A 72,089-nucleotide genomic window follows, 5' to 3' on the forward strand; every position below is an offset into this window, starting at 1 on the left:
GCTACACCTGTGTCGTCAAGTAAGCACAGGGGCAGATGTTTTAAGCAACTGTGTCAAAAGCCAAGGCAGATGCTAGTGTCATTATAGTAGTAACAGTAGCAGAAAGTGCAAGAGTGTATGACATTATAACCATAATGAAAGCAGCAGTCAATGGCGGAGCAGATGTGATTATAATCATATCCAAAACAGAGACAGCCAGTGCGGTGGCAGATGGGGCTCTAATTGAAGCAAAGGCAGCTAGCTACAAGATGGAAGATGCTGCTGCAAAGCTGGCAAAGTAGATGCTACTGGAGCAGATCTGCAGCAGGACCTGCAGTAGCAGCAGCAGATGTTGCAGCTATCTCAGAGCAACTGGGCATGCACTCAGGGGTTGTGTGGTTGGTGTTTAAGATGCAGCTGTAGGTGCTCTTTGCTTTTGAATTCCTAGTTATCACCACTTGCTGAATGGGGCAAGTGTTTTTACCGTTACGCAATAATTCTCTCAAATCATTTATTGAAAAATAATCTCATTAGTTCACTAAATGATTTGACTCTAAGGTTTTAAGGCCAGAAGTCAACTCCATGGCTGTCTATTCTGGGTCCTCACATGCCAGCTACTGCATTTCACCCAGCCATTGCCCAGGCAAGCCCGTAGTTCTCTGTTCACTTATCAAGAGAGATCAAGAGCCCTCTTTTCTGGAACTCCTTTACATTACAAGATTTTGGAAGGAAAGCCTGTCTGACATCAGCTTGTAAAGGACCTAGGTCACCACTGAGTCACATCAATGTTAATGCTGGTTTATGCTACTCCAATTGAAACATTCCTATCACAGCTTATGTCCTCTATTGGCAATTTTGTTGTTTGCAAGGACTGTGTGGTTGCAGAGTTATATGGATTGTCACAAACAGTGACTGAAGGCCCCAAATTGATGGTAGTTGTTGTCACAGTTTTCACCACTGCTGCTCACAGGGTTACAGTAGCTGGGAGCCAAACTCCCATTCGAATGGGGGAGATGATAACTATATAACAGCAAACACCAATAGGGCTGAGGCACTCAATGCCTTCTTTGCATCAGCCTTCACTGGCCTCTATGCTTAGTGACGAGGTTCAAGGAGAAGAGGTACCTGCAGAGGATGAGGGTCACGTCAAGGATTACTCCTGAGAACTTGACCCATACTTGGCCCATGGAATTAGATGGGCCGCATCCAAAGTAGTGAGAAAACTGGCTGATTTCCTTGCAAGGCCTCCTCTTTCTGTCTTCTTTGAAAGGCCATGGAGGTCAGGGGCAATGGAGTAAAGGGACAAATATTGCATCCATTTTCAAAAAAGGCCAGAATACTGGCCCTGTGAGGAGAGGCTGAGGGACCAGGGTGGGTTCTACCTGGAGAAGAGGACCTGGTATAGCAGTCTGCCAGTACCTGCAAGGAGGTTATCCACAAGACACAGGCAGGGAGCAGGGGGATGAGAGGCAATGGGCCAAACCAAGAGGGGTTCAGACTGGTTATAAGGAAAAACTCTTTGCCCTGGTGACACCAAAGCAGTGGAGCAGGTTTCCAAGAAAGGTTGTGTTGTCCCAAAAATAGGGTCATTAACCCAGCGTGCAAATGCCAATTAACACACAAAGCAGCGGTATTTTGTTTCCTTCATATTTGCACAAAGATGGGTGCTAGGTGGCAGCTTCACAAATCTAGCACACCTCCGTACAAAACTACAGCATATTTATCTTGCTGCATAATTAGTATAAACTTGCCCAAATTTACACTTATTGGTTAGTGATTAACATTTCATGCACTATTGGTTTACTGTATTTAAATTAGCTTCATTTGCTGTGGAAATTAGCACACATGCTCCTTTCAGGTTGGGGGTGGCAAGTCTTTCCAGTCCTGAATTGAGTTGGTGGTCACAATCTCCCCTCACTGCTTTTGCCTTTCACCCAGTTACTGCAGTTTTGTCTGACTTCAGTTGTGATATCGCTGCTCATCAAGGTTTTCAAGATCCAACTGAATAAAGCCCTGAGCAACCTGGTCTGATATCATAGCTGTTCCTGCTCAAAGCAGGAGGTTGGATTAGAGACTTCCTGAGGTCCTTTACAACCTGAATTTTTCTTTCCTTCTGTGATTTTTAAATCCCAGGTATGTTTTGCCCTTCTTACTGTAAACAAAGTTTGGAGATGAGGTGTGGTTTCAAGGCAGTGAGTTAAGTTTGCAGATTTAAGGAGCAAGTGTACTGGGTGGAGAGTTCACAGTCAGTATGAGGGAGGGTTGGAGAAGAAAGGTTTCGGCGTGAGAGAAATACCATACAAAGATGTGATGAGTGTGCTGGAAAGTGAGGTGCAAGGGACACAGAGCTCCTGGAGACAGTGAAACCAAACCAGACCTCAGTGAGGTCCTCGCTGCAGGAAGGGAGGTAGGGCAATGTCATGACACTAAGATGAGATCGTGATTGCATTTCTCAATGATGGCCAACCACTACCCCCTTTCACAACAGCCTTGTAAAGGCCATTCAATGAGAGACAGAGGAAAAAGACAACAAAAGAGTCTCTGTGAAAAATCCTACCTCTACCACTTATACTGTTCTGTAACAGACCTATTTTATACCCCAACCATCTCCGTGAATGTATACTCCTCTCAGCTGGAGGGGAAGGTGACTGTGACTCTTGCTCAAACCATCTCCATAGGTTGGGTTGCTCCAAGGATTTCACCCACTGAACATCTCTGTCCCCAGCCTGGGTCCTCGCTCAACCTTGTGACAGTCCTCTGTTGTGTCCAGACAGAAACCATTTCATCAGATAAGTAGTAGAAATTATGCAAGCCTTTCCCAAACACAGCACCACATTCTGACGGTTTGGGACATATTAAGCAAAAAAAGACAGTATTCAAAGCACAAAATTTTATCATAATGTAGTTTGTGTTGTTCAACGTCCTTGCTTAGAAGCCATGCATTCATAAGAGCATCTGGGCTTGCCCCCCAAAAATAGAATTTTTTTTTAGAAGACAAGCTTGAACACTGAAATTCAAAGATTTGTGAAATTGGAAGGTAAACAGAAAAATAATGCTCTCCATGTGCCTTGAGATCTTGGTGAAGGAAAAATGAATATTATAATCATGGCCAGTTACAAAGACATGCTTATGCTCATTTAGGAAGGAGAGTCTCAGGTCTCTTTGAAAAAAGATTATGTTTTCATTCACTATCCATTAGAACTATTTGAACATTTCTTAAAGTTATTTGTAAATCGTTATAGACAAACATTTCCAGACTGTATGTGCAGATGATGAAGACTGGATCTCAGCCCTTGAGAAATAACTTGAGTCCTCTTAGTTACGTCATAATAATTGATATGACAAGCTCCAAATTTCTTCCTTTCCCTCTTTTTTCCCTTCATTTCTAACTGTAATTTCTATTCAAATGAAATCTTAAATATTCTGCCCTGACCTTTGCTGGAAGGAATTTAATTACCTGCAGAGTTTACATAAATTATATGGCCTGTTTGTCTAAGATTAATCCTACACAGAGATCAATAGAGCCATGGAAGATCAGGATAAAATGGCTTCTTGCAAATGCCACCAAAGGTCACAAAAATCTTTCTGGAAAGAGGGGGCAAGAGACATGGTGTGACACATTCCTGTCGTCAGTCCAGTGTATGTCACTGCCGCTGCCTCTGCAGCCACTCAGGGATGATTTATCAGCTGTTAGAGGACATTTGGTACAAACGCACTATAAGAACCAGCTGAGTAAAATTAATTGAATGCGGTGATGACTACAATTCATCATTCTCAAAAAACGGCTCAAAAAGTGTGAGAAGGATGATATATTGACCATAGCACAGATAAACTGCTTTTCATATCAGTCTTTGGGAACAACCTCATGCTGCCACAAATGCCGTACCAGTTTCCACATAGAAAAGACAGCTCTTACTCTTTGTTTATGAGATGGAGAGGACAGGCAGAGTATGGCTAGCCAGGAGATTCATTACAAATTACATGCTTGTAGCTTGCTTATAGCTTGCTTGTAGCATGCTTATAGCTTGCTTTCTGTGTGCCCTAGGTACGTGTTTACCAGCAAATTTGAGTTCATTCTCATATTAGCTTGACAGAATTAATGCAGTGAAAGTGGAACACAGTCAACTCTTCCAGGCTTATCAAGCCTAAATGGAGTGCCAAGAAATGTTTTTCCTGTGTTAAAAAAAAACTGGGTTGAGAGAATGGAGAAGAGAGAAACAACCAGTATCCTACCTGTTAGAGCAGCGATGTGAAAAGCCTCCAAAGACTTTACTACACCTGATTCAAACCATAGACTCCAATCTCAGTTTTCCACTGAGAAAACCTCTGACTTTGATGATGAATGGCCATATTCAGACCCTCAACAGAGCTAAGCACCAGGTGCAAAACTTTTTGCTAATATTGCTGATGATTTTAACAAGTGTTCACCATCCAGCAGCTCCCACTGTGACAGATTTTGAAAGAGACCAGTACTCAGTGTACATAGTTCTTATGACTTCTAGCCAATTAGCTCTGTGCCAAAATAGGAACTGAGCTTTTATGAAAATCAGATCCTCCCTGTGGTGATTAGCATTTTTTTTTTAAATCTGCCCCAGGTGGGCAGAACAATTTTAACTTGACTTTGAGAGCCATAGGTTGCATTTCCTGTCTCTGAAAGAGGGAAAAAGCAGACAAAGTAGTACCCTAGTTTGTAGAAATGTGATGGAGGTCTCTGGTGAGAACCGTATTTTGTGTCACGGTGTGAATGTCTTTCTAAGCTCTACTTGGGACAAACTTCTGTTGGGAAGTGGGATTTACCAGTTTTATCTCCAGGGTATAAATTGTTGGAGCTGTAATAAATGTAGATTAGAAACCAACTGGGAAAGCTCATTTTATTGCATTTCTGCATGACATAGCACAACAGTACTTGACCAAGGACTTCTGTTATACAAAGCAGTACAGCATGCAATTTTATACATAGGAAGATGACTTGAAGCTATACAATCTGGAACTTCACTCAGAGTATGGTTGGATTCAGGCCCTTGGTTTGATCCACTGTGGAGGGGAAGCTTGGAAGCTGAATTTGAAGTGGGATAAAACATGGATGTTTAAAACAGCCCCAAAAGCCCAGGAGTGTTTTGATGTGGAATTATGCTCTGAACAGCATTAGCAATATTAACAATCTTTTAATTACTGCGCAAGCCTCTTTCGGCAAGCCTGGAGTCAGAACACCATGCTGAGGGAGCATTCAAACAGAAATGATACACTCAGGGTAATAAAATGCCCATTGTTTCTATGTGCTATAATAAAGCCGGGAAACCACAGATGAGATCAGGACCATATTTTGCAGGACACTGCACATACAAGCAGGATGAGACAGACCCTCCTCAGCTCACAGACCAAGGGAGAGGGAGGGAGAAGAGTGAGGCTGAGAGGAAAAGGGACTCCTCTACATTACCCACTTTGGTGAGAGCTGCAAGAGCTGAGCCCGACTCTGCCTTCTCACTCACAGCTCTGCAGAGTACAAACTGCAGCTCAGAAGGACATTTTAGGTTCCTGTTATAACATAAGACCTTCAAGAAGAACCTTCTTTTCTGACGTGAAGCCTAGGGGTGTCAGAAGAAGTCTGCTAACTCCCATGAGCAGATACACACACTTGGTGTGTTGTTTTGCATTGTACCAACCAGTATGGGGCTGCACCTGGTACCCCATACAGGGACAACTGAAAATTGTCTACTAAGTGTCTGTCAAGTAACCAGAGAACACTGATTGCTGGTGTAAAAATGCAGTTCAAATAATTAACTAATGAGAGCATCCTTGTGTTTTTCATCCATTTCCCACTTGGTGTTATATTGACGGTGTGGTTTACACTGACTGTGAAAACATTCACATACATTCTGTGCTACTGCCAAACTGTTATTGGCATCACCAAGCCTGAGGCAGGCTGCTAACACTTGGGCTTCACAACAGACCTGTGTGGATGTCTACCTTGTTTTGTTATCCATTGAGAAGCAGCAATTGTATTAATACCAGCCCATTTTGGCACAGCCTGAAGCACAAGTTCCCGCCAGCCTGGATATGAAGTGTCCTTCAGCATGTGGGCTTGTGTTAGAGTAGCCCACTCGCTGGCCAGGGCACATCAGGCATGTGTGTGCCTTCAGTCTCATCTCTGAAGGCCATGTGACCACCTTTGAAATGTTCTTTTCCACTGAATCAAGAGAGAGTCTTTAGCTGGTTTTGTGCTCTTAGGGAACGGGGGTACAGGACAAGACATCTCATCTTTACTGTAAAAGCAGAGCATAATAGCTGTGCAGTTAGGCATTGTCAAATTTATACTTCTATTTAATGTGTTCCAGTAACCAGCTCTGAGTTTCTGCATGTTTTAGTTTCTTTTTTTTCTTTTTTTTTTTCTTTTTTGCTACCTAAGAAAAACTGTAACAGACAACACTGGGGAGCAAAGTGTCTTATCAGTAGATTGTGGTGGTAGTGACACAGGAGTTTAATTCAGGAGAATATATCTACATCCCTTTCATTCCCTTAGGGACTATGTTATATGCTTGCTAATGTGAAAAACCCAGAAGTGGTCCATAGAACAATGTTAAACATTGTTTCCAGTACAACTTTAAATTAAAAGTTTGATTATGCAGTTACATGATGATCTATAAGAGAGAGGTAAGAGGGGGATCTTGGTTCATTTCTCTTATGGGTCAGGACACCACCACCAGAGATCATAAAGCAGTTTATAGGTTGTGAGATTCATGCTCCAGAGGAAGGAACACACTTGAAAAGAAAATTTAAAAAATTACGCAAACTGATTTACAGCAGTTTTTTATCTGTGCATGTTACATCAGTGCAAATCCATGAAAAACAAACAAACAAAAAAACCCCCAACCAGCTCAGCTTGGCCCCTTTAGGAATTTCTAAATATTCTTGACTAATATATAATAATTAAAAATCCCAAATCCTTGAAAAACTATTACAAACTTTATCATTCTTGGCATAGTAAAAATTAAAACCGGTAGTTATTGAACATAAAGCATATTTTACCACATCTAACCTTAGCTATGACTATAAATTCTCATCATTCCTTCACCAATAATTTCAAATATTAGCCCAAGGCAAAACCTTTTAGGCATTCTCCTTCTATTAACCATCCCAGGATACATGAGTTTTAGTACCTAGGTCCTTTTGTGTGCCTTTCCTTGAGGTGAAATTCTTAGCTATAAAGGGGTTGTGGCATTTCACCCCTTCTTTCCAATGTCCTTCATGCAATCCCAACTGGTAACCAAGCGCAGCAAATGTTTATGCACAGAGCTAAAACAAATCAGCACTGATGCCACCACTGAGAACTGAGTGACCTTTGGCAGAGAAGCCCTGCTTCCAAGGTCCAGCAGGCAATGAGGATTAATTTTATGGTCCAGACAGAGTCCTGAATTCCAAGCATAGAAATTGAATGTTTGTAATAAGCTATTTACAGTTGCAGTTCTATTATTTTTATTGGTCCTCAAGGACTCACAAACAATGCTGCACATTTTGGTCACCATCTCCTAACTCATTGTGTATTCGCTATCTCCATAAATAGATGTTGCTTTTTGGACAGCATCCTCCATATCTCTCTTTCAAAGCAAGGAGCCATTGGGCCAGGAATTGCAAAGTCTGAGAGTAAAAGAAGAAACACAGTTTTCTCAGCTCCCACATAGAGTGGCTATAACTGTGTCACCAGAGGAAAAGGAAAAGTTGGGAACTACAGAAACAACCACAGCATTTTTAGTGACACTTAGGTATTTGCAGAATGTCCAAAAGAGGAAAGTCCTATCAGAACTTAGAGGACAAAGCATCCTGATGAAATCTTTTCATGCTGTTGCAATCAAAGCTTTTCCTCACTGCTCTCTGGTACCTGAATACCACAGATATGCTATTCAGCACATTTTATCTTAGCATGCAGTTTTCATCCAATGTACAAGGGCTAGGCAAATCTCTATGGGCAACTCATTCTAGATATATGAGGTATGTTGGTGTATGAGGTATGAGTCATTTTTCCTGCATGCCCAGCCTAAGGGCTGCAGAGTAAGGGCCTTCAGAGGCACAAGCTATTCAGGAGTCATGGCTGCAGTTGACATTATAAACCTTAACTCTGCCAGGCACCATTTTCCTATCATTCAGTTTTTTCTCCTCCGTGAATGTGTAGAATATTGCAAATGCTCAGTACAGATGGTACAGATTTATCAAGTGTGAAGCTGGGAAGCTTCATGTACCGGGAATGCCTTGGCTCCACTGCATTTCAAGCGGCAAATTTGGTCCATATTTTGCTCTTTGAAACACTTTTGATGAACTAGCCTCACAAAATGACTGATAGATGTGTCTTACAGTAATAATGTTAACTAAAGGTTAAAGCAAAAATGGTCAAGGACTACAGCAAGCACCTGCAGAGAAATCACAGATTAAATTATAAAGTGAATTCAAAAGATTTTTTTTCACTCTTTCCAATGAAATGACTGGGGATACTAAGCAATGACTGGGAGGGAGAGAGGGGTTATTATATACTTCAGTCCAAACTTGTGTCATCATTACATTGATGGTATCGGTACAATTTCTTCTCCAAAAATTACAGGAGTGAAAGGAAAGAAACCTAATGGGAAGAGGCAGGACCCTCAGTCACTAGTGTTTGAGGGGAGCAGATATATAATCCCATAGTTAATTATTAACCAAGGTCAATATTTATGGCACAGGGAACCATTTTAAGTGTACATTATTTATGTAGAGACTTGTAATGAGCACTTCATGCTCGAATAGAGAATGTATATACTGGGATAATTTTAATAAGAAAGCTGCCTGTCATAGGAAACGGGATATAACTCCTCGGTAATGGTCTATGTGTCTGTCTGTCATTCTTGCTCCGTTTGAATCAGTCAATATTTTCCACCATTACAATTCATGATCAGAAATATCCTTCAGCTGGAAGTTGGCAAGAGTGGAATGAGATGTTTTAGACTTTGGTTTTGAAGCTTCTATTTATGCAAACTGAATCCAGACTGTGGATTTTTCTTGGAAAATGGTAATGTAACCTAAATTATGTGAGGAACTCCAGCTATCCATTCCACATATCCAAATAGAGGCCACTGCTGGGAGCATTTTCATTCCTCAACTTGATGTAGTTTCTGAATCACACTTCCATTTGCCTCATGAATCCTTCCGCCTCCTGCAGTATGCATCAAGGATAAGGATGTGATAAAGACCCTTGAACTAGGAAATGACAGCTTTGCTGTGACAACTGCTGAAGAAACAAGTGGCTGGATTATATGACTGTAACATATGAGCCTTTGCATCTGGGATTTGACTTGTATTCCACACATTCATACAGCATCAGTCATTCACAGAGAGCCCTCTCTTTATGCCGTTGTTCTCACGCACACAGAAGAGTATCACAGTGTGCTGAGTCAGATTTTAAAGGAGTTTAGGCACATAAAGATGCTGAATGGCTTCTAATAGGATTTCCAAATATGCCTAAGCACACAGCTTCTGAAAGGAAGCTCTGAAAACCCCATAAAGCAGCTATGTGCACCTTAAAGTGCTTGAAAAATTTTATAATTGAAAGCAGGTAAATTTCTCGCACTCTTGCCTGTGATTTTCAACAGGGGCTGGAGAGCTCTAAGTGTTCTGGACTCTTCAGTTGTTGTATTCCTTTTAAAATCCCAGCCTAAGACCTTATACAGTGCCAACAACATCAAAGAGAGAAAGCTCAGCAAAGTGGTTTAGAAGTTGGTACTAACAAGCACTCTAAATCAATCCAAAACATGTCTCATGCTGGGTGACGGCTGCTATTGATCAAAGGGACAGGACAAGTCAAGTCAAGGAAACATGATTGGGAAAATAATAAAACAGCACCAATGGATGTTTCAAGGTTTTTCTTAACTTGAATGGCTACACTAAAGTACACTGCTGGTCGAGAGGTGATCATCTGCTGGATGCTCCCTAGACAAAGAGGAGACAGTGTACATTAGAGGAATAGTAAAAATGAATTTCCCTTCTCATGACCCTCTATTCAATCTGCAGTTTATTTATGTTCTTCTTAACATTAAGACTATACCCAACTAATTCCTTTCTGACAGATGATACATTGCTTAAATAGCACAGTAGATGGGTACTTTTTACAGACCTGGCAAAACAGTTGGTCTCTCTGTGAAAAAGCTATGGGGGATACTGTCAGCTCACAGACCTTCTGATGGAGTTAGATAGGATTATAGCCTGAAAAAGGTAGAGAAGTTGGGGGACCTGCTTCCTGGATAGGGCTCTCCTCAAAAAGAGCCATCTACAGGGACATTCATCTTACGCAGAGGAAGCTTTTCCCCTAGGGTGACTGAAGGCACCTTCTGTCCCAAAGGAAGGTAAACTATTGTTGTTTGCTGGATAGAGTCGTGTTGTTTCTTCTTTTTCTATTGGAACTAAAAATCTGGTTGAGAAACATCTTACTGGCATGATTTCTGAAGGCCACCCACACATCCCTGTAACTTAAATCTCTGTTACTTAACATAGAGGTAACATGTCTCCCCAGGGAAGAGGAGGAAGGGATTATGTTGCAGAGTTATGAACATCTGCAGGGAAGGAAGCACATGAAGCATCTACGTTTTACAGAAGGAGCTCAGGGGAGGGGAAGAGAAAAGCTCTTTGTTGCTTGAAAGGAAGGGTGTTCATGCTTCAGAGGCAGATGAGAAGGGCGATGTGAGGTCATGACTGAGAAAGGTGAGGTGAACTAGGACTGAACATCACCTGGTATGAACTGGCAAAGGAATGGAGGGGGCCCTGTGATGGTATGGCTGTTTCCTCACAAAGTGACCTGACTGTAGGCTGTCCTGGAGATACCACCTCTTGTAAATGGGCTTTGGGCTGAACAACATTATCGTGCATCAAAAACTTCACAGAGAGACGCTGCAAGTTAGGACAAACCAGCAGGCCCTCTGCCTCACTTCAGTGTCTTCTCCTTGGAAGGGGTTTGTAGCAGAAAAGATCAGTTTGCACTCTTGCCTTTTTATTTTTTGTAACATAAAGTAGTTAATGAATTGAAAAATAACAACCTCAAAGCTGACGCAAACTACTCCATTGCAACTGTAAGAAAAACTACACTGGTCCAGCTGGGCTGCTGCAGAATAACTCAAGACAGCTGGACACATGATTAAAGAAACATAGTTCTCCACAGCTGGGACTGCTAATGAAAAAATATTGCATGATGATCTCAGAGAATTGCCACTGCAGATGAGAGAAACTCTGGAGACAAGGGAAAGCTAGTCTTTGGGAGGTGCAAAATTCACACAGTTAACCAGAGAAAGTAGTTGTGTGTGCAGGAGAGCTAGGGCAGCCTGGCTTCCTATGGATTTGTGCCTGTGGTGAGATTCATGGCTGTCTGATCTGAAACAGATGCCAAACGAAGCTTTTATCAAAGCCAGGGAATTAAAAATATCTCTCTCCCAGAAGGATCTCTTCTGACTCTTTCCCCCAGTGAAGGGATTAATAGTCTTCATCTCTCTCCTACCTGCCTGCCTGAGACTTGCAGGAATTTGCTACTGTTTTGTGTGACTGAAATGAAAAGAGCCAGTGGGTTAAAAATGCATCAGATGGAGGAAGAATACACACGCAGAGAGAGCGTGATCCACTTTTTTAGGAAAACAGGTGGAAAATACAGCTGATGGGGAACGTGCCAACTATGCAACATATAACCTCTTTAGCCCCTGAAGCGTCTTCCTGGTCTGGAAGTTTTTTTGTTATATAAGGAGTGTGAGAGGAATGACAGAGCTGTCCAATAAGGACACTGAGGGTTTAAAGCTGGCAAAAAAGAACCTGTTATTTTCAGCTACTCTAAAGAGCTCTGGATAAGAGCAATCCTGCAAGCTGCCTGCCTGACCTATGTAACGAGTTTCACTGGCTTGCATCAGCCAGCCACTGGCTCTTCTTATGCTAACCAGGCCAGCATTATTGTATTACATTTAATGGAGCTCCTTATGTCATTCCAGCCTTGCTTCTGTTTTCTGATCCATGTGCTTTCCTTCCCTCTCATCACCTCTCCCTCATCTCAGCTGGAGTATGCATATGTACTCCTCTTCCCCCTGTACCAGACACCACTGCAGTGCAGTGCTTATGATTACAAATCATCTCATTAAAGCCAGACAGCCACTCAGCTGGATGCAAATTACTGACCTCCTCAATTTATGAATGTCAGGCTTTTCAGGGTGGGAAGGGAGGGGGGAGTAGGGTGGAAAGTGTTCCATTAAATGGTATCCATCAACCCTATCACATTTATAAGCTAATAAAAAGGCTAAAATGAAGTTCATTGGGACTGGCTGGATCTAGTAGTACCAGCTGGTTCTATGAAATATTAATAGAAACAAGACATGTCTCTGCGTTAGAGCCTGTTAGGTGAAAGGATGATAGTGTTATTGATAAGTTACTGCCCTGTCCATTCTTCTGAGTAACATCTTCAATTTCCCTTCTGGCAGTGTTAATCCTCCTATGTACATGACAAGACAAGGCTAAAACACAGGAGATCCTATTACTGAAGAGTAAAGACCCAGATTTTACAGGGGATCAAAAAGATAGCCTCGACATGCAGGTGATACTTAATATTTTGACCCTTTTCCATCATCTATGAACTTTGCTGTCTTCCTGTGATTCAAACACGTAGCTTTGACTTGAACTGGGAGAGGGAGATATGTCAGGAAAGGTCTCGAACCTGAACCCTGAGTCCTGGGGACAAAAAAAAGCAATCTTTGTTGAATTGTTCAGACCACAAAAACACTGCTTAACAGCACGGCAGAAGAGCTTGTCTCAGACAGTCTGGATGATGAAGGTTTTCCTGTTGTGGTGGCTGTTCAGTTCAGCAAGTTCTTAGACTTATTTTGAATTAGGAATAAATGCATGCTAAAAAATCTCCTGCTTGCTGGGATATCTAGGCAACCTTGACATTCATATATCAAGGCGTTTAGCACAGCAGATCCAGACAGATAGGAAACCAACAGAAAAGCCAAACAATAAACAGGCCTACACTAATCTCAAAGATCTGCAGATGGTCCTTTCAGGTTGCATGAGCACTATACCATTAGAGGGAAGGAAAGTGTACCAAATGACATCTGTCCTATGGCTGAGCAGACCATTTCCATCCATGTTAATATCAATTAAGCACTTCTCACCAACACTGAGAAACATTCTCATCTAGCCTCAGATGCTGAGGGTCTCTGCAATTACTGGGAAGTACAGCCTGTAAAAGAGAATGAAAACAACTAAAAGAGGAGATCTCTGAGATGCTGCAAGCAAGAATATCACAAAGACAGAAAGACACATCATAAAATTTTTTTGTTCTTCTACGTGTCTCTCCTCCCAAGATAATGGCCAGTCACAAGCTTTTAGAAACAGAATAAATGCACTGGAACATATCCCTTGGCAGAGCAAGGCAGATGCAATGATAAATTAGCTGGCGGGTGGAAGACTACCTACTGTGTGGAGAACAGGTTGTCAAACAGATTCATTTATGGCTGTGAGAGTGATCAGTTGGATTCTGAGTGGTTAGTGGAAATAATTGTATCACGTATAAACAGCATGCTACTTACAAAGGACAGATACGCTGTTGACTAGGTAGCAGAAGCACAACTTGTCATTCAGCAAACATATACACAATAAATTTGAAGCTTAAAATCAAATCCTTTAAATTTTCCCAAAAGAGTTCAGTTCAGAGCAGAGCTCAAGCATAAACAATGTCAGTCAAAAAGGTAACAGTAGCAATGAAAGGCTGGCGAGCAGTTTATAGAAATATATTTATATTTTTGTCTCACCCAGAGGGGACAAGGGCCAAATGAGTCTTCAAAAAACAGTAGCTATTGCACACACAGACATTTATTCGCCAAGTGTTATGCTGCATAACTACTTACAGCCAAAAAATATCCATTACTACAGTGAACAGATGTACGCAAGAATAACAGGAAAGAAGTGCTGCTTAAGAGAAGTTTTGCAGTGATATTCAAAATGATTCAAAATAGAGTAATACAGGCAGGGAACCTCTCCAGACAACAGTAAACCAACTGTATCTTCACAAAACATTTATATTAGTCCCACTTCTTAGTAGAACTGCTGGCATTTTAAACCGTTTTTCAGTTTGATGGAGTTGGTACCCCTGCAAAGATGAACACAGGCTTACCAGGAAATAAACACCTCTTGAGCTGGATGAAGGGTAGACACCAGTTAACATGACAATCTGCACTGTCTTACCACTGCACAGATTTTGGCCTGGCTTGGTGTGTTGGGCTCAAGGCAAACAGCTGGCTGCAACATTTTTTCTGTCAGAACTCAGCTGGAGTTGTTAAAGGTGATGGGGGAATACTCTAGTGAAATATTTCTCTTCCACTGATCAGCACCTTCTCCTGCTTCAAAGACATGAACTACAGCAGAAAAGAAATGGATAGAGCAAGCAAGTGTACAACAGACACAAGGGCTCATGATCTTCACTTGTGCTCCAAGGCAGAAATCTGCCCAGGGGCAGCAGACTTTCAGAGCGCCATGGGCAGGGCTCTGTGCCAAATGTCCATGTGCAGGACTGGTGTTTCAGTTTGAGAAGCAGCAGCATATGGATAGGGAGGCACAGTGCTGGTGGATCATAAATATTTTGGTGTTTGGTACTGATGGAACACCTAACTTTGTGGTTTTGGAGAAGAGATAGGATCTGTTGGTCTAGGCTAAGCACAGGAATCTTACAACCCATTTTGGTCCTCAAAAGCTCTTAACTAACAAAATGTTATGAAATACTTTGAGAATTAGAAAAGTCCAACAACACTTCTGTGAAGAACTGTCAGCTTGAGTCAGCTTCTGGAAGAGCTTGAAGAGTTTCTGTCCTCTTCAGACTTAGCAAGCTAATTTCTAGAACAGAAATTTAAGGTAAAAAGGTAGTACCAATAGAGCCTGTAGCCTAGCAAGTGTTCATTCTCTGTTTTTTTGCTCTCCAAGGACAGCCAAAAGAAGTCAGATTCTACCTAAGCTACTATCTGGCCCCATCAGCAGAGTATGTGTGTTATATCCAGTGAGTGTGTCAAGGAAAAACTATTAAACTGACAGTGGCAAATACTCAAGTCTCCCCCTTCCAAGGAGACTATAGTCAGCCTTGTTTGTGCATGCTTTTTGTTCTAGGAATTCTTGAATCCTCTGCTACAGCTGCACAGCTTCATCAAGAGCTCTGGAGTGTAACCCAAATCCAGCTTGGTAATTAGTGATAATTAACAGCATTTCCCCAGTCAGAAGAGGGACTTGAACCTGGACCACGTACATCCTGGATGAGTCCCTCAGCCACTGACTACTGTACAAAGTGTGGTGGGGAAAGAAGGTTGTGAAGGGACAATAAGAACTTGATCACCACTTCAGAGGAAACAAGACTTGTTAGGGTCTCAAAAAAAGAAAAGATTGTAAGCATGTACTTTTGGGGGTAGTGTCCCAGCTCTGGATCTGGAGTGAGGATTCTGGAGACATGCATCTTGCCCCTGCCCACCCAGGCCCTGCATTTCTCTTCTGGTTATCTCTCAGCTACATACTGCAGCTCCTCGCTTAACATACAACCTGCTTTGAATCCCACTCTAAGCACATAATCTCCCTGTAAGCTGCGTAGTGAGCCACAGTATTTGCTTAATGATACTACACTGGGCAGACAAGATGGTTACTGGACCTAGTCCTTACCAGGCTACTACAAGTAGTCTCTGATGAAAATGCAAATTGAGCTGTGTCCTACACAGAGCAAGAAGTTGAACCACTGGACCATATATACATACATGCATATACATGCATATTTTTATATGAGACAAAAAGAAGTTAGAAAATCTGTATTTCCATTTCAGGAGTGAGGGTTCACAGGTTATTTTTTCTCTTTTTTATAATCTTTCTGTTTTAACTCTCCTTCAACAAATCCGCTAGGCATGAGGGTGCATTACCCCAAAATGCTGCCCTGATAAAAGATATGCTCCCTGATTGAATAACCTTGCAGAAGGAGAAAACTTTCATAAAATCATATAATGTTCACTTTGGGCCAGATTTTTTGGTGCTTTATCAGTCATTTACTATTTGTTACCAAGGCAATTCTCCCACTGAAGCCAGTGAACTAGAAAAGAATCTGGTCTCCATGAGCATCTAGACTATATTAAGCCAAGGACAGTCAAAATAAAGGAGGGAAAAACTACACTTTTTTCAAACACTTGGAATGAACATACCCTTGAAAAAGTTGAGATAGATACACTTCTGTGGATACTGATCCACCAGGCTTACCCAGACTGTATTGATCGCCAGCGTTTTGAGCCAGCAGAGGAGAAAGGCATTGATTTGCTGAAGAGTGGCTGGAGCCGCTGTATCACACTGAATATCTGCACATGGAATCGTAGTCTAATTTGGGTCGGAGCCCAGCTCCGGGTAGCTTCCAAGTGCATTTCATCCAAGAAGAGCTTGTACAAATATTCACCTGGTAGAGTAGTCTATTTTTGTCTATGCCTTTGCTTAGCTGTACAGAATGTGCTTGGCTGATGCAAAACCTGCTGAAAACTCTGCCCAGGGTAAAGAAAGTAATGTTCCAGCAGCAGACTTTTCCCTTTCTCCCTTTGTTTTCTGTACCCTCTCCTCTTTTTATTTTGGCTGTGCTCACCCCCGTTCTTTCTCCTCAATGAGTTAATGTTTCTCTGAATTTGTTTGTACTTTGGTATCAGATGCTGACCCTCACTCCTTCATATCATCAGCTGGCTCTGTTCATGATGCCAAGTGACACAGTGGGTGATGCAGAGCACTTACTGACAGTTGCATCAGAAAAGGCTCGTGACACCTGCTGCTCTGTAATGAAGAGTGAGCTCACACCGAAGGTGACACAGCAATGCTTATTTGCTGCTTGTTACAAAAGAGACAACATGCTTTTATCAGTCCAACGGCATACTCCCCTACAGCCTTTTACTGTAAGAGGATTTAAAGAATCTTTACATGAGCCAAATGGCAGAAGCAACATCAGCTTATGTAGACTCAGAGTATTTCTGTCTGCACATGTTTTTATTACCCTATGCTTGATGAGTCTTGCAGTTTCTCTTCCAGATGAGCTAGAATCTGAAAGAGCCTGAAATGGCTGATTCATTTTTCATTTTCCCAGTTAAGCAATATCCAGAACAGGTAGAAAGGAGGAGGCTACCAAAGGCCAGCTACAATTTCCAACTCCAAATAACACATTGTTATCCAGTTGCTTGAGATTTACAGACAAGGCACACAGGTAGCGATTAACTTCCTTTACATTTCTGCTGATCTTGATACAATAAAATGAAGAAATCATCTCCGGATTGCTCCATATACAACATATACACTTCAGCACTTCACAGAGTTTGTATAAATGAAATTATATGAGCTGACATTGTCCTTTATCCTATCTAGACCCTTATACTATATATCTTCAGCCCTGAAGAGAAGAACTTGGGGATATTGGTGGATGAAAAATTGGACATGAGCTGGCAATGTACACTTACAGCCCAGAAAGCCAATCATATCTTGGGCTTCACAAAAAGCAGCGTGGACAGCAGGTCAAGGGAGGTGATTCTCTCCCTCTATTCCACTCTGGTGAGACCCTACCAGGCGTACTGCATCCAGCTCTGAGGTCCCCAGTTCAGGACACACATGGACCTGTTCGAGCAGGTCCAGAGGAGGGCCACGAAAATGATGAGAGGGCTGGAACACCTCTTCTATGAAGAAAGGCTGAGACAGTTGGGGTTGTTCAGCGTGGACAAGAGGAGTCTCTGGGAAGACCTTATTGTGGCCTTTCAATATTTAAAGAGGGCTTATAAGAAAGAGGGAGAGAGACTTTTTACCAGGGCCTGTAGTGACAGGACAAGGTGCAATGATTTTAAACTGAGAGGGTAGATTTAGATTGTATATAAGAAAGTCATTTTTTATGATGAGGGTGGTGAGACACTGGAACAGGTTGCCCAGAGAAGTTGTGGGTGCCCCATCATTGGAAGAGTTCAAGGTCAGGCTGGATGGGGCTCTGAGCAACCTGATCTAGTGAAAGACATCCCTGCCCATGGCAAGGGGATTGACTAGATGAACTTTAAAGATTGCTTCCAATTCAAGCCGTTCTATGATTCGATGATTCTATGATTATGTTATCCTTTATATTAATCTTTTATGCGAGTTCACTGGGGACTGTTCTACCATTGGTGCAACAGTCTCCAGCCTAAAGCATCTATTCTGATCACAGTGCTTGTTACCCTCACTCCCAGCTCTCAGGTATTTCCTTTTCCCATGTTGTAGAGGGACCTCTCACAGAATGGGGAAGGCCATGGCATGTTGTTTAATTGCATGATAGTTGAAGGTTGCCATCTTAACTGGGTGTGCTGCTCTCTGTATCCCAGCATTGGTGCTTGTCCTTCATAATGAGCTCACCTACCACATGAGTGTTAGATCTCAGCAATCTGGCACATAGAGCAGGACAGAGACATAAGTATCTGTCTGAGATCTGCATGCACATGCAAGAAAGCAGGAGACAGATGTCAATTTTTTTGAACTATTCATTCATAGTGACATGAACAGAACTGGCCAATGGACCTGCAGATTGATGAATCAAACGCTACCCTGTTATAGAGAGAAGCATGAGAAGACACATCTGCCTCATACACTGACTCCAAATCCTGTCTACCTTCATATGGATGAGATAGCAGTAATCCTTGCTTGCATCAGAAATAGTGTGGCCGGCAGGACTAGGGAAGTGATCGTCCCCTTGTACTCAGCACTGGTGAGGCTGCACCTTGAATACTGTGTTCAGTTTTGGGTCCCTCACTCCAAGAAAGACATTGAGGTGCTGGAGAGTGTCCAAAGAAGGGCAACAAAGCTGGTGAGCTGGTGAAGGGTCTAGAGCACAAGTCTTAAGAGGAGCGGCTGAGGGAGCTGGGGTTGTTTAGTCTGGAGAAAAGGAGGCTCAGGGAAGACCTTATCGTTCTCTACAGCTACCTGAAAGGAGGTTGTAGTGAGGTGGGGGTCAGTCTCTTCTCCCAAGTAACAAGCGATAGGACTAGAGGAAACGGCCTCAAGTTGTGCCAGGTCAGATTTAGGTTGGATATTAGAATCATAGAATCATAGAATCATAGAATGCTTTGGGATGGAAGGGACATTTAAAGGTCATCTAGTCCAACCCTCCTGCAACGGGCAGGGATATCTTCAACTAGATCAGGTTGCTCAAAGCCCTGTCCAACCTGACCTTGAAAAAATTCTTCAGTGAAAGGGTAGTCAGGTGCTGGAACAGGCTGCCCAGGGAAGTGGTTGAGTCTCCATCCCTGGAGGTATTTAAAAGACATGTGGATGTGGTGCTCAGGGACATGGTTTAATGGTGGACTTGGCAGTGCTAGGTTAATGGTTGGACCTGATGATCTTAAGGGTCTTTTCCAACATAAACAATTCTATGATTCTATGATTCTATCTTAGTCTTCACAAATAAGAGATTAATATGACCCTCCTACCTTATTCTTTACTATGACTCACTCTTTTATGCTTCATTGTCTAAATTAGTAAAACAAGGACGAATTAGAACTAATTCAAGTCTCAACTTCTGCCACTGTAACCTAGTGCTATAGGTTAATAATAGCTGATCCCTCAGAAAAGCCCAGCTTCTAGGATGCCCACACCCTTACACATTAACCAGACAAAACCGGAATGACAAGTCAAGACAAAAAATTTCCCAGCCTCCTCATGTCTCCATGACTAATGTTACTGCTGTCATGGAAAGATCGGGGGGAGAAGTGAGTAAAAAATATAAATGATATTTATGTCTTTCAGCCATGTCTTGTTTGTTTTCTCTTTATCATGCATTGTATTAATGAGGAGGATAATCGTTATTTAATATCCTCTTCCAAAAAAGGCACTCAACCAAGGCACATGAGGGCTTGAAATAATTAGGACAATATAATTGGGTACATTATAGAGGGCATGAAATTAACTGTAGTTAAATTAAGTCTTCTTTCTCAAATGAGCATAAAGGAGAAATCGCAGAGAACACATCTTTCTCATACTAATTGGAAGCAGAGGAATGCAGTATTTTATCTGCCTGAGTTTTAACTCTGAACCACAGTTGTACTTGTACATTTTTCTGTTGTACACCACCTATAATTGTGGTCAGCCCTTGTTTCAATCTGCTGGAGTCTCTCCTGCCTTTAGGCAGCAATGAAAGTAGAGCTCGCTGCTTGGTGCTATAATCCCATCTAGGTCGACAACTGGATAGCAGACTTCCAAGAACATTTAAATATGTCATTGATTCATTAAGCCAGGACTGGATCAATGTTCCTGTTTCATGAGAGGGAATGTTAGTGACCTTTTTTCACAGTAGAAACACTGATCTTTGATCACCTGTTCATTCACTGCCTTGTCCCCATGGATCTGTCCAGCCATCCCGGCATGTGTCTGACCCCTGTTCCCCTCAATGGACCCAATCCTGACCCCCACCTGCAGGCTGATATTCTAGTGTGACCTCAGCCTATCTCCAATCCCATGGAGATGCCTGATGCCTGGTGCTGCCTCCGGCTGCTCCCCTGCCTGCCCCGCTCCCTGGCTAGGGGCGGAGAGGTGGGCCCTGGCTGTGAGGCCCTTGGGCTGTCAATCCCCAGCAGAAGACGCCATGGCTCCAAGGAGCTCCCAGCCCTTACTCCACCTTGGCAGCTTCCTTCCTCCAAAACAGAAGTCTTCATTGCATGGTAAATACAAACATGCTCACAACAATTTTGTTCCTTCCAGAAGCCACAGTTTAATATCCCATTGTTATGAGGCTCTTTTCCATCCAAAAAATGGAGATGCAGCTGATGTAAAAATTACAAATTTAAATTGAATTGTTTTCAGCCACAAAAGAAAATGGAAAAACACTGAAAATAGTCAAAAGCTTCTGTCAAATTTTCAGAATGAAATGTTTGAATTTTTTATTTCAGAGATATTTCTTACTAAAGAAATTCCTATCTATCTGTGATTTTTTTTTTTTTTTTTTTTTAATTTTTAATACTCTTCCTTTCAAACCTTGACTAATGGATGGCTCTTCTCCCTAAAAGTAAGGGAGTAAAAAAAAGAGCTACTTCTCAGAGAAGCTTGTGGAGTTGTATCTCTACAATGCCTTTTCTGGACAGGAAAGCAGAGCTACGCTGAGCCCACAACAGACCCTCAGGGGTCTGAATGACCTCTAGAAGTTGGGGAAAGCCCTGCTTGTGGAGCTAATATTCACAGAGAAAATGACAACTTCAACTGGTATTTCATATTTTTCTACCCTGTGAAATTTCAAACCACTGAAACATTATTTTTATTATTGTGAAGGGATACAGCTGGACTAAACACAGGGTAACATCACAACTGACAATTTAAAATTTAAAAGTGAAAGCTAATTTCCTACACAGATAGGGAGCTGAAAGCAGCTGTTTTGTATGAAAGAACATATTGGCTCATTTGGAAATCTTGTTGGGAACAACATGCTATGGTTGTCCAGGAAGGCTCAGAACATAAGCCAGAGCAAACTGCTGAAATTCAGCCATCCTGGACTCATCCTTAACCCAAGAGGAATTTAACACTGGGAGGTACAGTGGTGGAGTTTGTAAACATGTAGGGCTGTCTTCAGTGAGGGAGCAGTCAATGCAGCGAAGGCACAGAATGTTCCACCCTGATGTGATGCCAATTTTTACCCTATTAAGTGAAGCAGTGCTGTTGGTGGATACAACACAGGGATGGGAATCAGGGAACCTAGTATCATACTCTAGGTCTACCATAGACCTGCTTCACCATCCCAGGTAATTGTTTTATTCATACCCATAGCTCAGAAGAGGAGGGTAAAGATGGTATTGGGTCTTTCCACCCTCCCTACTACCCTCCTACCTCCTGGGTAACATCAGCACCCCACAAGATGTGGGAATGTGCAGACTTTCTCCCTCTTGCTTTCTGATTTAAATAGGAGTTGTCTTCTCATTCTCTGAATGTTTGTTCCTTCTACTCCTTCTTATTGAAAGTATATGTTCCTGGAGATGTTGGTAAGTCATGGTACTGCAGAGGTCCCTAAAAACTGTATTCAAGGCCCTTTCTCCTCAGTGTCGGTACTAAAAATGGTCTAAAGTCAACTAGCAGCAAAGGTACCCAGAAGAACTTAGATGAAATTAAATAAATATGGACCATTGCCCTTATGTTCAAATAACACAAAGTCTAGGTTACAAGAGAAAGACACGCAGATAAGTTAGAAGACGACAGCGGTAAAACACATACCTATCCAAAGGGGAGACTTCAGTGAGTCAGTCTGTCTTATAGGTTGTTCAAATGTTTTTTCTGTGATTTGTTTCCAGTGAATAACGTAGGATATAGCAACAGATCTTCAGCTGATGTTAAACTGGTAGCAGTCTCCTCAAGACAATAGAACACCACTGGCTTTCATTAACTCAAAACCTGTGGCTAATTTTGAAGGGGGCTGCAACTGTGTGCATTGAGCTCAGTGAGGTTTTTGGTCAGGCTGGCTGAAATCAGTCTCCCATGCTCAAGCTTTGGGATGTGAAAAAACAGGCTGACTTTTTAAAGTAGTTGGCCAACCTGGAAAGGAGGTAAATGAGAAATAGAATCAATGGGAAGCATTAGGAAAAAAGATGAGGGGCAGGAGGTAAAAGTGGAGCATGGCAATGGTTGGAGGTAACCCGAAAGGAAGAGAAACACAGAGGAAATCCTGAAAGGGGAAGAAATGGAGGGACAGAAGTAGAAACTAAAGCATCCTCAAAAGCAGCTGCACTGGATGGAGGAAGAAGAGAGAAAGGAGGGGAACATGTGCAATTTGTTAGTTTCAGTGTGTTTTTTGAAATGGTAATTATGCAAAGGTGTTTTAGTATCCAGTACAGCAGTGTGAAGGGATGACAATGGATAATGTCTATTGTTCTTCCCTGGATTTTAAGAAGAAACAGTGTACATTACCTCACACAGTTGACATGAAAAGCATTTCCTTTGTGTTTTTTGTTTTTTGGGGTTTTTTTAAAGGTATGCTGAGAGGGAAAGGGGAGTGTATTACTGTAACTCAGCCTCAGATGCTGAGACAGATGATATCAAGCATACCTCCCCCCACCCCTGTTAGCTAGCTGCAGTATGAATGTTATAAATATTTCAGGTCTCCTCCCCTCAGGAATGAAGCTCTGATTCCTTCACATCTTGATGGTGCTCCCTGTTTGCTTTTTCTACGCCAAAGACATCAACATGCATGAAAGTGCCTGGCAGTGGTAGATCTGAGACATACATGGCAGTGTTACAGTTTGCAGTCAACTGGGGACACTGAAACCAGACTAAAAATTCATTCCCTCTCGAGAAACATGGCTGGGGGTATCTTAGGCAGCTGAAAGTAACGTACATCATCACATATACACACACATACATATACATATATCTATATATATACACACACAAATCTACTTTACGTCTGAACACAAAACCACTTGAAAGCTTTTAACCTCTCCCAGAAGACTATACAATGTTTGATATGAGGATCCATAGGATTATCTAAATATAATAATCTATTCTAAAAGTCAGAGATGTACAATATACCATCAGAAAGCTGCAGAGTGTCTCCAGCGATAAGATCGATGCCACACTGACTCTCATTTTTGCAGAACACTGGCCTGGCTATGAGGATCACAGCCTCCCATGATTCCCTTTGCATTCATTGACTTTAGGCAACAGCTTCTGAAAATCAAAAGATATTTGAGTCTGGAGACTAAAATGTTTTTCTCTTTCATGTACTTGTACTTGAATTTTTTCTTGGAATATTTTTTATCACACTCACAGGTGATATGAATGATTTCCTTTTTATGCTGCACCATGATCATTTAAAGTGACTCTAAATGGAAGACAAAATGATGAATTGTAATGTGAGGAGGTAAGTAAACCCAGTAAATGCTCCCTGTTTTAACATGTTTATTTTGCCTATATGAAAGCCACCCAGCACTCCTAGTAGACCCAAATTCTTCAGCAGAAGTCACTGCTAAACTGTCCGCTGCCGCCTTCTTTTCATATTTAAATCTCAAAGTACATTACGAAGAAAATAAGCCTGTTTCCATTTTCCAGGAAGAGAACGCAAAGCATAGGGCTATGAAATGACAAATGTAAAGTTACGAGGAGAAGAAGGAACCACCAAAAAAGACGTCTTTGAATCTTGGTTCAGCATCAGTAGAGGAATATTTAGCCTTGTGAAAAGAGGCTACAGCTAGGCAACACGTTACAGTATGCTGATTATAATTCCTCATATTCCAGCACTAGACCTGAGAATGATATGCTTTGCTGGAATAATGTCACAGTTGACAAACAAAACTATTATGTGTCACAAATAATTTAATTGTTAGAAGCTGCACACAGCCCCACTGCTCATTGGCTAGAGAAGCTTCATGGCTTTGCAATGAAGATGGGGAAAAAGCACTGGCAGATTGGAACCCTCACCTCACCCATACTGAGCAGGTGGCACACTGATGCCTGATTGAAGGGCCAAACCCTCTTTTTTTCTCCCAAGGAAGATCTTCAAAATATTCAGCTGGAGTTGAAAGATGCATTAGTTTTGTTTATTGAAACAATAGCATCACTTTTCCTGCTCTTGAAAGTTTATAGAGGTGATGTAGAGGCAACAGTTACATCCCATAGGCGGTTTCTTGCCCTTTCAAACATCAAACATGCTTTAACATACTTCATGTCTACATGTAAAGGTATCTGAGCTTTCTGTTGAGTCCATGGGCTGAACTCGGCCCCTCTGGAAAAACAGGGCCAGTTCTCTAGATAAGAAACCACACAATGCACATGATCCAGTACCTAGGTGCTAAGCCACCAAGCACTACCAAAACACAAATCAATACATAATAATCATAACATAATCCTAGGGAAAACTCCTATTAATTTCAATTTCTCCTATTAAATTCACTATTAATTAACTGGATAAGGCTTTATGGGACATATATGTCTTAACTACCTTTCATGACACTGAAATGAGTCAATGAGCTTTTCAAACTGCCACCACAGACATTAAGAGAAGACACCCCAAGCTCAAAGTCCAAACAGAAAATCCAGGAAAGAAAGAACCTTAAACACTTTGATTTATGTTTTGATTATTGTTTGAGATTCCCAGGCTTCATGACATTGCAAAAGAAACTCATGTTTTCATAGAACAAAAAGCATCCATGGACAAATTTCCATAGAGGCTGGCAGACTGATGTGTAACACATACATTTACATTTCATGGGAGTTGAAAGCACATTCATCTAAGTCATTTATGTTATATTCTCTGACAGTTTTTGAAAATTGCCAGGCTAGGTTTTTGCGTTTGATCTTTTGACATTATTGGAGATTGTATAAACAGGAAGCAATGAATAGTTTCAGCATCAATTAAGATAATTCTAAACAAACACACTGTCACGGCGCTGTCAGTTCCCTGTGGTGGGCACGTTCATGGACATGTGTTAAGACCACAGTGCAAATTCCCTTCCAGCAGAATGGCAGTCCTGGTGTTCCTGCACTCAACAGCAACTCTGGCTATAGTAGCAACCCAAACACATCCATACCATGGACTTAAATACTACACAGTGTGGTCCATATGAATTAATAGTTGTTACTTTATCTGAGATGGTGGGAAGAAGGGTTTAGTCACGTGGATATTGTGCCACTTGCCCTTAGGGACAGAGAACAAGTCTTGACCTGCTTTATTTAACAGTAGCCTATGGCTCTTGTTCTGCTACCAGTCACCACAGGACACACCACGTAAAGCAGATGGGCAAGAAGCCAAACCATGCTGAGCTTCAGGAGCTCTCTGGCCTTACTTGGATTTATCAGTGTGTATTAAATAATGAACAGGAAAGGGAAATCAGGTTGGGATGGAAATTGGTGGTCATTAGACCAATCATGTAAGTAGCCAGATTTATTAAAAGATGCATTTTTAAACTCCCTTGAAGAAGAAAGTTGCATAGGCACTCTGGTGATTGATCTCCCAAATAAAAATGGATAAATAGTGTACCAAAAGACCAGGGGAGGCAGCCTCCATTGCATTTCTGTGAAGAGGCTGCAAACCCTTCTCTAATCATTAATTCCTTCCAGAAATATGTTCAATGTTTCAACTCTGAAGCTGATGGTAAGTTTCCCACTGCATTCAATGAGCTTTTGACTAGACTGTTCTTTTAGCTGTTCAGGTCCTGTACATTTACTATGACTGCAAGCATGTAACATTGGTTTTTCGACATTTCTCTGTAGGAGAAACTTTCCTTTCCTGGCATTAATTCTAAATGTCAGACTGAGGGCTCCATTTGTCCTCCCCCACTAGGGCTTTACAAATTGGTTGAGCATGATTATATCAATAATTTCCATGGCATAGTTCTCAACAGCGTTCTGCAGGGAGACTTCATAAGTGATTGCTTTCCAAGAAAACCAAGAGGCCTTCCAATCTAAATAGATGACTGGAAGAGGTCTCCACTTATGCTACGTGGGTGCTTCCTGAAAGGATTTGGGTGGACAGGAAGAGGCAGAGTGCATTTTCTCCTAGCCGTAAATCCTGTGCAGACAGGATTCTTCTTTCACACCCTTTGCAATGGGCGGGCTGGAAAGACACAAAGGACTGTCTTGTGAGCAAGAGACTGCAGAGATGCTCAGACCATCCAGGTTTGCATTCTCACTTCCTCTGTGATTAGGGGCCGTTCACTAAGGGTGTATATATCTCATTGTACACAGTGCTGATTACAGTTAGGCCCAGAAGATGAGTAACGCCATTTCATGCAATGGTTTTCTCCAGTGAAGCAAAAGTGATACTTCAGCCTCATCTCAGAATGGAAACTCAAAAGCAGGGAGCTTTTTCTAAGCAGTTTCTATTGTCTGTTTTCCCCTCCTCTCAACCCTCTGAGCCACAAGTGGGGAACATGATGTGCGTAAGAGAGCATGAAAACATAATCTGGAAGGAAATATTTGATTTTCATTTCCTTACTACAAATACCTTTATAGCTATAGATTCGTGGAACTTAATTTAATGATAAAAAATGATGCAACATGTAACCTGTGGAAGTGTCTGTGTAATGTATTACCCAAGAGACACAAAAAAGGGATGCCCACACTCAGAGCCAACCAGAAGCCTTCTAAACCTGGTTATCACAGCATTGGGCCCTACTTAATGCACTCTACCTTTCGGGAGAACAAACTAGCCCAGGTTCAGCACTGAGATAATTGTGTGCATGAAGCTTCTGGTTGCTCTACTCTGAGCACAGGCAAAACAAGTCTGCCTTTGCCCACAATCTACCATGTATGCCTGCCTACAACAGTGCCATGTGTTGAGTATAGCAAATGCTGAGACCACAATAAGGGACATTCTTCATTATGAGGAATATGAAAGAGACTGTTTAATAGTCTAGATGCAATTTTTTCTAGTAATGACACATTCTTCAGGAAAAAAATAGGAGGAGAAAACTCCTCTTTTTTTTTTTTTTTTTCCCTGTGCTGTCCCTTACATCATAAACCATATCATTAACTGAAAACAGAAATTTAAAAAGGTGATGAAATTTCTTATGTCTTTAACCTAGTTTTGGGAACAGCTGGGATTTCAAGAGTAGTTGCTTTGAAGACTGTCCTTACAGAATGGTTTAAGACTTCTCATATGAGTGTGTGTGCATGTGCACACATGAGCACCTTTCTGAGCAACTGTTCATTTAGCAGGATGTAGAATACAGATATGGTGGGAGTTAATTTGGGAAGTAAAAACTGTGCACTAAGTGTCCCAAAGGGTAAAGCGGAGAATAGAATGTTAACAGTCTATTGCAACCTCATATATTCCTTCCAAAAGCAATGTGCATCATTCTGAAAGGGTTTGTATGCATCTGTGGTCAAATCTGAACTTGTTGCAGCTTGAAACACATGTAGACTTCAGAGTTCATCTGCTCAGTCCAATTTCCCATCAGTAATTCTTTCTTAAGAGTTTTATGATAATTTCATAGTAAAAGTCTATATTACAGAACATTAAAAGTGCTCCAGTACAAACACAGATTTCATTCAAATGTGATGCTTCTATGTATTTTTTGGCTACTTGAAAACAGCATCAAAATATAGAACTGTTAGAAATTGGAGAATAGGAAAAAAGGTTTTTGTATGAATTACCTAGATATAAAATGATAGACTAACTAGTCCAGCCTGGGATGAGAGAGGTCACTTCCCTTTAAAGCACTGGACTAAATACCAGGCAATCTGTGTTTGTTTTTCCTGGCTCCCTGTGAAAACTTAAACAGCAGCCACTTGAGCCTAGAACTTACCAACACAAACATCCTTGCATGCATACTTAGATGATTACTATCTTTGAATTCAATAGACGGTCATGGGAATTAACTGTTTGCTGGATCAGCACCTTCACTACTATGGTTTACGTCTTACTCATGTTTCACTAACACTGTAGAAACACAGACACCAGCCATCTGAGGTGCCGTAGTGCCCTACAAATACGAAACAAAAATATGTTCTCTGTCCCAAAGAGATTACAGTCTATACTTAAATTGCTGATTTGCCTGTTTCTGCCATTTAAATTAACATGCAAAATTTTCCTGGATTTTCTCCCTGATTATATGCTATCTATGTTTTGTTCTGTGTGAAGAATAGAAACCCGCACTGTTTACCTTGTGCACCTTCTTCATGAACACATGATCTTGGCTTTTGTAGGCAGTATCACAACAGTTCCCAAGGGAATGTTTGTATACATAATAACATTTATCTATAATTCCCATAGCAAATTTTTATCAGATCAATGCTGAACATTTCCATAAGATCTCTAATATAACATGATCTATATCATTACATAGTTCTACCTAAGGAAGACTTTTTCATCTTTAGATTAAATGAAACAGCATTTTTGCATTCTGAACTATGTAATCTTGTTACAATGAGAAGAGATTTATGCATCAAAATCTCATTAGTGTGACTGAGAGGAACACAAATACATACTCATGTATCAATCATTACTATAATTGTTATTATTATTCAGGCTGATTTATAGAGGGCTATTGCTTTTGTGTAGGATCTTAATAATCAATCAATCAGGTGTGTCAGACTAATAAGAGGACTCCAGCCTTGATGAGTTTAGAGGTTAATGGACAAATTCTCCTACCATGGACATGAAAACATATGGTACAAGGATGTATTTGCAGAAGTGGTTGATATGGTATTTTAACCATGAACCAAATTCTACAGTGTCTGTTTATTCTTTATAACAATCTTAATGCCGCCAGGCCCACACAGAGATTTGGGGTCCCAGAGACAAAAAGTGTAAAAGCACTCAACAATAGACAGTTGAGACACTAAAAGTTTCAACAGAAATATACAGATCACAACAAAAGCATTATTTATCCCTTTTAGCATTTGAGGAATAACTCAGGGTCACATAGGGTTTCTGTGGTAGGACTAGTAATTCAGCCCACTTCAGCCATTACCTTAACTACTTGTCAATCAGGTAAAATTCCTATTTCTCTAAAAAAGGAGATTAGCAGGGTTTGGCCCAGTACATTAAAATGGTGGCAAATCAAAAATCAAACAGAATTTTCAGAGATGAGGACATGTGTCTATGAAGAACAGGAGTGAATGCATGGTGATTTCTATAATTACTAGTGTCATTGCGATTGCAACAAACTTGACACAAAATAGAGTTGTATGAGTATGCAGGATAAAGAAAACTCTACTATGATGTATGACCAGAAAAAATAGATTAAATGGCATCCAGTCCCAATCCTAGTATTGATTTTCTGGTAGTTCCATTAACATGATACTTCACATAAACACTCTATCATTCTGAACATTTTGGGAGTGTAAATAATTACACTGCTGTAATCCTAGTTGACAAATCTCACATCTCTCCTATATGGCCATGAATCAGTACATATCAATCAAAGCTGATGTGTATTTTGACATGGGAGGCTCTCAGACATAGCACATCTTCCTTCTGTTTACCACCACCATATTCTGAAACATGATAATAGCCATTTGAATCAATCCTGAGGTGCAGGCGTGGGGCATGAATCATAGCATTCCTTCATGCTGCCACACAGCTCCTGAAATACATCAACAATCCATGTCTGAACATGGCCAGAGTTGTTCTGAAGAAGGAAATAATTTATTGCCATGTTCTATCATGGGTGTAAAACAACTTGTAAATGTTTTTATGCGCTAGCTTTCTTTCACCTCATGGCACAATAAAATTGATACAATCTGCATTTGAGAGTTATAAAGGCCTGGAGAATATGAACATGAAGAGGAAAAGGAAATCCAAAGCTTAGGACAAGGAATCAGGAAAAAGATGATCTATTCCTAACTCTACCAGTGACTTCATGTCTGACTACAGAGAAAGCTTGGTCTGGTAAAATGGGAACTGAAGCTGTTTGCTTTACCTATGTATCAGAGATTTTCAGGTGAAGACTACAATCCCAGCACCACTGAATGTAGTTGGTAGTCTGAAAATCTACAGGAAGGTCTTTCCGTCTACTAAATAGTTCTCAAGAGTAGCCTGTACAAAAGTGTTCTTCCACAGCAGTAAAATTCTTTGCTTTAAACCAATTAAATTACATGGGATTGTTCCAAGTGGGATACCCTCCGGACTCTATAAAATCTTCCCAGATGTGCAGTAGTAAATAAAAGATAGATAAACTCATAGGGAATTTTTGAATGAATGAGCACCAAAAAAACTGGAGACAAAGGCCTGGCAGACTCACACCCTGGCAAGAGCTAAAGCATCACCCTCAGTATCTAGGACTGTCCCATAACAGGTTGCCCAGAGAAGTTGTGGATGACCCCTCCCTGGAAGTGTTCAAGGCCAGGTTGGATGAGGCTTTGAGCAACCTGGTCTAGTGGAAGGTATCCCTGGTATCCCTGGGGTTGGAACTAGATGATCTTTAAGGTCCCCCCAACCCAAACCATTCTATGATTCTATGATTCTGTGATAATGTAAAGGATGCATGGTTTTAACCATTCCTAGACATCAATCCTTTTGGATCAAATGATAGAGATTTGAAGCTGCCTTCTGTGTTTACACACTTACTGAGATTACTTTCTCACTATCTTAGCAGTTGACTCTGCTCAGCTTTATGTACAATACATGAGTCTTTCTCTTGCAAAGCTGAAAGAGAAATGTCCGTTTATCCTGGTGATTAGGACAGGGGCAGGAAACTTCAGATTAGTCAAATCAAGCAGAAGAGGGATTTAAAACCAAGCCTGCATCTCAGACAGTCAACCTTACAACTGGGCACTAGAATATGACATGGGCCACAATCACTTAGCGAATTAATGACCTTGGGATAAAATGCAGGGAAAATCAGGGATCAGGACTCAAGGCTCCTTCACCAACGGGTTCCCCTTCTGTAGCCTCATCCTTTTTTGAAGAGCTCTAACAGGAGGGATACGAATTGGCCCTGGTCCAGTACTTCCCTGGCAAGTCAATACAGCCAATTTGAACCCTGGCAAGGTGAGCACACTCGCACCATCTGCCACAACCTGGATGGATTTCCCATGAGGAAAATACACAAAGGACAGAAGACAACAGCATCTCATCCCCTCCATCCCACTGTGTTTCTCAGCAAAGGGGCACACAGCTGTCGGGCTTCATGCTGCGGCTGCAGGTTGGTGACGGCTGTTGTTGGAGCCCCCCGATGGGTTCCTAACCTCCAGGGACTGGGAGGGAGTCTTAGTTTCACTCTGCACATCTCTGAATTGGCAGCTGAGCGCAGGAAGAAACCAGGCACTTAGCTGTTCAGCCCATGATGCTGCAAGTGAACTTAGGTTTCAGCAGCTGGGGAACGAAGAGAAAAAAATGGAAGTGCTGATTGATTTTAGGTGCTTCAAAGGTTAGTTCCTACTGGAGAGGAGGCTGTCAGAATTGTCCTCCTGGATGTAAGTATTTAATCCTGCAATGTGAATCTCAGTCTATATCCTCTTTTTTTTTTTTTTTTTTTCTTAACTATAGAAACTCACAAAATTACTAGATACAAGTAAAGTAACACTACATTAGATTTTTATTTTTAGTTGTCAGAAAATCTTTACCTGAAATACAGTTGAATCCACTTAAATCAATACATGTTAAGGGAATACACCTATTAAAAGACAAAAGGTAAATTACAAGTATAAGTCTACTTTATAAAAGGAATAAAATCACTAGAAGAATTTTAGTTTAAGTCAATAATCATAATGATGATTATAGCCATATCAAACTCTTCTGAGCTAATAATTCTTAATGGCAAAAAAAAAAAAAAGTTAAAATATACTTTCTGTGAACAAAGGTTAAGCACTCAGCCAATTTTAAATGTGTTCTTGATGGCTGGAAATCAATGCATACCTTCGGGCAGATATTGTGTATAAACACACATAAAAGCAATGACTAACACAATATTATAACTTGAAAGTGCCCAGTAGGTGTGTCTTATCTACAATGTTATCCTACTGCAAAATCACAGGCACAATTTGTTGACTAGGCATTGACTGTTGAGCAGCAGAATTGCTCAACATAGAAGTGTTAAACAGGGTTCAAACCCTGAAAGCTTTGAACAAAAAAAATTGCCACTGAAGTCAGCATGAAAAGATGCCGGGGGGGTGGTTCCCCGTGTCTCCAACCTTTGTGTACACACATGAAGAAACTGAACCTACTCCACTGGCTCCAAATAACACTTGGTTCAATGACATTTTTCCTCCCTTGCTTTCAAAGCTTCTTATAGTATTACTCTCCTGTTCAGCTGTACACTCAGTCAGCTTCCTGAGTGGGAAAAGCTCTGAAGGACAAGAAAGGTAAATTTTCTCTTAGGAACTACTCAAGGCAGGAGAACTGGATAGACACTAGGAGATCATAGGGCTTCTCTGCTTCTCAGCTGCGGTCTGGACCTGCAGTTCTCTCTGACATGAATGACACCTTAGAGGAGTTGTCCTAAGTTACTCCAACTATATAGTCCCAATGAGAACCATTATAAGGAGGTAGAAAATCAGACATTTTCTTCTTTTCTCTCTTGTTACCTGCTATTCCTGCAGTGAATAGAAAGGAAAATTTCCCTCATTGTCTTCAGAGTGATTAAAACCCACCTGGTTTAGTTGCTACAGACCTATTTGTTAAGAGTTGGTGCTGCAGGAGCCAACAGATTGCTAGTGGGCCTCCTAAGGTGAAGTAGGTTGTACCAGTGGGACAAATGGTTTCAGAACTGGGGTGGGGGGTGGTAGGGAAGAAACAAATAAGATGCCCGATACTATGTAGAAATTCCTGTTTGACTTAAAAAGTAGGACTTTTGTGTGGGGAAATGGAGGCTTGAGAGCAGTTATGCTGTTTCTGAAGCGGAGGAAATGCTAGTGGCGCTTTAACAGCTCTCTCACTTGACTAACTCATGAGCATGGGTCATTTCTTACATCAGTGAATAAATCAGGCTCTAAAGCTCATGGTACTTCTGGGAAAAGAATTATCACAGGAACTCCTGCTACTACTCCTGAGGCCATGTCTAACAAGTTTGTGAAATGGTGATGGCCCTTTCATACAGAAAATGGATTTGAGTGTTACTCTTATTGTCTTCATGTCCTTTAAAATCATCCTTTACAAATCACCAAAACAAATCAATCACAAAAAAATTTTCCCAAAATGCCTCTTCTGGCCTTGATTTTCTATCACTAAATCCAATTTTATAGGCGACAAGATGTTATTCAATTAAATACTTAGGCAATCAAATAAGTCAAGTTCTTCATTAGTAGCACCGAGAGCAATTATATCAGTTTATTGTTTATCTGCAGTTGCTGGTGTGTGCTTTGATAAATGTGCAATGAACACATCCTACAAGACTACTGCTGAAGTAATTAAGTGAATGAAGTTAAGAAACTCCAGCCACTGAAAAAAATCACAGTAGTGAAAAATACCTGTCACTGGACTATATAAAGAAGCCTGCGTAACAGTAGAAAGATAGGAAGTAAAGAAGTAAACACCCATTATACCAGCATGTGCTATTCAGGTAGGTCTATGAGATAACGAAAGTGTACAAGACATTGTGATTGACACCTATACTCCTACTAAGACACAGCTGGACAAAAATTCTTCTCTCAAAGAGTGATGCCTTGTGTGGTTTTCAATGGGATAAGCTAGCAGCAGCATCTGACAAACTCACCAGGTGCCAAATTCTGAACTGGTGCAAAAGTGCAGAAAATTGCATTCCCTTCTTCTGACCTGAACCTTTGTATCACCAGTCAATCTCCCATAGGCCTGCTAACGCCTACTCCTTCAATGCACAAGGGAGCCTAAATGGATGCAATTTAAACATCAAGGCTTCAAAAAGGGGTGTAAGCAGAAACAGGCTGGAAACATCTCTGTCATCTGTGGTCTCATGGATTATCGGCTGTCATCTCAAGATAGAAGTTGTATTTATTTTGCACTTCCTTGCACAGTGATAGAGTAGGGGTGAGGGAGTTTTAAGAGTTAGACCATTAGGAAGTCAGAAGTCAGATGAAATACATCAAACTTACATGTACCTCTGTTTCTTTGCCAGGAGAGGACCTAACTTTCCACGCTTTCAGCACTGAGAACTTGGAAAGCATGCAGCTAACTAGGCACTGGGGATAGCAAAGGTATTTTGATTTGTTTATAAAAACTGTCAAGCACCACCCACACTCTGTCCTCAAGTGACCCAGTTATATTCTGCTGTGTGAAGATGAAGCATTGAGATATCTACCAGCACACAGAGTGCAAAATGTGTTTTATGCTCCAGCAGGGTAAATGAGCAACCAGCACAGGATAACAATAATAAACACACTATCCATAATAAGACCCTTGAAGTCCTTTTCTCCTGAACCAGATTAAGCCTTGTTTAACATTCTAAAGTATTAGAACAATGGGGTTTGAGTTTCAAGGTTTTGGGGCTTTTTTAGGCTTATTCTGGCTAAGATGCAAAGCAGAAGAGCCAAAAACTATACAACACACAAATACAAAAGGGTAATAGTGGGCTAAATATAGATCAGAACATGAAATAGGTAGATGGGCTGTTCTTTAGGCATTTCTGGCAATGGCAGGAAATGGAAAAGCCAGCACATTTTTGTGACAGTGAGCTTTGGCTAGCTCCATCCCAGCTGGGCAGGCTCAAACAGTTCAGGTCAACAGGGACAGGATGGACCATGCCTTGCACTACAACTCAGGAAACATGGGCTTCGCTCTCTGCTGGGACGCGGACTTGCCATGTGACTTTGAACTGGGCACTTTCAGGCAAGACTTTTCCCACTTCACTGCACCCATTTAAAAAAGTCATTGTCTTTTTTGACCCATTTAAAAGTTCATTGTCTAGTCAAGGTTAACTATAGAGACTTCGTCTGTAATCAGTTGAAAGTGTTAAACGCCCTCTGGTCTTCCCCACAGAGGATAGGTGTGTAAGATAGATGGGGTCCACTGGCCGCTGTCCTATTGCTCTCCAGTGATTATAGTTCCTAAACAGTTTAAGTTTAATGAGAGAAATCTCATTTTCTGTCCTTTTCCCCTTCTTTCTATCTTTCTTCTGCCTACAGACAGTAAGTGTTTACGCTAAAGATATTCTTGCTCAATGTATTGCCAGCATAACCTCACACAAGCCTGGGTGCCTATTGGAATGCAAATATTTAAAGCATCACATATATTTTATTGTTTTGACAAAATGTAGTGGAAATTCTAATTCCTCTGTTGCCTTTTCCATCTCTGGTCTCCACTTTTTTTCTCATTCTTCCATGAAAGCGACATCTTCTGTCTGATTGCAAGCAATACGAGAGTTAAATGAGCCTCCTGAGAACCAAAAGATATATGGTGGAAAGCAAAAAAAGCACAGGAGCTGGAAACAGTGTTCAGGCCTGTGTGACAATTGTTTCCATCCTACAGTCACAACAGAGGCAAGGTGAGACCAGGTGATAGCAGAGTTAAAAGAGCTGCCTGAAACAGCGAACAAGGAAAAACATATGTAGGCATCAAATTCCATGTAAGAAAAGTCTATTTCATTTGTTGGCCAAAAGTCAATTTGGAACATTTTGTTGGAGCTTGCCAAAATGCTGAGCAAATGCTGCACCAGAAAAGTAAACAGTTTACACAGCACTGGCAGTCCAGAACTGAAGGCAAGGAGCTTAGTAACTATGGAGTAAAGCAGGTCACAGGGCAGTGATTAATGGGTGAAGGAATTTCAAATACAATCATACACCTGCACAACACGGCCTGAAAAGATGGATTGCCAAATGGCCTGTGAGAAATTAGAGCAGGGGGAAATATGTTTCAATGTGACACATTCATTCCAATAGAGGAGAAAGTGATTTCTGAATTTCACCTATTGCAGGAGGTGGGGGAGGGGGCCTCGTTTTTAGGGGGAAAATGAGCTATCAGCAATTTAATAACACTCTCATTTGTCCCTGTGATACTGGCTTGGGTCTTACTTCTATTCTCTTCCAATGGTATCTCCTTCCCAACTCCCTAGTTTGTGAAAGATGAAAAATCCCTAACTTAAAATCTTTGGTAACAAGAATGTAATAACAAGAATGGGTGAAGCTTGAGTTGCACATGGAGGAGTGACGGATTTTTCTTCTGGTTAGGCTGGAAAATTCATTTTTAAAGCTACTAGATGCATAGGTTGCATATAGTTCTATGAATAGCTTTGCCCTTATTCAAATTCTAAGGCAACTTAGGCTAATAAGGCTTAGTGTTAATTAGAACTCTACAGCGATAGACATGACATTTCAGATGGTCTTGTTACCAAATTTAACAGCTTATTCCATGAAAAATGGCATTAATGAAGAGATTTTAAATAGCAGCTCCACATGCTAGTCTTGTTTTACCAAGAGAACTAAGAGAATTAGAAGTAGTCCACAAAGCTTCGGGAAAATGCAGTATTACCTGTATTTTCTTGGTCATATAGAAGGACTCTCAGTCTATGCTCTTGGACGACAGTACACCCTATGTTCATCCCATTCAAAGGCAATTGGACTAAAGCCACAGTGCGTCAAACCTGACTCCTGGTGTCAAGCAATGGATTCAGAATCTCAGCTTTTTTTTCTTTTTTCTAAAGAAAACCTCTCAATCATTTTATTTGTAGCCGTTATAGTCACAAAGAAAATTAATGAAGCTGTAATTGAAAAAAATGATGCCTGCCAAAATCAGGAAGCATCTAAAATTATACTCCTGGGAGGTGTGAACATCTGCTTTTAATTCTGCAACCTGTTGATCTTGTGAGCAACAATAATACCAAAGCACTTCGTGTTTCTATGTCTGTGCACATAGAAGGTAAAGGGAAGGTAAAAGCTGAAATCTCATATCACTAAAGAAGGCTCTTGCCTGTCTGCAGACAAAGTAAAATGGGGAAAAAGTCTCAGTGGTTAAGGGAAGAGGACTAGTCTCACTTACACACAAGGCAAAGTAGAGTGTACAAGAAATACTTGGGCTTGAACAAGAAGGAACCAGCTGTGGACATGCCTGGAGCCTTGGGTTGCCTTAATGTGGTTCTATGCATGCAAACTCTTTTGCCTATACTTGAAGGGATTTAAGTGATCTGTAAGCCTCTGTGAGCTCCCTGCACGTGCCTAGATGTCTCCTTCTGATGACAAGACAGAAAAATCCCAAGAGATTTTTTTCTCATTCAGATATCTCACAGTTTCTCTCCAAGCTGAGAAAGTTGGTAAGTGTATGGACCATAGTTTCCCAACAAGACCACCACTGTGTAACACAACCAGTGAGAAGAGACAGCAGTAGCTTTCCCTGTTCCTCTATAAGCCAGCAGGAAGGGGATATGAGCCGACTCTTTTTCTTTGTGCAAACGCTATTGTAGCAGGACACTGCTGGTGCTTTCTTGGCTGCTGCCTCACATTGTCACAAACCTGCCATGACAGCTTTGGAGACTCTTGATCTTTTTCTGTCTCTAGTCAGGAGTAGCTTGACTCATGTTAGAGACAGCATCACCCATGTTCCTTCCTTGCCAATAAGCTCAGGTCACTATGTTGTAAGAAGCAACGAATTTGCAGCTTTCATTTCCACACTAGGGATCCAGAACTGCTCCAGTGAGATCTCTGAAGGTTGTAGCACCAAAAGACCAAAGGACTTTGGATGCTCTGTGCTTAGGGAGAACAGCTGCAGCATACAAGAAGGGTAAGGGGAACAGAGAAATGGAGCTGAAGGAGCTCAGCAACTTGGAAAAATTAATTTTCCTACACATTTAAATTGTTAAATGGTGGCATCCAAGACTGAAAATTTTGCTCTGTGCAAGTAGGAGAATTTAATGCTCCATTTTGCCATTTGTGGAGACAGAATGAGTCACATGCAATATTTGCTATAGGGTTTGTTTGGCTTTTCTTTTTTTCCTTTTTTAACTATCCATTTTACAGGGCTATTTCAGGAGATGCCTGTGAGCACACCAGAGAGGTGCTATATCAAAACAAAGTACACCTGATTAATTATCTAACAAGGGGGATGTTTGCACAGCCAGTACCATTCATTTTTCATGTGACAATGCAGGCTTTAAGTATTAGCAACCACCAATCCGATACTGCCAGAAGGATGCAGTTGCCCTCCACACGATCTTTTCTTTCTGTCTCATTCACACATCAGTGTGCTGTCAAGAATGTCCCAAATTCCACCCCTAATCTTTCCTTTGTACCTGTCCCAGTGACTTGTGAGCCATTTCAAGTAAGGATATGGATTTTATCAATGGCATTAAATTGTGGTTCAAGAAGATTTAGGAGAAGCATTTAAAAATGTTGCTAAATTATTACATTAGGGAACAAATTCCCTTTTCTCTCGTGTTCATCAGATTCATTCCCCACTAATGAATACAGAGAAGAATGAATCTCCAAAGAATTTAGATTTGAGTTTTAAAGGAGGTTTAACATTTGGATTTGGCTATAACTTCAATTTCCTTTCATGAATATTTTATTTAAATCCTGTATTAATCACAGAGTCACAAAGATAGCCTGCCTCCTGCTTCTGCTTGCTCTCATTGTCTGTCACAGAAGCACTTTCTCTCAACCTTAAATATCTCTAATTAAAAATTTCCCTGAAGCCAACTGATACCTGTGTGATTAATGGGCTGGCTAATAAATAAAACGCACCATGCTACTTTAAGATCATTGTACCATAAAAACGCAGAAAGGGTGCCAGTGGCCTCATCATTTTGAAAGACGTTTATTAAAGCAACAATGCCGAGGTCCTAAGGGTCCTGAAGTGCTCCACATCATTAATAACCAGATAAACCATCCACTGAGAAACCTGCTTCAGACACATTCGTTATTCTAAGCAAGGAAGCTATGCAAATGGAAAAAAATCCAGGAGAGTGAAGAGAAGAACAGTGATTGTTTCTCCAATGGATAAACACCCATCTCTTCCTTAGTATAAGCGAGTGTGAACAACAGTGAAGGACTGGATGTTGCTGGGAGGAAGACTTTCACTCCTAGATTTCAAGTTCAAATGCAAGCCAGGTTACTGAACACAGTTCCCATCTGATGGCTCTTGTTTGGGCTCTGGGTTAAGCAGTCTCGTTAGAGGTTTGAACAGCCTGAGGCTCATATCCAAAACTAGGGCAGTTTCTGTAGACACGGGCATGAAGACTCAATTACAGCCTCATCAGTGCTTAGGGAATCTCTCTTTCAGTGAAAGGAGCTCAGACCAGGTAACTGCACTGATGTCATCTTAGTCTGACAGTCAAAGTGGTGCAGAGATGTTTCCCTGCACAGATGTAGTATCCACCTTATGGTAATAAATACTGCAGCACTGATGGCTCATCTTGGGTTAGTCCGCAATATGGCAATAAGATCTACTCTGGAGCAGATTAAAGAGAAGAGATGTAACCCTTAGCAATCCCTCTGCCACTCTGTGATATGATAAGCCTGGTGTAATCTAACTCTCAGGCATGCTGACCCAACCACCTTGCAGTGCAGGCAGAGGTGGCAGAACCAGGCTCATGTCTCCTGTCTAGACTTTTCCATGCATTTCAGTAAAGAGAGAAACATCTCTGTGAAGCCAGATGAAGACACACGCTTACGCTCTGAAAGAAAGTACAACTCAGTGCTGAACTAAATTTTGGTACAGCTGACTCGTGCTACACCAGTAAAAGGTTGACTGTTTGTAAGAAATAATGGGCATCAACCCTTGCATCTCACCAGCCTCTAAGACAAGCACTCAGGCCTTGTTTCTATCACATTCAAGTATATCTTTCCTGTGCAATCTGATATGAATCTGCCTCCATAACCCAGATACTTAGCACTCTGAACCCAATGCTGAAATGGAATTTATTTATGCATACTTTGCCTTTCCTCTCCCCTATTTGTCACTGTGAGCACTGGTTAATAAGTAGGTTCCTCACTCCTTGTTTAGCCCAGGCCTTTCACAAGAGTTGCTTAACCCACTAATACATACCATGAAAACACACTTGTGTTACAGATCCATAGGAAAATCACCAAAATCCTCTATTGCTTTCTCACCAAGGCTATATTCAGCTTTTTCCCTGCACCCATGGTTAGGCAGTGAGTTAGGCAAGGAATGGTCTCAATCTCATGCAGTGTTCTGTGGTTTGGCACTGATTAGTCAACAAAAAGAAGAGAATCTGAAGCTGACTCTGCTCTTTAAATATGGATTCTCTCCCTCTGCCATGGTATCAACTGAGCATGACAACATCCAGTCAAGTAGCTTATTGAAAAAAATTCAGCATCCCAGAACCCAAACCCACAAAAGCAGTTTCCATCTCCATTGCCATTTTTGACAACAAAACCCTTGGGGACAGCTGTAATTAACAGACAACTGTCACCAGTAGCTCTTGTAGTAGCCTGCAGCAAGAGGTCAGGTAGTATCACTGGTCATTCGTGTTTTTCTCTAGCCATCAACGTGAAGGTCACTTCCTTCAAAAGGGCAAAATGAGGGTCAGCAATCCATACACACATTTAGATGATGTGCCAGCTTACTATCAGTGCCAAAACCAGACATTGTCCCTGCCCATGTTCATGAAATGGACCCCGTGACCACTCTTCATCTGAATACAATTGGTTCTCTTATCCCTGGTTTCCTCTGCCCTCCTGAAGCATTTTTCTTTTCAAAACTTTTTAAGTCTCTTAGTGAGGTCAAAGTGAGTGGCCAAATTCATCCATAGCTACTTAAAACAGAATTCACAGTAGGCCAGATTAAGTCCTATCCAGCAAACAAAATTAACCTTAATCTAGATTCAGTCATGCTTACTCAAGGCCTGGGATGTCTCTCTCAAGGTCCCTACAGTGTAAACATCTACATCTGAGTCAGCTGTCTAGGTGTCTGTTGTAGCCAGTGGAGACCTAATCAATAGAGCCAGTGGTATTTGGGAGAAATACTTCACACTGAACGGAAATGTCCACTTTTGGCTAAAATGAATGTAGTACTACACCGGCTGACTCTGACTCTCCTCTGCCTACAAAGGGAGACTGAGGTGAGCTGCTTAGTTGTAGATGCCTGTATTCTCAAAACACATATTCACTTAGATGAATCCCACACCAGAGTATCCATTAACTTACTTAGCTGTTCCACTGAAATGACTAGCAGTAATCACAGTCAAGCTCATAGTGCATAGATCACCGAGTTATTTAAAATCTAGCATGTTTACTCCATCCAAAGCTGATCAAAACTGTAATAAAAATAACTCCCACCTGTTTGCACTTGTGTAGGAGGCCCCCAGTGGCATATAAACTGCATATATTTTTACTGACCTCATCTTGGTTACATCATCAAGACTTCCAATATCAGCCACATTTCACCAGCCTGACACATGTAATTGCATGAGACACATCTGTAAATACAAGTCATTTACACTGCATAAACATATGCTTCAGCTGAAGCCCATTTGATATTCATATAGTAAATTTATGTCCTCTCAGTGGTTCATGTGGAGCTAATAATATAATGACATAATATACCTGCAGTGTTGGGATGGCTGTAGTTAAATGAGGCAGAGGTTTTCCTCGGCCCCTCGGAGTGATTAAGGTGAGGTCAACTTCACAAGTGGGAAACGAGGCAATACTATATATGTGTGGCTATCACTAGAACCTGTGACATCTGTGGAGCATTTGGAGTTGTCAGTGGTGAAAACATATTAAAAATGGTGGAGTAAAAAAGCAGTAAGAGACTCATTAAGTTTCCAGAGATGATCTTAACAAGTCATAGGACATTTGAAACTCTTTTGTTCATGGAGAATTCATTAACTCTGATTTTCAGGAAATATCCTTTTTTTTAACTCTACCCTAATGTAGAAAACTGTTCCTGTGGCACTTGACCACAATTCCAGCCCACAACTGAGAGGTGACTCCATATTACAACTTTCTATTCAAATTCAATCCTCAAGCTCAAATCATTCAACATTCAGAATAAGAGGATTGGCTGTGATATTTCATTTCAGATTCAGCACAGAAGATGATTGCACATTAGTCCATGAAACAGAGAAAAAAAATGTGTCTTAGAACATCTGCTAAGACCAAAAAAGTCAATAACCAGCTGTACAGTACTAAGAATGTCAAGTTAGTAGAGGGAACTCGGTCAAAAACTTGAAGTTGTGAAAGGAGTCATAGGAAGCTTGAAAACACCCTGAGCATTTTTTTCATTGCAAGGGTAGAAAATGATCTGGAGGAGCGACAGAGCCCATTTCAGAAATGCTTTAAATCATCCTCACGAAAATAATTTACTACGTATCAGCTTGCTTCTATCTACATGCTCTCCAGCAGCATAAACCAGCCAGCTACTGAAGAGGGTTGCATAAAAAAAGAATATAGTGGCCAAGGTAAAATCACGTAGCTTAGATAATTCTATCCTTCAACCAATGCACTTAAAGTTGCTTTTTTCAATTGCAAAATATCAGGAGACTTATTCTTAGAACTTATATATTCTAGCAGTATTTAAAAATGTATAAAAAAAAATTCAGGCAGCAACTTCAAGGATCAGGTTGTACGTAAATAATGACCGTTAGAGGAACATATACCTGTGGCATTACTTCAATTTTAAGCTTCACCTTTGCCAAAAAATTTTAATTCCAGGACAACTGAAATACTGCAGAAAATCACATCAAATTTTGACACTTAGTTTTCAGAAGAGGAAAAGGTTTTTAATATAAACAAGCTTCCTGATACTTGAAAACCATGTTTGTTTCTAAGTTTTTTAAAGTCATAATTGGTAATATACAATTTTAATAAGCTAAAACCTAAAGAAATCAGTTTGATTTTTTTCAATCCATTTCAATCCCTTTGGACTTTTTTTAGGAGCTACCTATGCAGATAATGCTGATTTTATTTTGCTTTCCAAATCAGAAGGTTACCAGAGCTCATAACATGGAAATCATCTCAGAGATATCTCTGCTGTTTTCTCATCTCAATTCCCAACACTAGAATATCAGAATCTGTTCCACTTTGCAGCATGTAATGGCATACACTTTCATCTTAAGAGTTGTGCAAGACAATTGCCACTGCCTCGCTAGTGTTAAACTTTCAAAATAATCTACAAGGTGAAAATCATCAAAGTCATCACTGACATATCTATACAATGAAGCCTCAGTGCTGGATGGTTTCAGAATGTACATTATTTAGTCCATCCAGGTGATAGAATAAGAATAGGTACATGACAAGAGTAAAATTTACATGTTTAAGATTTATTCTGAGAATCATTGTTGCCAAATCATACTCTTTATGTTGCTGCTCCATTGCTTATAGAAATTATGGGGGAAAAATGCATTCTTGATAGTGCATGCTGTCAAGAGAAGTGATCATTTCATTTTCTGACACACAATGGCTGCGCAAAATACCTCGGATTGTATTTAATGAACGAATGACATCATAAACTTGAATCAGACACTGCCAGGAGCTCAGCAGTGTTTTTTCTGTGATCCTTCAGCAGCCGTTGCTAAATAAAAAACATTTGTATTGGAGTCACATTGTGTTTTGTGTAATACTCAAGACATCTTCTGGATCAAGGCAGGGAAAAGTTACTCATACACGTTGTGTCTGGCTCACTATTCCACAAAGTATTTTAGCTCTAGTCCACAGACTAATGTTCCTGCAGTTTCTGAAATAGAAATCTCCTAATCCTGGCATCTGAGACAGTACTGTATTCAGATGATAAAAGCCTGGGTTCATTTTCATTTTTCTCTGTTTACAAGTGTCAATCCCTTTGTGAATTTCTCAAGAGGTTGGTTGTAGAGCATGGCAGGAATTAGTTTTCCTCTTCTGCAGAAATGTTAGTGATTTCAGTTCCTTCTCTTTGTCTCTCTCCATAATTTTACTTCAGATGAATTGAAGACCTTTTAAGAGTACTATACAAAAATCCAGAGGAACCATCCTCAGACAATGCTATGAGCAGAAACAAGAATTTTAACACCATTTTTGCTTCATTATAAAACATTTCTGGATGAGTTTTGTTCAAACTTCTCTGTTGAAGGTGTAAGAATTCATTCAATTAATAATTGTAATAATACAATTGCAATAATTAAGTCAGTTTTCTGACTTTGCATTGACTTATTCCCTTCCCCTCATGGATCAGTGGAGGCAGGATTCTCCAGCACAGGGATGATAACAAACAGTTGGCACAGAGCAGAAAAAGGAATAACATGTTTCAGTAGTGAATTGCCTCTATAATCCAGGGGCACTGGTACAACCATGAATAAGGAAAACTCAGATTCAAATCCTCGATCTAATATATTGTTTCTGTACACAAAGGGAAACAATGGTAAGTTGAAAGGCAGAAAGACACAATTCAGAGTAGCTAGGATTTGAAATCTCGGTCCCAATCACCTACACCCCTAAAGAATATCTACTGAGCTACTGATTTTTCTGGGTAAGATCACTCTTCAGCCTGTATCTCCCACTTGCCTTTCTTGAGCTCCTGAAATATTATCCTGAACCTGAGACACTTTCTCTGATAAACTTTTTTTTTTGTTAAATGTTTACCCTAATAAATGGATATTAAGAATTTGACATTTCCTAGTGGAAACGTAATTTGTCAGATAATTTCCTGCAAACTCTAGGTAGCTACAGATGTGTCACATCTAGCTGGATTCAGCAGCTGCCATTCATGATACAGTGCCAACAGCACTCATTCAAACACGCAAATGAGTACAGGATTGCAGGTCTGACTGATCATTTTCTCTGGCCCACATCATGGTAAGCAAGTCAACCAGGGGAGGTGCCCCGCTGGACCTGCTGTTTATGAACAGAGAAGGCCTGGTGGGTGATGTGGTGGTTGGAGGCTGTCTTGGGCTCAGTGACTGTGACATGATAGAGTTTTCATTTCTTGGAGAAGTAAGGAAGGGGGTCAGCAAAACTGCTACCCTGAACTTCAGTAGTGCAGACTTTGGATTGTTTAGGAGTCTGGTTAACAGAGTCCCTTGGGAGGCAGTCCTGAAGGGCAAAGGGGTCCAGGAAGTCTGGATGTTATTTAAGAAGGAAATCTCAAAGGCGCAGGAGCAGGCCGTCCCCACATGCCATAAGTCGAGCAGGCGGGGGAGAAGACCAGCTTGGCTAAACAGAGAGCTTTGGCTGGAACTCAGAAAAAAAAGGAGAGCCTACCACCTTTGGAAGAAGGGGCAGGTGACTCAGGAGGACTACAAGGATGTTGTGAGGTTATGCAGGGAAAAGATTAGAAAGGTGAAGGCCCAGCTAGAACTTAAACTGGCCACTGCCGTTAAAGATAACAAAAAATGTTTTTAAATATATATCAGCGACAAAAGGAGGCCCAGGGAGAATCTCCCTCCTTTGTTGGATGCAGAAGCTAACTTTGCCACGAAGGATGAGGAGAAGGCTGAGGTACCTAATGCCTTCTTTGCCTCAGTCTTTAATAGTCAGACTGGTCATCCTCGGGGTTTTCAGGCCCCTCAGCTGGGAGATGGAGATAGGATGCAGAATGAAGCCCCAGTTGTCACCGACCTGCTCCTCCACCTGAGTGCTCAGGAGTCCATAGGGCCAGACGGGATCTACCCGAGGATAATGAGGGAGCTGGCAGAGGAGCTTGCCAAGCCACTCTCCATCATTTATCAGCAGTCCTGGTCAACCGGAGAGGTCCCAGATGACTGGAAGTTAGCAAATGTGATGCCCCTCTACAAGAAGGGTCAGAAGGAGGATCTGGGAAACTACAGGCCTGTCAGCCTGACGTCGGTGCCGGGGAAGGTCATGGAGCAGATCATCTTGAGTGCCATTACGCGGCACGTGCAGGACAACTGCGGGATCAGGCTCAGCCAGCATGGGTTTATGAAAGGGAGGTCCTGCTTCACTAACCTGGTCTCCTTCTATGACAAGGTGACCCAATTAGTGGATGAGGGGAAGGCTGTGGATGTTGTCTACTTGGACTTTACTAAGGCCTTTGACACTGTCTCCCACAGCATTCTCCTGGAGAAGCTGGCTACTCACGGCTTGGGTAAGTGCACTCTGTGCTGGGTTAAAAACTGGCTGGACGGCCGAGCCCAGAGAGTGGTGGTGAATGGAGTCAAATCCAGTTGGTGGCCGGTCACCAGTGGTGTTCCCCAGGGCTCAGTGTTGGGGCCGGTCCTGTTCAATATCTTCATTGACGACCTGGATGAGGGGATTGAGTGCACCCTCAGTAAGTTTGCAGATGACACCAAGTTGGGTGGAAGTGTCGGTCTCCTGGAGGGTAGGAAGGCCCTACAGAGGGATCTGGACAGGCTGGATCGTTGGGCCGGGGCCAACTGTGTGAGATTCAACAAGGCTAAGTGCCGGGTCCTGCACTTTGGTCACAACAACCCCATGCAACGCTACAGGCTGGGGGAGGAGTGGCTGGAGAGCTGTCTGGCAGAAAAGGACCTGGGGGTGTTGGTTGACAGACGCCTAAACATGAGCCAGCAGTGTGCTCAGGTGGCGAAGAAGGCCAATGGCATCATGGCTTGTATCAGGAATAGTGTGGCCAGCAGGACCAGGGAGGTGATAGTGCCCCTGTCCTCGGCACTGGTGAGGCCGCACCTCAAATCCTGTGTTCAGTTTTGGGCCCCTCACTACAAGGACATCGAGGTGCTGGAGCATGTCCAAAGAAAGGCAACGAAGTTGGTGAAGGGTCTAGAGCACAAGTCTTCTGAGGAGCAGCTGAGGGAACTGGGGTTGTTTAGTTTGGAGAAGAGGAGGCTGAGAGGAGACCTTATTGCTCTCTACAACTACCTGAAAGGAGGTTGTAGCGAGGTGGGGGTCGGTCTCTTCTCCCTGGTAGCAAGGGATAGGACAAGAGGAAATGGCCTCAAGCTGTGCCAGGGGAGGTTTAGTTTGGATATTAGAAAAAACTTCTTCACTGAAAGGGTAGTCAGCCATTGAAAGAAGCTGTCCAGGGAAGTGGTTGAGTCTCCATCCCTGGAGGTATTTAAAAGAAGGGTAGACGTGGTGCTTGAGGACATGGTTTAGTGGTGGACTTGGCAGTGCGAGGTTAACGGTTGGACTCGATGATCTCAAAGGTCTTTTCCAACCTTAATGACTCTATGATTCTATAAACCCACTTTCTCACTACACCAGTACTTAGACATGATACATGTGGCCAGAGTTAGGTACTAACCACTCCCGTTATTTTTTATGTCCATGTGAAATTGTGTATATTATAGTGCAAGGGAAGAGCCTCATACAGGAAGACTTCAAAAAAGAATGACATTGCAGATAATTCCTAAATATTCTCTGCTCTCAAACAATGCTTAAATGAATGCAGAGTGGATGATCAAGTGACCTACATTTATGGCTCTTTCCAGTTGGAGTTAATTGAAGTGTTGCAATCAGATATCTGTATCTGGAAATTCTTTACTTTCCTGTAGATGGCATGGCAGTGTTAACTCCTCCCTGAACAGCAGAGAGAATATGATGCTGTGTCTGGTCTCTGGTGTATTTGTAGGCTCCACATGGTCCCCTGAATGTCCATGCTGAGGTGCTGGCTGGACTGTACCACAGATGCTTTCTGACCTGTAAATCCACATTCCTTCACATGGTGTCTAGAGCACAGATTTACGGGAAATCCACGCATATATTGCTGTGCACTTGAGTCTTCTTCTAATTTGACATCAGGGCCCACAATATATAAAAAATATTAAAATATTACTATTTGTCCTGTCACTGCCAGTACTTATATTGCTATTTGGATGTATTTGCCAGTACAACCACCTGTGCTCTTCAACCTGTTTAACAGCAGCCAGTTAGGAAGCTGAGAACATGGGAGATGCTGAGATATTACAGCAGAATGGCAGAGCAGAGAGCTATCAATGTTATCCGTTGAAGGTAGAGACATGGTACTGTAGGAAGGGAAAGGTACTCCTGGCCCTTAGGGAAGCCTGGACTACAAGGCAGAGGAGCAACGGCATCTTTAGAAGAGACAGTTAATACTGGAATGCTCTTGTATTGTGTTGCATTTTGTAAAAAAAAAAAAAAAAAAAAAAAAAAAAAGGAATGAAAATGAAAATTTTTCTTCCACAGAAGGATTTATAATCTACAGAGACAAACAGATGTTATCCCAGCTTGTGGACAGGGAAACTTGTGTTATAATTACCATGAAATGACTTAAATTCACTATCTTTAGCAAAGGAAGGAGGGAAAACAGAAAACTAAAAGCAATGTATTTCAAGAGGGCAGACTTCAATAAACACTGTAAATTGGTGGGCGGCATCTCCTCGGAAACAAGTTGAAGTGACAAAGGAGTCCAGAAGAGCTGGCAATTCTTTAAAGAAATGACAGTGAGAGTACAATCAGAAGCCATGCCAACATGAAGGAAGGACAGGAAGTGTAATCAGAAAACAATTTGGCTAAACCATGAGCTCTTCAATGACCTGGAGCTAAATAAAATGTACAGGAAGTGAAAACTACATTGAAATACTAAGACAAGTACGAATGAATAGCATAAATATGTGGGGAAAAATTCAGAAAGGCAAAGGTACAAAAAGAGAGGAAATTAGCAAAGGAAGTAAAAAGCTTTCTGTAAGCACATTTGCAGTAAAAAAAGAACTCCAAGGAAAAACAGTGGTTCACTGCTAAACGGAGCGAACAAGCTCCTGCCAGATGAGTCGCAGAAAAGTGAAATGTTTAGTGTCTTTTGTATTTCAGCCTTCACTGGAAAGGTCAACTATGACTAGACGGTTGATACAACCAAGGTGCAATAACTCAGCTTACAACAGGGGAAGATCAGATTAGAGAATACTTAGATAAGGTAGATGTTTCCAGTTCAGTGGGGCATTAGGAAATTTATCCCAGGATACTTAAACAGGCAGAAACTATCTTACAGGCATTAGTAAATCTCTTAGAGAACTCATGTAAGATGAGTAGGGTCAGAAGACTGAAGAAGAGCCAGCAGACCACCTCTCTGTATGAAGGAGTAAAGGAGAAGCTGGGAATTATCAGTCTGACAGTCTAACTTGATTCCTGGAAAAATACTGGAACAAGTAATCTAACTACTTGTAAGCACCTGGGCAGTAACAAGGAGAGGAGTAGCAGCCAACATGGATTTGTCAAGAACAAATCATGTCAAACCAATCTAATTCCACTCTACATCAGGGTAACAAGCCTTGTGGGTAGAGGAGGAAAAGAAAATGTCATATATCTTGACTTCAGTGAGGCTTTTGACACCATCTCACATAATATTCTCGTAAGCAAGCTAAGAAAACATGGTCAAGATTAAACTACAGAGAAAATGCATGCAAAGCTGGCTGGAAATCTGCACTTTAAGAGTAATTTGTCAATGATTTGGTGTCAAAATGGTAGGATTGTATCAGGTAGGAATCACAGAGATCTAGGTTTGGCAAAGTTCAATATTTTCATAAATTATGAGGAAGAAGGGATAAGAGTGTGTTGCGTTTACAGATAAAATCAAGCTCAAGCAGAGAGTCTGAATCTCACACTGAGCGACAGAAAAGGAATCAGAAAAATTGTGACAAATTAGAGTGGTGATCTGGAAAAATGAGGCCCAATTCAATAAAACAAGTGGAATATATTCACGTAGGTGAGAATAACAATTTGTTCAAATACAGGACAAAGAACCACTGGAGAGACAAAAAAGAGCTTTGCGAATTATGGTGAATCACAAACTGAACATGAGTCAACAATGTTACGCTGTTGTTAAAAAAACAAACATGACACTGGTGCGTACAAACAAAAATGTCACCTGTAAGACATGTGAAACATCCCTCCTGCTCTGCTCAGCCCTGCAATACTGCATCCAGCTTCAGGAAGGACTGACTGTGCAGCAGGAATGCAATGTAAAGAAAAATGTGACCTAGGAGGAAAGAACTGGGATTGTCTAGGACTAGGGAAAGTCTGAGAGGAGACATGAAAACAATCTTGAAGTACTTGAGAGACAAAAAGAATAAGTTCTTCTTATAAGCTGCCGTTAGGATAAAATATATGGATTTTAATTGTAGCAAGAAATCCAACATAAAAAAATTAATTTGACAAACATCTATCAAAAGTAGTTTAGGTTGAGGTGATCCTAACATCAAATAGGTAGATAGCCTAAAATATTTCAAAATGTTCCTTTTATCCATCTTTTCCTTCCATAATACACTGTGGATTTCAGGGACACAGGTCATGGATCATTAACCAAAGTTCACATAGGGCACCTAAAATCAAGCAGAAAATTAAAGCCTGACCTTAACAACACCAGTTCAAGTGTCTTTACCTCAGAACATCTTTCCTCTCACTTCCTCTCTCTCAATAAATAGATTACACATGTAGAGTCTTTATGCAATAAATAACCATTACAACTTTTTCATATAGTAAAGGAAATAGCATTCAGGTTGACTTTTTTTCATTTCTATTATTTTTGCTGTGTCTGTTATCACAATACAAGTGAAAAGGAGGTGATGCCAAAGCAGAGTTTTCTGATGGAAAATACATTACAAATGTACAAATACACCATTAGGCTTCTGCATAATTGGATACTAGTTGATTAAAGGTCACCAACAAAAAGCCTTTTGACACAGCCCTGAAAAAAGCTCAGCTCCCTCATGTAGCATGTGTCAGTACAGAACAGAGAAATGACACATCCAGTTTATGATGACACATTTACAATTTAGGATGGATTATTAGTGACAATATTTCTTTTCTAGAAATAGCAGATGCCATTTTTTTTATTAGAAACTCTGTGAATAGTAATTAATAGCCTCCTTTGCTGTGTTAATAATACACTCGTACCCAGTAAATATTGGCTAAATAATTAAGTGAAGGATTTTTTTTTCTTTCCAATCCCCCATGCAATTTGCTTAATTTGATAGATTTTAATTGGGAAGTGAAGACTTGGTTAATATTTAAAAAACAAACAGTTAATCATGTTCTTTTACACTGCCTGTGTGTATCAGCTCCATCAGAAGCAACATGCTGCTCTAGAGGTACAGCCAAACTAGAACTGAGGCACCAAAGATACCAAACAGTGTCTTTGAAAAATGGATTTTTAAAGAACATGTAAGTGCTTTCCTCTTTCTGAAATGAATTAGGGTCTAAAATACTCTCAAATCCCAACCCATTCCTTGCACATATTGTTGGCACATATATTCTCTGAAAGTTGTGGGAATTGAACATATCACTGTTTAGATGCCTTTGACAGTTCCACTACGTATTTAAATAATTTGGTAAAGCTCTCCTGATTCAATAACTGCAGATTATGCCTCAAGTGGGTAAAGGAAATCAGACACAGAATGCCATACATATACCTAATATTTCCATTTACAGTTTCCTGAACGGTTTAGTACTCTCCTATACTTTTAATCTATAGTAGTTCCGTTTTAATCTGAAATAGTAGTTATCAGTAGCACCCATAAATCATTTTCTACAAACAGTGGTAGCAGAGAATGGTGTTTTCAGTCCTCTGCAGGTCTGTCAAAATGTTTGTAAAAGTAATTCGCACTTGCAGTAACTGAACCTATGAAAGTTTTGCTATTCACTTCAAACAAAATCTCTGTAAGTGAAAGGCTAGCTAACTCCATATTTTTTCTTGTGCAGGGTGATCACAGGCAGTAGGTTTACTTTATGTAACATAAAATAAAACTAGAACTAGTTAGTTATTATGAACTCTGTGATTTTTAACAGTTATCTGACATTTGAACACTTCATTCCCATTAAAGGTAAGAGAAACTGGGTGTTTAAAACCCCTTGACGACTTTGAAATTTCCAGCCAGCTCGTCTGAATTCTGCTGAGGGACTGACTCTGTATATGATCACGCAAATCCTATTAAAGTCGGTGGAAGTCGCAAGCATGTCTCTGGGGCAGAGTGGGACCCCCTGCTATCTAGTCAGTGCAAATTAACAGCTGGGAGTGGAAGGAATGTAAAAAAGCAAAATCTCTTCACAGAGCCACATTGATATGCAAGGGATTTGCTTGTCAGGGTGAGATGTGTGATATGAAGTGAATGTTTATTGCACACTGCAGGGAGCTTCCAATAGTAGCCAAAAGGAGATATCTATAGTAGATCTGGATCGGAAGCCGTCTAAAAGCCAAGGCAGAGTGAAAGGCCTTTTAATACAGAATGCCTTTGTGATGTTCCTTATTCCTCGTTAGAGAAAAAAAAATTGCTAGCATTTACAAATGGAGAGAAAGGAAATTGGAAATCCTGATGTTTTACCAGCACTTGTAACTTGACTATTTTGCTGTATTTTGAGGTGTGCTAGTCTATAGCCATGGGTTGATGCACAAAATTCAGTAAATTCCAGCAATGTTCCCACAGGAGCTCAGGAAGAGAGGAGAAAATTTTCAGCAGAAGTGATGTGAACTTTAGTCCGATAGGGTGGGTAAACTGTCATGGTCCCTGACCACAAACACAAGCTTGGCTTGTATAGAAGACATTCACTATCCCTACCTCCCCTTACTGGGAGACTTACATCCTTTTGCTCACATGTCCTCTGGAAGAAAATATTAAGAATTTTTAATCTGCTTTGTGTTTGTGTTGGCCTACTAGAGCCTTCCTCTAGGAGAAGCATGGAGAAGGACATCGTTTTCTCTTCCAACAAGGACCAGAGGCAACTAACCCACCCCTGATTTATTCCATCTGCTGCTGAGCTCGCTTCATACAGGTGGTACAAAGGCAAAGGTTGCTGCTGCTTGCTGCTGCCAACGCTACGTAACCCCCCACCCTACTGGAGCACCAAGCTAAGGGTGCCAGGTCCCTGCTCAAGGATGAAGACGACACCGAGTACTGTTTACCTAAGGATTAATTTCTCTGTCACAGTTTCTTCAGAAGAAGCAGCCAACTGGATGACCAACACTGCACCCATTGCTTAGGCTGAAATCACCTATAGTATTTGGAATTCAAATGCTTTGATTAGTTCAGTTAGTTGCGTATGTTGGTAAGTTACATATGTTACTGCACAAATCATAACTGCAATACTAATACAGTTTGAATGATCCCTTGCAGATCATGAGTTGCTTTCCAAAAGAAATTTGCAAATTACTTTTTCTAATGGCGGCATCAGATAATTTTGCACTCTATTCATGGACTATTTGCGAACAGAAAATGAGGAGCTTCATCAAACATATCACTCATTTTGAGTTATTTGCCATGCTCTCACTAGGAGCAGTACTAAATTCAAAAGCAACACCCACACACATCCCAGTACACTCAGGGAGTTGGCCCAAATAGATAGCACAAATCAAAGCCAGCATAAAAAGTGCAACCAAACACAACTGGGAGAAAATAAACTGTCACATGCAGACAGAGGTGATGGACTCAGAAGCTGAGGATTTCTGTAGAGTTAGGCCATAGGACAAAGTTGGCTGTCAAGCCCACAGAGAACCTGCTGTCCTGCAGGACCTCAAGATCCAACTGACGAGTGGGAACTGCTTCACACCACCCGGCTGCTGAGGTGACACAACCAGCTGTCCTCACTGTCCAGACAGCGGGAACATCGCAGCTGCTCATCAATCAGCATCCAAACCACCGCAGTTTGTAACATGGCATTTTGAAGTGAGCCGTCACACTTTGCCTCAAGACCCTCGCTATGAGCAGCCAGAGGGAGATGGTGCTGCTGAGAACTGTGGCCTCATCAGCCATCCTGGTTTGCCAGGGCCGTTCACAAATCACAGTGTTCTGATGCAGAAAAACTTCAGTGAACCTGGGTCTAATGCCTTTAAGAGTAAGGTGTGCATCATCCCCTATACCACACAGTATCAACTGAAGGCAGAGTTTGACTACACATCAGTGAGAAAACTCACAAAATCATTAAAAAGTTTCTGCAAAGCACTTCAAATGTGAATGCACAGGCAGATATGAAGTGTTGCATGTCTGCAGCCCAGAATCACAGAAACTTTGCTGCTGTCAGTACAAACAGCCCTACATTTGAGGTTCTTACTAAGATTAGCACACATCTTTGCTTTTCCCCCCCTCTGAAGCACGGTCCAGGGTCCCTTTGAAAAGAGGGACAAATACATTCTGTAAGTACCAGCAAACTGATATGCTAGTGCGTAAGATATTTTAAAGTCTGAAATATTGCATATGCTTGTATCCAGTAGTTAAAGACAGGAGTTAGAAAGGCTGCTATAAATATTTGAAAATAATAGAGCAAGAAGAAAAGCCAATCCAGATGTTTATGAATGAACAGGGACTACCACCTCACTGGTTTGAAATTACGTTAGACATTCCTACATACACAAACCTAGTTTGACTCTGCTCATACACATGCGCACTCTACTTCTAGACTGGGTCCATGTAGTGTCCGTTTGGGTGTCTCCGGATAGAGGTGCTCAGCAGTCACACCAGTCTGCCAAATTAGCCCTGCTGAGCCCCAGCTGGCCAAATGCATGAAAGACGTGTGCAGATAGAACAACTCTGGGTCTATCTTCAAACATATTTGTTAAGGGTGTCTCATGCCTACCAGCCCTGTAGTCTCTTGAGTCCTTCTGAGTCCTGCTGGTTAAAGTCCACGTCTTCACGTGCAATTATCTACTAGTACTAATGGGAATTAAAGTAGATAGCTACTTAAATGTCACTTAGGATCAAGACATTACAGGCTGTGGTCTTCTGTCTACTCCTGTAAGGAAACTCAGAGGATTTCTTCTTAATGCTCTGTCTTTCTCTTCTTTCAGACTGAAAATACAGATTTTTTCCAGCAAATGCTGGGGCAGGGGTTATACCAGTATGTATTACCAACTCGGATTTAATCCTAATTATTTCTTTCCCACTGAACATCTGCGTTTGGGCTTCCTTCCTCTAGTCATGCTGGCTAACATGTTTCCACAGTCTGTCTCACTTTAGGTTTGTGTTTGCAAAGGTGGGAAGCGGTGATAGAAGCCTTTGGCATCAGCAGGACATTTCTTCCCTGATCTCTATAGCAGCTCTGACTTGGAAAGCAGGACCTGTCAGCCAGAAGACATTGGCCCCCGGCACCAGCTCTCTTTTCTGCCTTCCTCTGGCACTAAGTTCAAAGCAAATCTTAGCAAGAAACTGCAGCTATGTCCCTCGAGCCCTATGACTCGGCACCAGCACACTAGTCTTCCACGTGAGGAAACATAGCGCAAAAAATACCTTCCAGGAGGCTTCTGCTTAATGCTGGAAAGCACTGATGCACTCCGGCTCCAGGGAGAGGTAAAAAGTTGATTGCCACCCACTCAATAACCATTTCCTTCTGGGTGATCGATGGAGCGTCGTCAAAGACCAGTCTGATGACAGGCGCCCGTTAGCTATCGGAGGTAGAGGACAAGAACGGCTCCATGATAGATGCTCATGAAGAGGGAAGCAGTAAAGAGCATGGCAGCAGTAAAAGGAATGAAATAGGCTTCCTGCTGAACGGAGGAGCAGACAGTAGGTTAAACGAAGGGACATTGATTGAATCGGAACATTTCTTTAAACTCAGAGCCCCAACTGCAGCACTCTCATCATGCCGTGTAAAGTTTCTTCCAGTGTGTGCTTGGTGACATCTTGACACACTGATTTTAGTATTGCTCACTCTGTAATCCCCAGGGGAAGATATCTGAGCTCTGAACAGTGCTTTTGAGTCATACCTTCCAACTAAACCCATTTTCCAGTTCCCTCCCTGCCAAGGTCACTGAGTTTCTGATCTCACAAGCAAAAGCTTTACAGGAAAGGTGAGTGGAAAGAGGAATGAAGGCTTGTGCTGCTCCTTTGGGGTACCAGCTGGTACAGCTCAGCCAGTGCAATTTGCGGGCAGCATTAGCTGATATTACGCTAAAGCTCTCCCACGCACGCAGAGCAAGAGGACGGCAGGGAGCAAGGCTTTCCTCAGAGACACAGTCTTCCCTTGTCTTGTTTTGGAGATTGCACAGTGAGACAATCTTCACACAGGGCTGTAAGCTAAAGCCAAGTTGTTCTTGTATCTACAAGAGAGGCTGGGGCAGCCCTGATGGGATGGAGTAATTGGCAGCAGGGGAAAGGGCTGTGGATGACACGTGCCTGTCCCCACGAGTGCACTTCTGTCTGGTGCCTGGGCTGGAGGGTGCAGCAAGGAAACCTCAGCTCTTGCACTGGGTGAAGGAGCTGCCTCCCCTCCCATCACTGCAGGATCAGGAGATGAGAGCAAAAATATTCGGGTGTGAATAGGAAGGTCTTTCCTTCCCCTGCCTCAGCTAAGGTGTTGTGTTATAGCAGATCTTTAAATATCTTCCCCAGCCCAGCCTGTGAGACGCTGTTACACAAACCTATGTGTTCTCACACACATGGTCTCTACCTCCACATCTCTGTCATGCTGCTACTGCTTCACTGTCTGAGCCAGCCTGGCTGCAGGAACAGTGCTCATGCACACATACTTGCACGCACATGGGTACAGGGCAACTGAAGAAGTTAATAAGCTTCAAAGCATGCGACACGATAATCAGAAGTTCACATCAGGACAAGGAGAGAACAGCGGGGCCTTGCAATGGACAAATAAATGACCTTTGAGTCCTATGTTCCCTGTGCATTCATACCCAGACCAGACTCTGTTACCAACATCTCAGTGCAGGCACAGCCCGCTGGAAGAGCAGTCAGTGTGATGGACACCCCATCATCAGTGCCAACCAACTTCCAGCTCCTTTCCAGGGCAGTGGATGCTATTTTATGGCTCATCTCTTTTTACATTACCCCCTTCACAAAGAGTGAACAGCTGGGGTTTGGGATTCAGTGTGCACCCACAGCATGTTCTCAGGGAAAAGAATCTTATCACCAAGCCTAAACGCAAGCCCTTAGAAATATTGGGGCAATGGTTTGCTTTCTACACATACTTCATCAAGCCATCAGACAGCAGAAACAAACAGGGAAGATGAAACTGCCTCAATTTCAGTTGAATAGGACCCCATCACAAGGAGCCCTATGGAATAAAGAGGGCTACCATGCTGGGAGCATGCAGAAGACATCAGAAAAGAGCATGAAAAAACTCAATAAAATAAACAAGCCTTCCATCTGTAAATGTTTGGAAAAATTACATCCAAACTAAGGCTTTAAGGTATAAATTTCCTCCATGAAAAATAAAATAAAATATATCCACTGATTCAACACCATCACACACCTATCTAGGAGTACTGTGAAGGTACAGACTAATGTACATGTAAAACACAATAAATCTATGTCTTATTGGACTCATAATTTGAATTTTTCACGAGAACTGCTTAAATATTTTTGTACATCTGCTAAACTGCTTTGGGAGTAACATGAGATTATGTTATGTTTAATAATATAAGGAAAACTTTGAAGCTTTATCTTCCAGATTTTTACTCAGTCATTAAACCTGGGCATTTTTTTTTCCTTTTCCAGATCAGTGGCTAAAATAATTCCCATTTCAACCAATCCAAAAGGAAAAAAAAAAAAAAAAAAAAACAAACTCCTCTGAAAAAAATTACTTTGCATTAATGAGAAAAACTTTATTTAAACAGAAATATCGTTTTGGTATTATCTTCTGCCTTTCAGAGTTCTTTTTGGGGTTAATTTCTAAACTGAAAGGCCACATTCAACTGAAAAGTCAAAATGTTTGCAATAGATATAACTACTAAAAAGAAATGTTGCAATATTTGAAGGAAATTTTTGTTGCTTTTTCTCAATTAAATTATTCCATAATTTTGACTCCAGTTGTTAAACAGTTCTATTCTGACCAATTTTTTTAGCAGATCTTCTGCTTCCAAAAAAGAAAATCATCCATTGCTCAGTTTTGATATTTACCGAATGGCCATCTCTTATAACTGGAAAACTTAGCAGAATAAGGGACTAAAAGAACAGGCCCAAACACAGCATACTAAATAACTGGACATCTTGTCTAACTCTGCAGTGATTCAGGATGCTATCAAAAGGGATTTCTGAGTACCAGTTTACACCAGCTACCTTCACTGCCAGTGCAGAGTCCTACCAGTGAGGAATATATATAAAAATATATTTTAATTATATATACTTACATATTTAGAGATGCATTTTTAAACAAGCTTTTGAATAATTGCTTTATTTCCTTTAAAATTTATATGAAAGAAAAGTGTATTTATTTCAATTACCAATGTAATATGTACTCCCACAGGCATCTATATATATATAGCTAAACCATGCACTTTGTGGGTCATAGTGAATGTTTTACTGCATATCTTAAATGTATCAAAATTGCTGTAAGGAAATAGCTTTGAATATTTTTTTTTATTATTATTATTATTGATATCCTTGGAAAATTCAGAAAATGTTGAGATATGAAGGGTACATCAGAGAATTTCATTATAACTGCATAGCTTTTTTTTGGTGCTATATAAAAGACTTTCTTCAAAAGGCTTCAACATGTTGTACTGCTTAGCTGAATTGAGAGCATATTTTCCTATCCTTCAGACATCATCACCCAGACCTGGAAGTGGAGGATGCCAAAGGACATACAGGTTCAGCAGGGCGATTAGGGACTGGTGTGTTGTAACAGGTGTACAATCACCAGCCCGATCATGGGTGTCTTGAGCCAGCCTGGACATGGCAAACCAAGATAGTAAGCCAAACAGCCCGATGACTGTCTTGTTCACTGTCAAATAGATAGCTGCAGTGAGGAGAAAGAGGAAAAAAAAAAAAAGGGAGAAAAGAAAAATCTTAAAAATTTTTATTTCTAAAGTTACACTATGGTTCTTCTTTATGCATAAAATCCATGAAAATTCCAGGAAAAAGGCTGTCTGCCACAAAACCCTGGCAGCTCTGCTGACAGCCCCACTCCCTCCCCAGCTATCTCCCCCTGTGCTGACAGCAGCATGAAAAGGACAGGCTCCCTAAGACACCAGGAAAATATGTTATTTCACCAGGGTAACCTCAAGTCCAGGGGCCAGATCATTAGCTGGTATAAATTTCTATATCAACTTTGCTGGAGCCCAGCTGAGTTATTTCAGGGTCTCGCTCTTCACTGGGTGTACAAAGACCATAACAACACGGCACGATATATGCACCCACCATCCTGCCTGCCCTCCATCATGTCACAAAAGCCCCATAAAAACTGGGTTTTGCAAACACCACCACCCTGGGCCAGTCACGGGCAGGAGATAGGGCGCTCCAGGGTCATGGCCTTCAAGATCCTGCCTCTCACTTCTAAAAAGTCATAAAATGAAGACATTCATTGAAGTAATCCCAGGCCCTGCCTGGGGAGGAAGCAGCAGAGCCCTCTTGGTGGGGCTGCCTGCCTCTGGAATACATCCACCCCCTAAATTAGCTCTTGGAAATGGCATGGGCATCTTAACGATCTGTGTTTAAAGGAGCTTGTCAGATGACGGCAATGGTAACGTATCATAGACAGCCCTGTGAAAACTCACTAAGTGCAATTCTGGTCATCCCTTTTCAAGAAAACTCCATTCACAGGGAAATGGGTGCAGAGGAAGGCTGCTGAACTCACCAGGGACATAGAAAGCTTGTTTTACGAGAGGAGATGAGATGTACAAGTTTTGTTTAGCTTCACAGGACAAAGGCTGACACAGAAAATGGTTGCTGTATCTAAATATCCCATACTGATAAACGACACAGAAAACTTTTTAAGCTACAGGATTGTTGACACAACAACTGGAGCAAGCTGCCTGTGAAGACACTTAATGGAGAACAGGGATTTTATAACAGTCAGAGGAAGAAGTTTTTGAAAATGTAAGAAAAGCTGTGAGATTTTATCATGAGATGCAGTCAAGTAAGTCATGGAAATTCGCGATATTACTTGAGCAGAGGGGCTGGATTCAGTGAACCTTCCCATCCCCTCCAACCTTAAGTGATATAAAAGTCAAAGGGAATATTGCCATGGATTTAATTGGACTTACCCTGAAATGTTAACCCTATTAGCATATGCATGTGGCCTAATCAATTTTAGGTCTTCAAATGATTCACCATAATTTTTCAGACCTGATATGGACTTTAAAATAACTGAATGCGTAAATTGTATCTTCAACTCCAGACCTGGGTGCACAGATCTCAGTGCGTAGAATAAACTGCAGTGGCCAAAGATACAGTTTATTAATCAATTATCTCTTTATTGGAGACCAGGATCTTCCTGCAGCTGCTAAACCCAATGACATGCAGTGACAATTATGTAAACTTTCATGGAACTCCAGAAAAGCTATCAGCGGTTTCCTGGCTGCAATTTTTGAGCTGATCTAATCTGACATATGGTGATTTTTTGAGTCATTTGATAGTGTAGAGAGCTAAGCAAACCCCTCTCCAAACAGCCATAAAAAGTGGCCCTGCAGATTTTGCTGCTTTTGGAAACCCAGAAGCACGTTGCTGCAAACAGTCAAGCATGAACACAGGAAGGATTAGATCTTACAGCAGATCTTGACCTTGGTGCATCAAACCTTTTTAAAACAAAAATATTTTTTCAGATAAACAACCTATTTTTATAAAAGGAGTCAGCCTTCTCCAAAAGAGCATGACATTTCATCAGAAAGTGCAAAATCTAATAGACAAAAAGTTTTCATTCTAACATAGTATTTTTGTCAAAAGTACACTTGCTAAAAAGTTCAGTTTTCAGTCACTGAAAATGAAAACATTTGTAAGGGCAGTTGAATTTTCAATGAAAAATAACACTAGTAACCCTTCTGCAAATGGTGAAAATTTATTCTGCAAATAAATTTCATCCAGACATTTTCCAGATCCATATTTTTAAATCTGTCTTAACTGGACTTCTGTTTCTTGCTTTAGCTTGGGTCATTTGATCCTCTGAGAACTGATTGATCCTGTGAATCAACTATATATCTAAAGAACCTAAATTTCAAACTTCAGAGTAGGATTTCATATCCAGGACTGTCTCTTAAATATCTGGGAAACACAAACCAATAGAAAACCTGTCTCATCAGTTTTACAACTGATACCTACAGAATGAAACAGAGATTAGCCTAAAAAATTTGTATTGGCTTATGCTGAACTGCATGACTTGCTTACTAGTGATGCCACATCTAAGTTTAGTGGAAAGAAAATGTTTGTAGAAATCCAAAGTACACAAAAATGGTGTCTCACAGTCATGCAGCAGCTCCTGGACCCATCCTCCTTCACCTTCATCAGCATCTTAATAATAAGGACTCTGCGTGTAGATGAGATTCCTTGTTTCCACAGAGGCAATCTTTCCTAAATTTGCTGTAATTGACTTACGAGCCAGTGACCCCACTCAGAGGCATAAGGGAAGGTGCTGGGGATGTGAAGCGATTTGGTTCCACCAGCAGCTGCAACTGCTGCCTGTGCCCTATCGCAGTTGGCATGTGGAGAGGTGAAGAAAAGGGCCTAACCAAAGAGCAGAAAAAAGTAACACCGGTGTGAAGCTGATTTTGTGCCTGCAGCTGAAGCAGTAGCAGAGAATATCAAATGTCAGAAGGAAGTTTATCCTCACAAGCTTTCAAGCCCCATTTTGCACAACAAAGAGATCTGGCTGGTTCAGATAAGGGGTGGATGAACATCCCAAGTTTCAGTTGCTTATTTATCTGAGCCACCCCACCCTTCACTAAACATCTCCATTCCTAGAATGATGCAAGTCCCTTGATGAAAACAACGTGTGGCACATTACCGGAATACCTCAGTCCCACCGTGTTCTGCCTGTCACACCCTCAGAGAGCCATCAGAAAACCTGATTCTCTCCTCCCAAGTTAGCAAATCTCCCACCAATCTCTGGCACCAGTACTATGCCTGGGTAAATATTTTCAATCCATACACAGGTTGTCTTAACCAGTCATTCTCAACAAAGGAGGATATTCCCATACACACCTTTCTTAAATAAAGTTTTTCTTTGGCTTTGTTTGTACAGCAATGCAAACACCTTGCATGGAAGTGATCTTTTATTCCAGCTGCTGGAACGACAACTGCTCGCAATAATTGAGAAGACTGTATATCAGTAGGTCCCTGTGAAGAAGAGGAAGGACAACTTTGTCATGGCGGAGACCTTCCTTTCCCTTTGAAACTTTGCATGCTTCAGTCAAGTTCTTGTCTCTCTTCACCTGTATGGTCAACCTTTTTCAATATGCTGACTTAGAAGATTCTGCTTGCTCAAAGAGCAAATCCTTGCATAGCAAACGTGAGATCATAAAGAGTAAGCTCACTTTTCTTAGCTATCTTCTACCAACCTATTGGAAGTGCTCCCTGGGCTTTCTTTGATGATCCACATATGGGAAATCTTTCCTGCTCACTAGCCTTGCAGAGACCTCCTAAAAAACAACCCTGACTTATTGAAATGTCACTTATCTATCACAGAGATGGAGCTGCTTTCAGGAGAGCTGAGCTGCAAAACACTTGCTCAAGTCTCAGTACATTAAAATTGCCGTTCTGTACTTGGCTAAAAATACAGAGAGGGCACAAGTTCAAATGCACGTCCAAATATGGTTACTTTTTCTCTACTGAACTCAAAATTCTTATCCTTAGGTGAAAAACTCTTCTCAGTTTTACCCCAGCATCTATCACCCTGCGGGTGGTGGACCCTCACTCTCTCACCTTCTTCTCTCATCTCACATCTGCCTCCTGCCAGGTCCCACCAAGACTCTGAAAAATCTCTCCTTTAGATTCATGTGTAAGTGAATTAGTTCATAGTTTCTTCCAATGTTTTCACATCTTTGGATGTTTCATCTTAATGTATCCTCCTTTTAGTGTCTTTCACTTGGCTGTTAGACTTCAACCAATTTAGCTTGAATAATCACTTAGTCTGATTTACTCCATATTTAAATCAGTCTGTCGTATTATTTGTTTGAAGAAATTTTAGCTATTGTTTGTGTGCGAGATGCTACACATTATTAAGTTTCATCCTATGGCATCAGCACAGTTAAAATTATCACCTAGTTTGTCTCCCTCACAATTCAGATTCATCTTTTAATGGGCTAAAAATTAACAAGGTAGATGTGGGTCATTAGAAATGTGTATTCACCTTTACCAAAACTGAATTGCACAGCTGCAATAGAACTCAACATTTTATGCATTGCAGTACAAAATCACATGACTCCAGGAATTTCAGACATTAACCATCATTTTAATAATTGTGATAATTGATAATTATCACAATGTGCAGCATACAGAATTCCCCTAGACATTGTCTGCAGATAATCTACCACTGTAGATCTCTGCACAACCTTAAGACCTGACCTGAATATGGTTCCCTGTTTTCTCTACACTCACATATGAAAACCTGGCATTTCAGCAGTTTGCAAGTAATCAATTAATAGATCACTCATAGACTGTGATGTAGTCAAATATTAACATAAAAGGGCAACTGACCTCCTCCCGTCACTGCAAAACCTTTGCAGTCGTGACTTCAGTGGGTGAAAAAGTATTAACCAACTCTGCTGGGATCTCCATGAGTGAACATCCCACTCTCAAACAGTAAAACTTCAGTTGCCCTCTGGAATATCGCAGCATCAATCTGTCACATATTAGGGGTTTCCCCTTCATGCTGTTAACATACCTCAGACTCAAACAAATACCAGTGATTAACAGGCTTGTTGAGGAAAGAGAAACAGCTTACTTAGGGCTTGTCTGTATATGGAATTATTTCTATACCACTGAGGACAATCCTTTTCTTGAACCTATGCTCATCCTAAGCTTGCTCGCTTATTACTTTGCACAGAGAGGTGGGACTGTGAATCCAGTGTGTACTCCTGACCTTTTGTCTCAGAAGATGGACTTTGTGAAGAGTTGCTCAGGTTTTATTCCCTCAAGCCAGCAGATAGATTGTTTCAAGCTCCAACCTTGTCAGTTTTCAAGAAACTAAACTACTCTGGATCTGGATCTTGCCTAGAAAAAAAATTAGAAGCTGTAGGTCATGGTTTGTGCTGCAAAACTGGTGCCAGTGATTTTGTGGCAGATGATAGTCACACATCTGAGTCAGATCTAAACAAACGTGGCTAGATCATGTCAGAAGGGTACACAGCCATCAGAAGGGTACAGAGCCACCAGAAGTGCTGTCTTTTAGATTAATCATAAAAGCAAAGTTCAATCCTTACCTCTGCAGGTACATTAAAGCTAGTCCCTCTGTGTGCTCTTTGTGGGCTACTAACTCTGATGCCCTTCATAAATCTCAGCCTGGTGAAAGATGCCGAATTCACCAGTAGACGTTGGCAAGATAAAGGTATTTTTTTGTTTCCTAGGAACCTGCACTCAAGCTGTTCTCTGCTTTTTGTGGGTCTTGTCTTCAGCAAAGAAAGAGAGATTTTTTTTTTTTTTTACAAAGTAAAATTTGTCCTCAAAAATTTCTGGGGTTTATCATCTCTCTTGAAGGAAAAAAAAAAAAAACACAAACAACTGTCATGTTAATGAAAGCTCCATATCTAAAATTCTATGAATCATTTTAATGAAAAAACTACCTTCCAAAGCTCTCACCAGGAAAAAAAAAAATTCAACAGGTTGTGCCTGTGGAGGGACTTAGTGCTCTTAAACAAAGGCCACCTTTCACCTCACAGACCTGCCTGAACCAGTCCAAATTTCTTCCTCAGTTCACTATTTGCATTGCAACTGCAGCTCTGGGAGGTCAGACCTGCTGTTTCAAATCCTTTTGAGCTGATATAGATACCTTTTTTATGCTGATAGAGATACTTTTTTTATGCTGATACAGGTGAGACAGGCTTCAAAACACCCATCAGAGCTTGCTGACGGTCCTTCAGTCCTCTTGTTCTTTGTGGAACTATTTCTTTTTGTGGAAGTGGTGGAAATTTGAGGGCAAAAAAAGGTAGAAAGCATGCTGCAATACTGCTGAGCAAGAATGGGGTGTCCGCATTTCTGGAAGCTACATATTTACAACCAGATTTGTGAACACCGAGACGACGGTTTGGCTCAGTCATTTTTGTGATGAGAATAAATCTATGTCCACAACATCATACCTCCCCAGAGAACCCAAACCCAGTCATCTTCCCAAAGCCATCTAGCTTCCAGAGCCATGTACAAAGTCAGGCCTGTAATTACGGCTGTAAGAGACGGACCACGTAATGAATGATAGAAATGAGTCAGAAGGGGGAAAGGACACAGTAACACTCTCACAGCTCAGCATTCAGGCAGTGAGTGTGGCCATCAACGGGCAAGAGTGAAGACAGCAAACCCAGTAGTGCAGCTCCTTTCCCTATTCCCCACTCCATGGTATCAATGAAAGGAAAATTGGGCACAAGGGCCAGAAGGGAGTTGCAAACAGCTTCTTCTGACTGCATTATTAGCCCTGTTCAGAAAAGCATGATTGCAGAGGAAGAAGAGCCATCAGTCTGCGTAAACTCTGTGATGGCTGTGGAAGGTGGCAGGAAGAAGCAAGACTTGGTGATTCCTAATTTCTTCACGTTGGAGGCAAGGAAAGCAGAGTGCAGCTCAGGTAATGATGGTAGAAGCTACTTTAAGAAACCTTTAGGAAGTCATGATGCCAGATCCCAAACTAGGAAGTTAACAGGTATGTTAGGACAAACAGAAGATAATTGGTGATGGTAAGGAAAGAGACCCTGGGTTTTTCTGTGGAGATAACCTCCAGCCATCCTGAATGGTGATAAATCACGTGCAATAGTGGTCTCTGCACTTCATTAATGACTGAACAGAGTTTGCAAAAGGTGCTTCACTTGGGTCTTCGGGACAGGTCTCTACTCATGGTGGAAATGGAAAACTAGTTGCTTTTTTACACTAATCAACTGGATTGTAGCTAGCCTTTGAGTAAACAACGAAAACCTCTCTCACACTAGTGACAAATTCACTTTCTTAAAGTAACTACCCAGCTGTAAAATGACAAGATTGGAAAAAAAAAAAAAAAAAAAAAAGACAAAGAAAAAAAAAGGAAAAAACCCTGTCAGGATTATTCACTTTTTTAAATTACACCCTTCTTACTCCCATAATGCCAGTCCAACAATTGTCCAACTCTCCTCTTTGTAAATTAAACCCCATGAAGAAAACACTCTTCCCTTTTCATCATAAAAATGTAGGTACGTAAAAGTACTGACCCTATGAATCAGGGGTCAATTATTATTTCTAAATGTGTGCTTACAGACAGGCAAGTAGATGCTGGATAGACCCCAAAAGGCTGTGGACTCTGTTCTGGCTGCCTATTACAGTCATTAAGTAGGTGATTCATTGCCTAGTATTTAGGGCTGCCAGACTGTGCCTCTCTATGCATTAGAGAGGGAGAAGGAGTTGCAACATCAAAGTCAGGCACTCACAGTCAGCCATCTGCCTCACACTTTGCTTATGTCTCTTTATTTTACATGGATCAGGGTCTACGATGGTGTACTCTGATCACCTACCAAACATCAGCACCATTCTAGGTACCTGTGCTCATACCAGGGGCCCTGCTCAGTAATAAAACCAGCCCTATCTAAGCTGGGAGATGAACAAAGCACAGAAGGTCACTGCAGACAATATATGACAATATACAATAGATGAACTAGACAATAGATGAAATAGACAATAGACGACAAGCTGGACATGAGCCAGCAATGTGCGCTCGCAGCCCAGAAGGCCAGCCGTATCCTGGGCTGCATCAAAAGCAGCGTGGCCAGCAGGTCAAGGGAGGTGATTCTGCCCCTCTACTCTGCTTTGGTGAGACCGCACCTGGAGTGCTACGTCCAGCTCTGGGGTCCTCAGCACAGGAAGGACATGGACCTGTTGGAGAGGGTCCAGAGGAGGGCCACAAAAATGATCAGAGGGATGGAACACCTCTGCTATGAGGAAAGGATGAAAGAGCTGGAGTTGTTCAGCCTGGAGAAGAGAAGGCTGCAGGGTGACCTTATTGCAGCCTTTCAGTACTTAAAAGGGGTTTATAAGAAAGATGGGGATAGACTTCTTAGCAGGGCCAGTAGCGATAAGACAAGGGGTAATGGTTTTAAACTAAAAGAGGGTAGATTCAGACTGGATATAAGGAAGAAATTTTTTACAATGAGGGTAGTGAAACACTGGCAGAGGTTGCCCAGAGAGGTGGTAGATGCCCCATCCTTGGAAACATTCAAGGACAGGTTGGACGGAGCTCTGAGCAACCTGATCTGGTTGTAGATGTCCCTGCCAATTGCAGGGGGGATGGACTAGATGACCTTTAAAGGTGCCTTCCATCCCAAAGCATTCTATGATTCTATGAAGGAAGGCTGGCAATGCTTTAGAGAAGAATGGCAAAGAAACCACATTTGATGCTATGTATGGTTTAGGTTTCATGGAGCGGGCAGTGGGCTGCAACACTACAGCACTCCCCAGAATGTCTACAGGCTGATCTCTAGGTGCTTTGCTGAAGCGAGCAAACGTTATTGATCCCCGTTTTCCTGAGGAAACAGAAATATCATAATGTCATCGACGTTGCACAATGAGAGTCAAACCCAAATGGTTGCTCCCCAGAGTCCCACTTAACGTGGAGAGGAAGAGCTGTAAATTGGCCTGCTACCAACCTCCAAAGCAGCATTTGAAGCCAGGACTGCACTGCTAATCCCGTGCTTAATCCACCCCAGCGCAGGACAGCAGCAGGCAATTAGCATGTCTTTGTTGTGTGAACTCTCCTGCAATGTACACAGGGCTGTCAAAACCACAGGTCTGCTGTGATCCTCTCAGTTCAGATGAGGCATTAACCCTGGAACGGAGGGAGCAGGCGGAGGTGTTTTGGCAAAGCTGCTCTTCCCTCAAGAGTCAGAGTGCATTGCTTCCTGAACAAGCCCAGCCCTGTTTTTACTCCCTTAATTGTACAGCTACAGGTTTGTTTCCAGCTCTTGCTCTTGTCACCAGCCTGCGTAAGACCTGCCAGGCTTCACACATCAAGCATGAGACTTACACCTGTCTCCATCTCTGGTACGTCAGGTCGTGACGGAGGGATGCCACAGGTGACACCAGCAGGGAGTAAATCACTGTGGTGCAAAAAAGCTGCCATGCATCACTGAAGATGTAAGTGGCACAGCCGGGCCACCGGGCAAATAGTGGCAACATACTGCGTGTCTCGGGATCGTTCCTGCATGGTTGATTTGCATTGCCTATTGCTGAGAACCTGACCAGGCCATGCAGTAGCAACAGGGAGGGAGGGTGGCTATCAGGAGCAGTTACAGAAACCAGGGCTGGACACAGAGGACAATGGGGCCCTTGTGGTTTGGCTCATCCCTGTGCAGCAGAGCCACTGCATAGGACACATCCCTGCACACAGCCACTCCTGCCAGTGTGAAACAAGAAGCTCTGTACAATGTCTGGGCGACTCTTTGAGCAGCTACCTGTGAAGCCCTTTAAAAGGTCTGGTGGCTTCCAAGTGAGCTGGTCAGCTTAATATACCCTGAAATATTCAGATATCTGAATACCCCATTCAGCTGGTTAGCTAGTCTGTGACTTGCTTCTGAGGACAATATTTAGCAAATATTGTTACAATAGTATTGTATTTATTCCTATTTGCTGATTTGGCAATTTCGAGCCTCACCTGTTTTAGTTTGCTCATTTCTCTTGCAAAAACACATGCACGCTCATGTAATTCATGGTGGTCACATAACTTTGATTCACACATGCACACACACTTGAGAGGGAAATAAAATCAATCTGGCTGAGAGGCTTTATCTTGCCTATCTGTTCCTCAAATGGGTCCATTTGACTTGGAAAGGAAGAGGATAATTTGATTCCTAACAGAAAATGTCCTCCTTTGATTCAGTGTTTCTGCAGTTACCCATTCCCCAATAGATCTTTTCCGTGTGATGTTTTCCTTTTGTTTTCCTTCTTCATTCTCTTATTTTACAATAACATATTTGAGATAACCCGCCCTTCTCCCAGGGAAACTTCATATCTAGCCCATTCGCAGCCAGGCATAACTGTAAAACTCACAGCACTGCCTCCTGTAACATCCTGCGTCTTTAGATGATAAAACACTATCTGGCTGGTCTTGCATTTAAGCCAGCAGATGCTAGCACTACTACATTTCAAAGGACACCAATCAATCCATTTGCTTCATTGTCCCACTCTCACAAAAACCTAGACAGAGAAGCCCGAGGCTTTGTAGTTTTTGAAGTCCTCTAATCTGGACAGATCTTACCATTGCTGTCATAATTGATTAAGATGTTGCTAGCATCCCCTGCATCTCCTGAAAGCTGTCATGGTTCACATTCATCAGGGCATGCTCCAAAGTTCACACATTTCCACAAGGCACAACTCAGCGAGAGTCGGGCATCATTAGAATAATAATACTTTGGATGTGTATCTCGCCTTTCATCACAGACTCCCAAGGTACTTTGCAAATACTCAGAGTCCATTTCTGCTACCCATTGTCACACTCTGTTATACTGTATAGAAATCCTCTCCCCTTCCAAAAATGTTCCCTGGAGCTATTTGCAGAGCAAGATACACCAAGTACAAATAAACACTTAAAAAAAATTGTCATGATGCTTTTGAGAGGTAAATGTTATTCCTGCTTTATGAATGGAAATACTTAATTGCTGTGTTTACACTGGTCTGCTAAGGGTGGCTGAAAACTGCCCCTGAGACCAGACTTGCCTTTCTCCCACACTGGGTGCCTGCAAGCATTGACTCAGGAAGAATCAAAGTATTCCCACTCAGGATTTCGTGAGCCCAAAATATAGGCTTTTTCATACAGGCTGTTTGCAGATAGAGTGTGAAGAAGCCATGAGGGTGGGAGGTGGATGCATTGGAGAACATACTGCATTTACAGGTGATTTAGAGCATCTTCCTTCAGTCCTCCACGTGATTTACCAAAGAGGATGCAGATGACTCAGTGTGGGAGCTAACACAGAGCACAGCGTTCCTAAATTACTGCTCAATATCTAGTCACTACAACTTTTCACCTTTTGCTAGCCCATGGATTCATTAGCTATTCATTTATTGGCTGCAAAAAATTGTGTATGAAATGTATTTTTACAAACAAAAAATAAAATTTGAATCTTCCATGGTTAAAACAAATAGAAGTTTACTTATCCAATCTGTGTGTACAGACACAGATGCAGTGGATACATATTTTGATAGGTGTATTTAATGCCTGTGTAAAGCTGGGAGAGAAAAAATCAGGCACATGTCGATCTAGGAAAGAAGGTTTGCTCTCTGTGTGTGTCAGGTAATTTTAAAATGGAGTGTTTTCTTCAAAGGGAAGTGTGTATAGAAGAAGATATTCCCCTCCCCAAAACAACTTGGGGTGGGGGGCCTGTCCTCTGTTCAGGCTAGAGGTCTATGAGCAAGTGGCCAAGCAAGAACAAGGGAAGAGGCAACAGATGGAGATAAGGAGGCAGGAACCAGCCTCAGTTCGGCTGAGAGACTCAGTGTGTTTCCTGGTTGCAGAAAAGCACAAAGGGAAGATTCAGCATCGGTCAACATCGAGCAAAGCCCTGTCCTGGGAGACTGAGAAGTTGCAATTTGCCTTATCTCTCCTCATTTCTTGGATGCTTCTTAAGATGATGACTTTACACTTCTACTTATCTGCTTTCTCCTTTTCTTCTGTCCAGACCTAAATAGAGAGAAGACAGCAGGTTACCAAAATAAAACAAAACAGCTCACTAAAGAAAGGGCAAACTGACTTGGAAAACCAGGAGCCATCTCTATTCCTACCAGCTGGAGTTTCTCCCACTTCTACAGCCATTAAAGTTATGAAATGTTTGGATGTTTTACTAATTCCATTAAGAACCAGAAAGGCTGTTCCCACCATGACCAGAAAATGAAACAGCAGCAATCACACGGGAAAATGCTCAGCTTTCCAGACTCAGCAGTTTTATTAGTGCAAATACCCTCCAGATAGACAGCCACACATTTGACTGCTTCCTTACACTGAATCCTAACTCAGCCTGCAGAGGCTATCCCGGTGTTACTAACCTTCTTCTCTAGCTCGTTTCACCAGTGAGAAGGAATAGCCCATCGATGAGGACTCTGACCTAGGATTCAGATGTGCATTTTTTTTCTTTCTCTTTTGTGGACTGCCTGAGCAACTTGGGGCAAGTTGTTAATTGTGTCTGTGTCCCAGTTGCCCAGCTGCGAAATGGAAATAACAGCACTTCCATGCTGCAAAATGGCAAAAACAAGGTTAATTTTGAAGCACCTGGTATATGATGGTAATAAAAATCTTGGAATCACCATTTCCCAGGCTCTATCTCTAGCTTGGGTCTAGTTCTTTCCTAGGACTTCTCTAGCAGAAGAGAAGTCTTTAGTAAATGCTAATGTGACTAGCATGGGGCTTTTTTTGTGGTATTGTGTATGCTTTTTCCTTGATCACTCAGCTCCTGGAGTCATGTGATGCTGGCTAATCTCAGTCTTCATTAAAATAAAGCCTAAAGTTTCATAGTCAGGAGATTGCAGCATAGGGGGTGACAAAGGAAGGAAATGAATGCCTAAAAGCATGAATGCAAAAGGGGAGCAACTGAAACAGCCCAACATTAGTTATTTTAAAGTATCAAGATTACTAAGCTGATAGAGGTTTTATTAAGGACAAAAAAAATTATTTGTAAGTGCAGAGCTGACAATAACAAGTTTCATTCTTCCTGGTTTTTCCCCTTCAGGTGCTATTGCAGTACAGATCAGATCAGCACAATTCGCTCCAATTCACCAGTACAAGCACCTAAATTACAACCCCAGCACTGCCTGAGTCTTTGAGAAAGTGAGACAGAGCTCAGAGCTGAGTTTTGAAGCCAGCTCACACTATGGCTATCTTGCTTGCTAGGCAGCAACGTGACGAGCGTATTGGCATTTAGCAAAGGTATACAAAGTCATGGTCCCTGCCTCAAGGAGCTTACAACATTGCAATACAGACACAGGGACGAGAACAGGAAGCCACATAAAAAGAAAAGAATTAAGCAGACATGTTGGTTACGTATTCCTGCAACCACATCAAGCCTGGTCAAAGGGAGGAAACTATTGTGTCCGTGAATGCAATCCCCACTCATGAATCCAAGC

This window comes from Platalea leucorodia (genome assembly GCF_965183815.1).
Source record: "Platalea leucorodia genome assembly, chromosome: 1".
Lineage (NCBI taxonomy): Eukaryota > Metazoa > Chordata > Aves > Pelecaniformes > Threskiornithidae > Platalea > Platalea leucorodia.